This window comes from Copadichromis virginalis, linkage group LG20, assembly GCF_057382275.1.
Source record: "Copadichromis virginalis isolate Kocher_CV1m ecotype Utaka linkage group LG20, C_Virginalis_male_GT1.1, whole genome shotgun sequence".
Classification (NCBI taxonomy): Eukaryota; Metazoa; Chordata; class Actinopteri; order Cichliformes; family Cichlidae; genus Copadichromis; species Copadichromis virginalis.
This window is the reverse complement of record NC_140637.1, coordinates 26850547-26922635: the sequence shown is the minus strand read 5'-3', so window position 1 is coordinate 26922635 and position 72089 is coordinate 26850547. Positions and strand designations below refer to the sequence as shown.

The 72089-nt window shown below is 39.8% G+C and overlaps 2 protein-coding genes across 3 annotated transcripts; one reads left to right on the top strand and one right to left on the bottom strand.

Moving 5' to 3' along the window:
* Window positions 1-40938: 40938 nt before the first annotated feature.
* Window positions 40939-59254, top strand: LOC146684964 (scavenger receptor cysteine-rich domain-containing protein DMBT1-like). Its single transcript, XM_085443670.1, has 16 exons — window positions 40939-41006; window positions 45281-45358; window positions 46132-46566; window positions 46874-47194; window positions 47352-47690; window positions 48635-49054; window positions 49371-49691; window positions 50638-51057; window positions 51997-52416; window positions 52733-53053; window positions 53982-54401; window positions 54711-55031; window positions 55915-56334; window positions 57159-57272; window positions 57668-57711; window positions 57856-59254. The coding sequence occupies exons 1-16, from the start codon at window positions 40967-40969 to the stop codon at window positions 57889-57891; spliced, it is 4470 nt and encodes a 1489-aa protein (XP_085299796.1). The 5' UTR covers window positions 40939-40966; the 3' UTR covers window positions 57892-59254.
* Window positions 59200-70722, bottom strand: LOC146684963 (rhamnose-binding lectin-like). 2 transcript variants are annotated; one of them, XM_085443671.1, is made up of 17 exons: window positions 70629-70722; window positions 69534-69619; window positions 69236-69268; window positions 68318-68395; window positions 67254-67298; window positions 67025-67163; window positions 66819-66922; window positions 65858-65902; window positions 65632-65770; window positions 65432-65535; window positions 65181-65225; window positions 64954-65092; window positions 64742-64845; window positions 61768-61812; window positions 61541-61679; window positions 61328-61431; window positions 59200-59368 (listed from the first exon to the last, which is right to left on the bottom strand). In XM_085443671.1, coding segments are annotated over exons 2-17 (1293 nt in total). In that variant the 5' UTR covers window positions 69562-69619; window positions 70629-70722; the 3' UTR covers window positions 59200-59366. The 2 variants fall into 2 exon arrangements, with proteins under 2 accessions (XP_085299797.1, XP_085299798.1); XM_085443672.1 differs by having other exon boundaries at window positions 69534-69576.
* Window positions 70723-72089: the final 1367 nt, after the last annotated feature.

Below are 72089 nucleotides of genomic sequence, written 5' to 3'. Positions count from 1 at the left end.
AGCCGTGTAAACGTGTAATGAAGGGAGGACCTCATCATTAAGAGAAGTGAGAAGTTTCTGGCTTGCAAGTGAAGAAGCGCAAAAGCATTATCCCATCAGAGCCTCGCTTTGAAAATCTGTCACACCTTGTGCTTCATCATCTTCTTCAGTGAATAAATAATTGTTTAATTCTGTCAATTTCTCAGTTCTCAGTGTTATTGGATTTTTTTTTTTACTATACTAATCATTACCCTTTGGTACTTGTTTAATGGATTTGATGTTTTGTGCTTGCGTTCAGTTTGAAATATTCCCTCAAGCATGCAGTTTGATAACAATACAATACAAAAAATACATTAATACATTGTTAATAAACATTAAGAATGCAAATTAACGCTGAAATTATAAACCTGTGAGCAATTAATTTAAGTTTGTAAATGCAGATTTTAGCACATCTAATGGAACAGAATAAAACGATATTTCACTTCAGTATTAAACACTGAAATGTGACCCATGACACGTACCAACCCCACACCGCCGCAAACACCCAATGCCTGTTCTCTCAAATCTGCACTAATCTGTTGTATATTAGTAAAGAATGCTTTTTATGTACTTTTGTTTAGTCCACTTAGCCTTTAATGTCTTTCAGCTCTCTGCATTAATGTTTGGATTAGTGTCTGAACATTCATCAACTTGCTTCAAAAAAGAAAGACAGCACAGACAGACGAAGAAATCTGTGGCCTAGACTCGGCCCTGTTGTTGGAGAACATGAGAGAGGATATTGAGTGCTTTGTGAATTTTGTGAACCATCTTTTTGTGAGGTTAAACATCTGTAATCGTACTTATCCCATTGGTGGTGAGTTCACTTCGAACAACCAAGGACATTTTTGATAATGGTGTTGTATCCTGTAACTAAACAATGAGCTAACTAGTTCATCGTTAATGCTAATGCTCTGCTTCCATTTTGTGCATGCTGTGTCTCAAGTATTCACTTCTAAGAGCACAATATTAAAGCCAACATGTCAAGAATATCTGGAGAACTAAGCTATTACTGGTTAAGTTTTTTGTGGGTGTTTTTGCATCTTGTCTTTATTACACAAAAGTAAAGATGATCTGCTTTCTAGCAAATAGGAAAAAGCTATGTTTTTGCACTGATCATTTTCAACACCTTTTTGGCAAGGCTGGATGTCAAGACTTTTACCACATCAGCTTCATGCTACAACTCATACAGCTTTGGACATCATCAGCAATGGTGACAACTGGTTCCATTTGTTAGGACACCATTCCTCCGGAACTCTGTTTAGAAAATCCACCACTCATCTGGCACTCTGTTTAAAAAATGCTGAAGAGTGACAGTCTGGTCAACAAGTCCATTGCCCTCTCTCCTAGGCATTTCCATACCTCCACAAGCACACTATATTACTACAAAACGTGTTGTAGTTGGCCACACTTTTTGCACACATCTCAGGGGGGATTTTGTCCCACTCCTCTTTGCAGATCCTCTCCAAGTCATTAATGTTTTGGGGCTGATGTTTGGTGACTCAAACCTGCAGCTCCCTCCACAGATTTTCTATGGGATTAAGGTCTAGAGACTGACTAGGCTACTCCAAGATCTTGTTCTTGATCCAATCCTTGGGCCAGTCTTTGTTGCCTTGGCCGTGTGTTTTGGATCATTGTCAAATGATCCAAAACTGGATCAGTTTTATGAGACTGAGGAATTGGATGGACAAATTTTTTACTTAGTCAACTTCAACTATAACTAGTGAGGTTTGTAGTTCTTCTAAATCAGAGGATTTTCTATGAACTTTAGTGTTGTTTTTCTGGTGAAAAAGGAACTGGTTAATGGAATTCAGACACGCAGTCAAGCATCAGGCCACGTCTTGTCTGAGCCACATTTGTCAACACTGCATTACCACACTGACTTTAAAGAGGAAGACTAAGTGATGATTGGTGGAAACTGAACTGTCTGGGAGAGTCTGGTGTTGTTCAAGACACGTTCAGTATGTACAACCTACTGGACTCTAATGTTCCTTTAACTGAAAAGTATCATTCAGGTTGCCTGACTAAAACCTGTGAAAGATCTTTTAGTGCCTTATGTTGGCTCCATAGATGGTTCAGAAGGATCTGAGCCTTCACCTGACACATGTGAAGTACCTGATTCTAGAAACTGATCCCCGTTTCCTGAAAGTACATATTTTTTAGCATGTAGAAATTATACCTGACCCAATACCTCAATGAATAATAATTCTGCTTTTAAAAAGAGGAATCCAACGTAAGAACAAACTCAGACCTTCTCAAAAGTCTAAACTGTTTTTCTTTTTCATGCACCTGCAGCGGCCAAGTTGCAATACTTGCTTCTAGAATGACTTTGACTACTGCTGGATCCCATGGGAAAATATGACATGATGATAAAAAAGGAATGCATGCAGGAAGTAACAAAGTACATACTTCTGTTACTGTGGGAACTGATGAAGTTCCCACAGTAACAGGTATCTTTTGTGAAGTATTTATTTTGCTTTTACTCTTTACATATTTAAGAAAACTCTGTACTTTCTATTCCTTACATTTTCAAACAGACTTGTTACTTTAGGTTCAATGGTATCATTAATAGCTTTTATACTAAGGGGGTTAAAGTGGGAAGGCTTGGCACAACACTGCAACAAGTGCAGATCTCCATAACTTGTAGCAGCTGTAGTTCTGTATGCAGCTACAGAAGAATAGTGAGCATAAAGGAAGTAATCTTTTTTTTAACTGTCGGATATTTTCAAATGCATCATAGCTCAACAAACATCAGCAAACACATAAACTGTTTGTGTGCAGTTGTTGCACAGTGTGAGAGAGGTATAGCTACTGTATTTCACAGGGGAGATAATTGATTACCAGATAACTTTAGTCAGAGATAAAGATGCAAGAAAGGCAGGAGAGGAAGAAGAGAGGTTATATTTAAACATATGTGCTGCTCAGTGAGATTTGATCAATTGCACATTTAGTTACATGTAAAATCATCACTGTTAATCACATATTGGATCTGTATATGATATGTTTTGATAAATTATGTATTTTCATGTTTTGAAACATTGCATTGTGAAAACAAACCAAGTATACTAATGTTGTGTTGTTAAGGCGTTGCATGAAAATGCTAATTTTGTGCAGGGTAAAGAGGGCAGCTTACAGTACTGTGGTGAATTCACAGTAAAAGAGGATTGTATTGGACTGGTGCACAGTGGCTGTGCTGCTCATGGTCACTGTTTTGTTACATCAAGTGTAGCAGAGATGAATTTGTATTTGAGCGGATGATGCCTAGATTCATTCACTGAATTCAATCTTTATTGTATTCCCTAGTATAAAGACAATACATATTATACTGTTAGTGTAGGAAATGGAACTCTGAGATACCTGTGAAAACATCTGCTGACATTTTGTTGAATTCAGTTGTTGAAAACTTTGTACACAAAGGAAATCTATGGGAGCTCAGATTACAAATTATTTTGAGTTTTGATTCTTTCACAACTCCACTTTGTTAGCATTTGGTGTTTGTCTATTCAGGTTATTCATTTCCTCTTGTCCAACAGAGTGGGCAATGTTTCCTCTCCTGAAACACTTGTAATAATAACTATCATCACATTATCATTACAAGAATTATCTTCTGGTTTTTTTTGTCCCTTTAAGTTCCTTGCAGGCTTTAGTGCCTTTACGATTTCCATTTGTTTTTTTAAATATTCCCCCTCACAATGCTTTCATCAACATTGTTTTCAGTTATAACAAATAAATAAATTAAATCATAATAAAAGAGCACACCACACATTTCAAAGTAAAGTACTGAGTAGTCAAAGAGCCAGATACTTGTCTGTAGTTGTTTAAACTGAAAGCAAAAACAAAAAAAGGAACAAGAAATGCATTAATGATGATATTGTTTGTCTGTTTCTGTGTAAATCAGCGCTTCTCTGAACCTGGCTGCTGTGGTCAGCTTGAAATCCAGTAGTGACGATTTCATCTCATATAAAATACTTTTTTCACTGGTGCGTAAAAGAAGAGGAGAGTTTAATGCCTTAATGCCTAGTGCAGGGGTGTCCAACTCCAGGCCTCAAGGGACAGTGTCCTGCAGGTTTTAGATCTCACCCTGGGTCAACACATCCGAATCAAATGATTAGTTCATTACCAGGCCTCTGGAGAAGTTCAAGACATGTTGAGGAGGTCATTTAACCATTTAAATCAGCTGTGTTGGATCAAATACACATGTAAAACCTACAGAACGCCGGCCCTTGAGGCCTGGGGCTGGACACCCCCGGCCTAGTGTATTATATTTGATACGTGTGTTTTTGTGTGTTTTTCAGTCTTCTGCATCACCAGTGGGATCCCCCCTCATGTTAATCATTATTATTGCCAGAAATAATTCAATTCAATTCACTTTTATTTATATGGCGCCAAATCACAACAAAAGTCGCCTCAAGGCACACATACTGATAGTACCCGTATCAGTATGTGTCCTCTATAGTGTGATCAGTGGGCTCAAATGTGACAAATTTCTTATGAGAAATGGCAAACAAAATGTCTCTAGTTACTTGTAAAACCAAACAGTTCCCTTTTACGCATATATGCTCTCTATATACTTCGATCACTTCAAAACTCAACTTCTGTTACTGACAACTGTGTCATCAGCTTTTTACAACATCTCACTGGTAGTTTGTTTTCCCAGATAATCCTGTATGACAACTCTTTAGTCTCTTTAAATGTAGGATTGATTTAAATGCCACAGAGACCATGATCTAATCTACATTTAAGGTATATATTGCACAAGGACCAAGGTTCAGCATGTGACTACTTAGAGTGTATTGTGGGTATTGAGTAGCCTGATGACCAGAGGTGGGCAGTAAAGCGTTACAAGTAACGCATTACTGTAATCTGATTACTTTTTTCAAGCAACGAGTGATGTAAGGGATTACTATTGCAAAAAAGTAATAAGATTACTGTTACTTTCCCGTAAGCACGCTGCATTATTCCTTTATTAAACCATCCTGATTTTGTTTGTGAGAGTGTCTCATGACAATGACGTGAGCACGTGCAATACCCGTGGCAGCAACAGACGTGTGTTGATAATATGGAGTGCGGGAGAGCGTATGACCATGCAGCGTTTAAAGCGAGTACGTAATCACATGACTTTAATTTTCAGTCCGTAAAGAGTGACAAAAACATGAGCGTCCGCTGTACGCTCTGCGTGGGAAGAAAATGTCTTTCTACAGTGAAAAATTTAACTTCATGTAGCCCTTATTTACACAATACTCTTAAATAAGTTGACTCTGGGTTCTTTTCACAGTGTACTTTCGTACTATATTCTTAAATTAATTTCTATCATTTGGAATCAATGAAGCTTACCTCTTAAAAGTAGCACTTTACGCTAAAATGAACATCAGTGTCTAACAGTGCAGTAAATCATGCCATACACAATGTAAAGTAGACCATGGTAACCCTTCTTTAATTTACCCAAAAAATTAAAACACTAAAATAATAAAATGGCCGGTTTCAAACATTCAGGCAAACCCAAACAAAACACACAGCAATTTACCAGCAATACCAGGAATTTCCACATACAGTGTAAACCATTAGTTACCGAAAGAATTACTGTCAAAAACTAAACCTTAAGCCGGCAGAAATACACCCTACGTTGCAGGCCTGTATTGATGCTCGAGAAACGTAAAATCCAATAAGATCTCCAAACTGGAAGTTCTTCACTCAAAGAGCAAAAAATAACTTAACTCAGTACCTTGTGAAACGTGCAACTCCCATCAGATTAATCCAGGGAACCAGTGTTGCCGTCTTAGCAACTTCGTCGCTATATTTAGCAAGTTTTCAGACCCCGTTAGCGACTTTTGTCCCCAAAAAGCGACTAGCGACAAATCTGGCGACTTTTTCTGGTGTTATTGGAGACTTATGACGACTTTGTTGCGTGAAAGCACGTATCGCTCTTACTGTCAACAAGCAGGGGGTGCTGCCGTGGGCAGCTTGCCCATGCAAAAACGCTTACAGGCAGCAGGTAGTCCTCACGCAGCAGGCACCCCATCAAGAAATGGTTCTTTGGGGCTGCTTGTTTTAAGTTTAAAAACTAGTCAATGCTAACTTTTTCTAAAATATTGAAATGGCAGATGTTAAAAAATAAAACAGAGTACTACTGTATCCCACTAGTATGTGTGAAAACACCCACTGCTGCTGCACCTAAGTTTTTTTTTTTGGAATTGTGGGATCAAGTAAAAAGATTTTTGAATTGATTTTATATTATGTTGGATAGTGTTAGAACGTCAGTGCTTAATAATTGCTTTCATAATCAAACTTCCCCAATTATTCGGCAGGCCACATATAGCCACCTGGTTCTTTTAAACACCTGGGGTCCAAATTAATTTTGCATATTATATGCCTGGGATATAATTTGGGGAAATACGGCATGTTCTATGAAGCATATTACATCTATGAATATGATCTATGAAGCTAATTCAATGAACCATGAATATTAATCTGTGTCAGGGTCCTGGGACTGAGCGACCCAGGGTCCCTGAGCAGTTATGTATTATATTATTATTATTATTATGTATATTTGGTGTTGCTGTCTTTCTCCCTGTTTGCGTGTGTGTGTGTGTATGTGTTTCGGCGGGCGCCTTCAGGCCTGGTGGGTGTGGCCCTGCTGACGGTCTGGCCACACCCGAAGCCACACACCTGCTGCCGATCAGGCCTCGTCGGGGGAGCTATTTAGGAGAGTCTTGGAGCTCCCACCGACGCGGGATCATTCCATGAGACTCCACGTTAGTCTTCTGCTTAGTTAAAGTCTGAGTGTATGCCTACTGGAATTAAGTGTCTTGACGGCTGCCTCTGTCATTTTCCCCTCAGGAGGAGCGTGGAACATCGGAGGGCAGCAGGCACGGGGTGTGTGTGGACACACGGCAGTAGAGAACACGGAGCACGGACTTTTTGGGAAGACACGACACGGGAGTCACAGGAGAGCACGGGGATTTACTGTTATTGTTTCCATCACTGTAAATAAACGCACTGTTTATACACAGAGTACCGCGCCTGGGTCCTCCTTCCCCACACATCCCCACGGTCTGCCAGCCAGACCCTGACAGAATGATCCCGCGTCGGTGGGAGCTCCAAGACTCTCCTAAATAGCTCCCCCGACGAGGCCTGATCGGCAGCAGGTGTGTGGCTTCGGGTGTGGAAATGCAAGTTGTGCAACTTCACAACCACAAAAAGATTAGACCTGCTGAAACACATCAGGATAATACATCAGGATAATACATGGGCATTTTGGTCGAGTCCCTGCCTTCATGCAGATTGCCCTTGCACTTGCATTTGTCAAGACATCATTCACAGTCATCCCAGCCTTTCGTTCACATGCATTGTCTGTAATTCATGCTCTTTTGACAATGAAAGGCCGTTTTTTGAACATCTTGGTAGCCATCTAAAAAAGTTTGAAACTGTGCCATGTGTTTTTGAGGATTGTGATTATAAGGTTAACAAATATACAACATTCCAACAAAAGACAACCCACATTCCATGGAAGATTTCAAGACTAATGTTCTTCATCAATACCAAAAGAACCCGGACGAAGAATGTGATATTGTTGACGATGAAAACGAATGTGGCTTAGTCCTTGAGGAGGATGAGGACTTAAACAAAATTATTACTAAGAAAGTGGGGCTACTCCTCCTGAAAATGGAGAGCATTTTCAATGTCTCCATTTCATGCATTGACAAACTAGTAGAGTAGAGTACTTCATTTCTTTACAGCATCTGCATCTGGTCCCGTCATTAAAGAGATAATTCTGAACACTTTGAGAAAACATGGCTGTACATTCTCCCTGATTCATGTTGCCCTGCTGCATGGCCACTGCCATTTCAAGTACCGAAGTATTCCCGAAACATATAACTAATCCTCGCTGAGGCAAACAACTCATATCACGACACTGGAAGACCTTTCATGGATGCCAGTGTTAAATCAGCAATAATGCAAGACCTTGCAAAAGCAATTTTTTTTCGTACACTGCTTACCCAACCAATCAGCAGATCCTCTCAGTGGCTGAAGCTGTCAAGGTCCGACGGTCCTCACTGGTTGGCCTGCCCGTGATGTTGTGTTCTCGCTTCCTCTCCCATCTCTCTGTGTTTGTTTACGTCCGTTGGGAGTGCACGCTCCTGGGAGTGTCCCCGTGCTGAAGCCTTCGCACCTGCTGCTAATCATCCGCCATCTTAGTTGGACTATTTAACAGAGCAATCGACCTTCAGTCAGCGCTGGAGTATTAGCAAAGCTCGGTAGTGTAGCTGCTGATGTGTGAATTAAGCCTCTCCTTCAGGAACTGCCTCGTCATCGTTGTGCTCTGTTTGTTTGTCACCAGGGACCGCGAGGAGAGAGGAGAGGAATTTCGAGGGCTAATCACCACCTGGGACAAGGGTTATTGGAGAACACGGGGTGTTTATTCTCTACTGGGGCACGGATGAAAAGAAGAGGAGAAAACCACCCACTCACCTTTCATTGTACCTGGATCAGCTGTTCACTGTTTTCACCACTTTGTAAATAAACCACACTGTTTACCTGCAAGGAGCTCCGCTGCAGAGTCTGCTCTTTCTCCGCCGTCCGATCGGGGTCTGGAGTGTGGGGCCTCCCTGCTGCTGCAGAGTTGGGGCAGTCTGCTTCTCTCCACCCCAGGGAAGAGGGTAACATTACCTGGGTCTGGGTGCAGTTTCCCCCTCCAGGGGCAAGGGTACCTAGAACTGGGGTATAGAGTACGCTTGGGGAGTGTGATCGTGTGTACAGTGTCTCTTTATGTCTGTCTCCACGTTGGGTGAGTGCTGAGTAATTGCATATGAGAGCATGAGGGTGGGAATGGATGTTTATATCTGTGTGTGCCTGTTTGTCTGTGTCTATATGTCAGGTCGGGTATCAGACGCCACCTCTCTAGGGACATCTCAGGCCCTCCAAGTTATGGAGGACTATCTCCCCCCACCACTCCCCCTGCCAGTGGCAGACACCCCCAGACATCAGTGTGTTGGTTCTTTGTGTCTGGGGATGGGCGTCCAGGTACACACCGGCTCACTCCTTGGTGGCTGCTTGCTTGTCAGGGCCTGGAGCCTGGGGCTTGCTCGGGCCCCTTCGGGGGGTGGTGTGTATTAAATCCAGTTCTTTGTATTCTTTAACGGCCAAGAAAGACACGGCTCAAAGTGTTTTAACTCAAAAAATTATCTTTAATTTTACATTTTCCGGAAAATGGAGACCTAGCACAGAAACGCCAGCTCAAGTCTGGGGCATCAGCAGCTGGTCTCGCTATATTTTTTGCAGCACGTCACACCCAGTTTCAATACAAACAACTCCTTTTATGGTACAAGTTCCTCTTTTCTTTGTGTCAAATTTCCGGTGCAGCTTTGCACTCCCTCTTTCTAAAGTCTGTTGCCAGGGCAACCTGTCACCCTTAACATAGTTCTCGTCTGGATCTGGCATACATAAAACAATATAATCAGACAATAAGCACTAAGAATATATATTTAAATCCCAACAGGTGCCCCCGGCCTCTCGGCCTGGGGCTCGGTCACTCTGGCACAGCTGGCTGCCGGCGGAGCTCACGGGCACGTCATTGCAACCCCCTCTGGCTTCTGCTATTTGGCTCCTGAGTGACCCCTCATCTGGGGCTCTCCTCAGCTCTTTCCGGGATAGTGGCACAGTTGGTCTTCCTTGGTCTCTTGTGCTCTGGGGGCCTCTGGATGTCTGGAGCCTGGATCTCCCCCATACCTGCTTCATGCCCTGGAGGACGGGGCTATGGCTCCCCACACTCTCTAGCAGATCATTACATGAAGGAACCTTTTAAATACAAGCGTGTCCATGCTCACAGGTGTACACACGGGTGCTCACAAGCACAAACTACACCCTTTTTGACTCCTACCTCAAAGAACACTGTGCGCTGTAAATGTTACATGCTCAATATTTAATATTTACTGCTATATACACATAGAGTATCGCGATGGTGTTGTGTTTATTATATTGCTGTTTTTGTTTGCTTGTTATCTCTTTTTTTCCTCTCTCAACAGGTGATCCAAGTGATATATATGAAAATATGTATTTTTTTTGCCCCCCCACTTTTCTTTTCCCCTTTCTTTGCCCTTCATCACTATTCCTCTTCCCCGCTGTCTTTGTTGCCCTCCCTCCCCCGGTCATGTCGGTCCTGTCTGTAACAACTGAAAATAAAATTAAATAAATAAATAATAACAACAAAGGTCAATCAAATGGACCAATGCGGCAAGGCAGGGATGGTCCACTTGGTAAAGTAATTCCGTTGGGCTTCTCTCTTTGCCTTCAGACAATAATTCTGATGGTTCAAGAACCAAACGGGACAAGCGGCAAAAAAAAAAGAAAAAAGAAAAAGAAAAGATGAATACACACCAGGTCTTTTGTAGCTAATGCGTGCCAAAAGAGGAGCTGCTGGTTCCAAGATGAGACCTCTTCTGGACACATTGAATAACGTATGTTATTTGACTTTTTTCAAAAGGGATGTCGTTATCTGCTGCCTCATTAGCTACCTCGGGGACAGAGAAGATGATCTTTTTCATGCCTGCCAGGTACGGTGTACACGTGAGAAGTGGAACGAAAATCATACATGATTCCAAACATTTTTTACAAATAAATAACTGAAAAGTGGGGTGTGCGTAATTATTCAGCCCCCTTTGGTCTGAGTGCAGTCAGTTGCCCATAGACATTGCCTGATGAGTGCTAATGACTAAATAGAGTGCACCTGTGTGTAATCTACTGTCAGTACAAATACAGCTGCTCTGTGACGGCCTCAGAGGTTGTCTAAGAGAAAATTGGGAGCAACAACACCATGAAGTCCAAAGAACACACCAGACAGGTCAGGGATAAAGTTATTGAGAAATTAAAAGCAGGCTTAGGCTACAAAAAGATTTCGCAAGCCTTGAACATCCCACGGAGCACTGTTCAAGCCATCATTCAGAAATGGAAGGAGTATGGCACAACTGTAAACCTACCAAGACAAGGCCGTCCACCTAAACTCACAGGCTGAACAAGGAGAGCGCTGATGAGAAATGCAGCCAAGAGGCCCATGGTGACATAGGACAACTATTAGTCGTGCACTGAACAAAGTTGACCTTTATGGAAGAGTGGCAAGAAGAAAGCCATTGTTAACAGAAAACCATAAGAAGTCCAGTTTGCAGTTTGCCACAAGCCATGTGGGGGACACAGCAAACATGTGGAAGAAGCTGCTCTGGTCAGATGAGACCAAAATGGAACTTTTTGGCCACAAAGCAAAACGCCATGTGTGGCGAAAAAATAACACTGCACATCACTCTGAACACACCATCCCCACTGTCAAATATGGTGGTGGCAGCATCAAGCTCTGGGGGTGCTTCTCTTCAGCAGGGACAGGGAAGCTGGTCAGAGTTGATGGGAAGATGGATGGAGCCAAATACAGGGTATGTCTCTCCCAGCATATTGCGCTGGCTGAGAGTGGCTGGGCTGGGTTTGAGTCTGACCTGTGGCCTTGTTTTTTTCAAATGGGATTAATACAGTTTCTCTGATTCTGATTGCTGGAAACCCAAACAGAACACGCAATATGAGGCTCTAATATAATTGTCCTGTTAATGTTGGTGGTGTCATTTACACAATAGACCCAGAGCCAGCACAACAGAGCCAGTAGTGCATGCGCAGGAATGCATTTCTTACTTGGAAATTCCAACACCACTTCATAAGAAGAATGGGGTGGGCGAAACTTCACTATCTTCGATGTACCTATTGATGTGTGATTTTTATTACTATTAATGTAGGCTACTCGCCACCAAGCTAACATTGTTAGCTGGCTTTAGCTGAGGATAGATCATAGACTGCAGACTGATAGGCCGTTTCTAAATACTCAAGTACGCGAGTCCATACTAGCGTTGTCGCTAGTCCGGTCTTCGTAAGTTCACACGGGAGTCTGGACTTCCCGAGAATGCAGTGTGATCATTCTACAATGTGATCACAACAAGTGAGATATTAGAACGCTTTTATTTTTATTTTAGTAAATAAAAACTTCAAAATCAAAACTTACAATAGACAGCTGGGGTTTGGAAGAGAACTGATAATGAGAATTTTCTGATAATTTGATCATTTTTGGAGTAGCCTTCAGGATCTCCACGTCTTAACATGCTGTTTTTAGACTTGATGGATAGCATTAACAACCTGCTAGCTTCAAATAATCATGTGCAGTTCAATATGATTGGCGGCAATTTTGTTTCTCTTGAAGTCTGTGATGACCTCCATGATTTTCTTTGTGTTGAGGAACAAGTTGTTCCTTACACTCCACTCTTGCACCTCAGCCTTCTAGGTTCTCATCTTGTCAAGTCTGAAACCCACAAAAGTTGTATCGTTGGCAGATGTTATGATTGAGTTGGTGGGGGTGCAGTCAGTCTGTCCAGATGGAAAGCAGATGAGAGTGAAGAAGATCATGAGTGTGAAGATAAGTGGTGTTACCAATTTTCAAAGTCTGTGGAGATTTTGAAATTAAATCTTTTATCCGGGCAAAAGTGCCAGGGGTAGAAGTCTAAGACAGCCATCCTACAGATGTCAGGAAAGATTGTATTGAAAGCAGAGCTATAGTCTATGAAGAGCATTCTGACCGAGGTCCTTAAGCACTCTGAATGGGTTAGACCAGTATAGGGCTGTTCACTCAAAATACTTAAGTGAGAGTTGCTTGCGATAGGGATTATAGTAGCTTGTATTCATTAAAAAATTATGTAGTATTTAAAATTTTTAACATAACATGTGTCATGGTCCTGGGTCTTTGACCCAGCATTTTGTGTTTTTCTTTATCTTTAATTGTATTCCATTTGATTCTTAGTTTATGTACTGTTTAGTGTTAACCTTGATGTATTTCCTTTCTATTTATTTCCCAGTTACAGGCGATGATTTGATGCGCTAAGTTTAGTCTTTAGGTTTTTATTAATTATAGTTTTCTACTTCTCTTAGGGTCTCTTTTTCTAGACTTTGTCTCATATTCAACCTTCCCATTATGTTATTTTCTGTTTTATTATGATATGAATACACACAGGATAATAAGACGAAGGACAACAGGTGGAAACACAGTTGGAACTAACTTAGGGTGACCATATTTTGATTTGCAAAAAAGAGGACACTTGGCCCAGTCATGAAGAACTTTAATAAAACAGTTTGCTTAAAGAAAACTTGAACATATTTAAACGATGCCTTCTCTGTGTGGTTAATGAATGGTGAAATAAAAAAAAAATGTCATACAGGCTTTTACAAGTCAACAAGGGTAAAAAAAGAGGACAGTTGGTCACCCTAACTAACTACTCACTAAAGAAACAGAGGAAGCATAACTGAAAACAGTGATCACAGGAAGAAAGACTATCAAAATAAAACAGGAAGTAACAGACTGAGACTCAGATTAAGACATCAGGGCTTGACTCTGAGACTGCAGGGAAACAGACATGGAGTTATGACAGACCGGGAAGAGAGGGAGGACATGCCAAACACGGAGACAAGAGATTCAAAGCAGATTTATTGACTTGAGTCATTTTTTCCATGTTTCACTAATTCACTGTTACAAACTTAGATATCCCAAATACCAAATCCCAGCTAAACCTCTGTTCTGAAGTGTTCATAAAAGATCAGTAGTTCGTAAGCAGTCTCTAAGACTCATAATTTGAAGTCAGTAGGTGGCTGCAGCTTGTTTTCTTGGCACACTTTAGGTATTTGATAACTAATAAGTCAAGGTTTTAATGCTGCGGCCTGAGAGCTCTTCCTGACCCTGTACATCCCTTTCTGGCCTCAGCTTACCATCTTTCAATTCGACATTTACAGCAGTGGTTCCCAAACTTTTTTTTTGCTAGGCCCCCGTTTGTTTTACAAGAAAATCTTTGCGCCCAACACCACCTAACCCCCCGGCACAAACACATCCTCCAACCACACACACCTATGTTTGTTTTCAAACTCCATTGCAGTTTATTTCACACCTCAAACATTTAGTAAACAATTAAACAAACAAAAGTAAACTGCAATAAGTCTTGCACCATCTTACAATGCTGTGATTGCAGCCATTCCCCAACTCCCTGTTGGTACTCATGATTCTGTTGATTCTGTTTATCTGGATGTAGCGTTTTCAGTGGGAAAAACATTTCGTCATTTATCCAAGTGACTTCATCAGTCTCAGCTGACTGCAGGTTTCCCCAATCTTATAAACAGTTAATTTCCATAATGACTAAAACTAGCACTACTGAAGGAACAATGGACTGGGAGGTCAGTTTCTTGATCATTAATATGCAAATTCTCATCACCAATGATCAACAAACACTGTTCAAGGCTCATTGATCAAACGCCACTGATCAATGGCCATGAGTACCATTCACAGAGAGTTGGGGAATGGCTGCAATCACAGCACTGTAAGATGGTGACAGATGTACCCTTAGGCCCCCTCCTCGATTCAGAGATGGTCTTTCTCTGACCTCCATGGCCTCCTTGACTCCGCGCTCAAACCAGCGTTCCTCCCTGTCTATCATTGAAAGAGTGTCCACTGGCCTTTAGGTGTAAATAGACTGCAGAGTCCTGGCCTGACGAGGTAGCTCTTCTGTGTTGTGCCATCCACTTTGCCAGAGGTTGTTTGGTTTCCCCGATGTATAAATCCTGGCAACCCTCCTGGCACGTAACAGTGTACACTATGTTACTCTGTCTGTGTTGGGGGACCCGATCATTGGGGTGGACCAATTTTTGGCGCAGCGTGTTTTGGGGTTTAAAAGCCACAGAGACACAGCGTTTCGAAAAAAAAAAAGTGTGTCTCAACTTTTCCAATACTCCTGACACATATGGGATCACTACAGGTTTTCGCTTGGGCATCGGTTGTCCTTCTCTCCTGGATCGGCTGGAGCTTTCTTTTGGGGCCTTCCCAGCTTTGACAAAAGCCCAGCTGGGATAACCACATTTACTCAGGGCCTTCTCAATGTGATTTTCTTCTGCTTCCCTGGCTGCTGTGTCTGTGGGGATGGTGTTCGCTCTATGTTGTAGCGTCCTGATGACACTCAGTTTATGCTTCAGTGGTTGATGAGAGTCAAACCTTAAATACTGATCTGTATGCGTAGGTTTACGGTACACATCAGCTTTTAGATATCCTCTATTACTGATGGAAATCTCGCAGTCTAAGAAGGCTAACCTGCCACTTTTCATATCATTTTCATTTTCATATTTCTTTTTGTACCTGTCTACAGCTTGTTATATCTATTAATCACTGCTGTTTTGGCCAGAAAATGTACAAGAAGTGTTTTCACTGTTTGATAAGTTGAATCTACAGTACTGCCAGGTGATAAATTAATATTTTGTAATGTAATAAAAACCCAAACAGCCTGTTTTCAGTAGAGACTAAATGAAGAAAACCAAAGAATATTTAAATTTTGATAACTAACTTGAACAGAAAACCATGAATTCTACATAGTTATTCTTTGACTGTGCAGTTGGTAAAACCCTAAGGAGAGGGAGGAGTCAGGAGGAGGGGACATAAGAACGAGAAGTGAGAAGTTCCTGGTTTACAAGTAAAAAAGAAAAGAAGCAACATTAACCCATCAGTGGCTCAAGATGAAAGGCTATCACATTTTGATCTGCTTCATCCTCCTAAGTGAGTAAATTCTCATCTCTAATATTCAGTGTTACTTGTCTTTCTTTTCTTAGGAATTAATCCTTAAGCTTTGTTCATTTTTAACCACTAACTGCTTAAGTCTTTTTTCATTTTATTTGTTCAAAGTTGAAAATAGGTCAACAGTGAACCACAGCATACACCACTTCCAATGAGCATACAGTACATTAAAAGTACAAGACAACATAATATAAATTAATATAAACCTGTCAGAAATGAGTTTCACAACTGCTATGTGCTAGTTATGGTGTGTTCATTTCATCCCTGTTTTAGAAATTATTTTTCAGATCGCTGTTGTTTTTCCTCCAGTTTAAAAAGATAAACTCAGAATAATCTACACTGCTTAAAAAACTTTTAATTAGAGTATAGCATCAAGTTAATTAAACCTCTGGCTTATTAATCTGGTTAGTTAAGCAGCAGCGGGGTATATTAATCAGTTTAAGCTGCTTTGACTTCTTCTATCTGCTGGTGTTCATGATGGTTCTTCTCCTTGTGCCTCTTCGTTCTTGTGTTTCTGCTGCCTCAGGTAGGAAGCAGAAACACAAGGTCTTTTTGAGCAATGTACCTGTTCATCTTAGCCGCTATGATGCCTGAACAGAGCTTCCATGTGGTTCTGAGGCAGGTTCTGGCAGATCCTTGGGATCAAGACTGTCTAGTCTTCAGTTAGCCATTCCAGACACTCATGAAGTGCAGTCAGATTCTTCAGCCAGTAGGTGTGAATCATGTTGGGGCCTAGTGATGTCCAGTTCTTTATGCTGCAGAACCTTTCTTGGATGTCTACCAATGTGATGGTTAATGGACTATGCCAATTAATAAAAGGAGCAATAGTGATTAAAATACATAAAATAAGTTAAAATTGCAAAACAGAACTTGACAACAGATAAAATCAACACTAAAGTGAATATTTAATAAGATCAAGATAATCTTTCATTCGTTTCATCTAAAGACTTTTTGAGTTTGTGTTTGGAGGGTTTCTCTGTGGCAGTACGACAAATGTCTTTAATTCACAATAGAACATAAAACTGTTAAAACTCAACTGTTAAAATTCAAATGTGTAATCTCAAATTTGTCTCTGAATTGATACATTTTAAATATGAGTACACGCTAACGGGTTAATTTTTAAATCTTGTTCTCAAACTGTTTTTGACAAAATTCCTTCAGCATCAGCGCACTATTATAATTGATTTGTATTTCTTCTTCAATTATAAACAGAATCTGGATCTCCTTATTCCACACCTGCTTCACTACCACAGACCTCTCCATCCACCCCGGTAGATGTCACTGGTTCAACAGCAGTGGATAACAACACAGGAGTAAAGGGGGCGGTTCGCCTGGTAAATAGCATTCATGGCTCCTGCTCTGGCAGGGTGGAGATCTTCCACAGAGGCCAGTGGGGGACAGTGTGTGATGATTCTTGGGGCCTGAGGGATGCTCAGGTGATATGTAGGCAGCTGGGCTGTGGTAGGGTCCTCTCAGCATCAACTAATGCACGATTTGGTGCAGGCACAGGGCCCATCTGGATGGATGATGTGTCATGCACAGGCTGGGAATCCAACCTGTTTGAGTGTTACCACTCAGGGTTTGGATCTCACAACTGCGGCCACAGTGAAGACGCCGGTGTCATATGTGAAGGTAAATTCCAGAAGGTGGCATCACTGAGGTTACATTTTTTTAATCTGTGTCCGTGGTTCAAGGTTTATTATACAATAATAGAAATCTTGTATGTTTGATTGACATTAAAGTCTGCTAGCCACAGGTTTTGTTATATCAAATATTTTGTCATTAAACATCAAAATTTATCAATCGTTAGAGCGCCACCTAGATGTAAGGCCATGTTATATACTTTGCCACACTCCTCCTCAGAAGCTGACTACATCCATCTCAAATGTGGTCAGAAAAATGACGTTGATTTCCCCCGAATGCAAAAACTATCCGTGTGGTTATATAATGATGTCCTCTGGTGGCAGACAGTTCACCACGAAATACAAAGTTATTGTTAAGGGAGAAGGAAAACTTGACTATTCATAAAACTTGGTTGAATCATCCATGAGTTTTGATGGCCCTCATGAAATATTTCAGTGAAACAACCCAATCACTGCATTTTAGTTACAGTCATGAAATTTGGAGCCATCAGTTATTAATGAAAAACAAAAAAATGCTTCTTTGGGCAATAACCTAGGCCCAGCAGGCTGTCCACTATTATTAATTTAACTACTACATTTTACATTTTATTTGAGGGCGCCTTTCAAAAACCCAAGGTCACCTTACAAAAGAACAAAATTAATAAAAGGAGCAATAGTGATAAAATACATAAAATAAGTTAAAATTGCAAAACAGAACTTGACAACAGATAAAATCAACACTAAAGTGAATAAGCCAGTTTGAACAGATTTGTTTTGAGCTGTGACTTGAATACGGGAAGACAGTCTACATTTCTTATGGCTGGAGGAAGAGAGTTCCCGAGCCGAGGAGCAGTACACTACCACAGACCTCTCCATAGATGTCACTGGTTCAACAGCAGTGGATAACAACACAGGAGTAAAGGGGGCGGTTCGCCTGGTAAATAGCATTCATGGCTCCTGCTCTGGCAGGGTGGAGATCTTCCACAGAGGCCAGTGGGGGACAGTGTGTGATGATTCTTGGGGCCTGAGGGATGCTCAGGTGGTATGTAGGCAGCTGGGCTGTGGTAGGGTCCTCTCAGCATCAACTTTTGCACGATTTGGTGCAGGCACAGGGCCCATCTGGATGGATGAGGTGTCATGCACAGGCTGGGAATCCAACCTGTTTGAGTGTCGCCACCCAGGGTTTGGATCTCACGACTGCAGCCACAAAGAAGACGCCGGTGTCATATGTATAGGTAAATTTTAGCAGCTGGAGAATTTATCTTACCAACATGGAAATACTATGTTACAGTTTTACCTACAAGTGTTATTGCATTAAATAGTTTTTCTTTCACAGCCCTTCTGTACCTGCTGCTTTTACTGTTGCTGTTTACATAAATTAATCTTGAGATGAAGTTTACATCTCAGCTGAGATTTGCTCATTTCAGGTTACTTCCTGCTCACTTGCTCACTTTTCATTGAATCGTATTAGTTCCCCATCCACATCATCAGTTTTTAATGACACCGGGACTACTGAATTTAAGGTTACGGCTCTCTTCTCATTAATTGAGTTTAGTCTGCAGAGCATATTTTTGGAAAAATAATAATAAATTGTTCAGTTGTTTTTTCTTCTTCTTTCTTTTAGAATAAACGCTAGTATGTGCATACGAAACAACCCATTAAAATCCCTCCACCGTCCTGAGTCCACTGCAGCACAGTTCTGTGTAGGCTTTTTGGATTTTAGCACAGATTTATACTGTATATGGCATACCTGCTCCTCAACACACAACATAAGAAAGGTCAGTGGTAGACTCTCTCTATCACCCTTCATTCTTATTGAGAGTATAATTCATTTGCCAAAAAAAGACAAAATACAGAGCTTACTGATTATACTTTATTCTTGTAAATGCTTAATGCTAATCATACAATAATATCATTAAAGAAAATTAGTCTGACATGCTGAAAGCAATGATATCTTATAGCCTAAAAAAAGATTTTTCACCCTCAATACACATGAAGATTTCTTCAGCACAGCCTCTTAACCAGGCTTTCTCTTTAAGTAGGCTTAATCTCCACCTCTACTGTGTTTTACAGATAGCTGTAGGCACTCACTATTGTACCTCTTTCCTGACCTGTAAACTACCTAAGCCTTCCCAAGTAGTTTCCCTTCCTTAGGAATGGCTTCTCGACAGCCATCCTTCCACCCTGCCTCCCCTTTTTTTGTTGAAACATGTAATTTTTCATAGTTTTTTAAGAAAAGTGGCATGTTACAGCTAATAGGTTTTTAGGATCACAGAAATAACTTTAATCTGACAAAAGTAATAATAAATAAAAATTCAGTGAAAGTCAGACATTGCTTTTCAACCATGCTTCAACTGAATTATTTAAAAAATAAATGCATGAAACAGGCCTGGACAAAAATAATGGTACCCCTAGAAAAGAAGGAAAATAATGTGACCAAAGAGACTTGTTAATCCAAGGTGTGTCCACTAATCAGCATCACAGGTGTCTACAATCTTGTAATCAGTCAGTAGGCCTATATATAGGACTCCAGGTAGTCACTGTGTTGTTTGGTGACATGGTGTGTACCATGCTCAACAAGTTGTGGGTACCATCATTTTTGTCCAGGCCTGTTTCATGCATTTTATTTTTTAAATAATTCAGTTGAAGCATGGTTGAAAAGCACTGTCTGACTTTCACTGGGTAAGATTTATAGAATTTTTATTTATTATTACTTTTGTCAGATTAAAGTTATTTCTGTTACCATTGTGAGTTTTTCTTTCATTGACTGAAGGGTACCAACAATTTTGTCCATGTCTGAAACTAAATGAGAACAAATGCTTTTCTTTGTTCTCAGACACTTTTCTTTCCAAGCTCCTTAGACTACAATGACCTGGATTACTGAGAACCTTCACAGACATAAATGAGAACAAATGTGTTTTGTGACTGTCCGCTAGTAACAAAGTGCCTAGAGATGATATTAAAATTGATTCTTCACTAGGTTAATCGTTATGTAGAGACACAACAGCAGTTCATCCCTTAACTTAGTAGCATTTTTATGCTTAAATAATTTATAGATGAGTTCTAAGTGGCTTAACTAACACAAATATCTGACTACTTTGCTTAATAAAAACAGTGAATATAACAAGAGTTGTATGTTATCCATGTAATGTCCTTTGAGTCTGTTTTTTTTTTGTCATGCTGACAGTGTTTTGATTGTGTATACCGTCTAGATGCACATGTGTTTTTGAATGTGACTGGCACATACGTATGTGACTTTACTGCATTTTCTTATCTTTATCTACAATAAATTACACAAAATATAAAAATGAAATTAAAAAAAAGCAGGTGAAACTGTTTGATTCTCAGGATATGTTTTTATTTGTGTTGTTAAATATCCCAATTCTTTGATCTCTGGGCTGAAGGAAGAACAAAGCTCTGTGTTTCATGCTCAATCAACAATCTCTTTATTCCATACAACACTTTGAGCATTACGTCAGGAAGGGAGATTTTCACAGGAGGGTGTCTGGCAAAATCTGGAAGTGTCTAACCGTCTCTCACATTCTTATAGCTTCAGCCCCCCTCCAAAGTCATAAAACCTAAACATCCACATTCTTTCTCTCTCTCAGTGAGCCTAAGTTACAACCTTGGTTTCCTGTTTGATATGTTTTGTTCTTTCTAATCAGAAAAGGAAGGCCATGATTCTACACAAACAGCATTTCTTATAACTCAGCAGTATAATGAATAATAAAACAGTGTAATGATTTCACAATCTTTAATCCAAGGCATAATGTGGCCTATAGATGTATAATGATTCAACTATTATTTGATTAGAAGCATAAGGTGGCATAAGATATTATAATAATCTCACAATTCCCCCTTTGATCTCTTTATAAAGAGATCACTTACATCTTACAATCCAGCGTTGCAAGGTCCATTTCTTCTTGCCCCTGAGGCCATCTGTCCCCCTTTAACGGGACGACCATATGTGGGATGACCGCTGTGTTTGGGCAATTCAAATGCCAGAAAAATAATGGTTACAACAACAGCAGTAGTTACAGATAACACTCCCATCACTCGCCAGTTCTCCCCCAGCTTTAGTTTCCCCCCACCCTCATCATGGTGCTACCTTAAGCCTTCAAATGTACTCAGACTAGAACCTCTGTCCGAGGAGCTTTTGACCTTTATTTTATTTCTGCAGCTACCAGTGTCTTCCAGTCGGGTGATTCTCTGCTGTTCTTCTTTCTTCAACGTCAGGGGTCGACTACCCTTCGGTCCGTTGCATAGATCAGGGGATTTATTCTGCCCCTCTGGCCGAGATCTATGTGTTTTGGGGTCCCAGCCGTGTCCCCCTTTTTTATATTACTTTAATTGGCTTAAATCCACAAAGAGCAGTAAAACCTCAGAACAGAGCAGGTCACAGGTCAGCTGACTATAGCATGTCCACAAAGAAAACAAATCTACTGTGATAGAAAATAATCCAGCCTAGAAATAATAAATGCATTAACTTGTTTTTTAGCATTATCGCTATAATGCACAAATGCAAGAACAACAGTCCAACATATTTGTTTAATATGCACACTGAAGGACATCGCCTGGTCAAAAATGACTCCCTACTTGTCAATGATTCCTCACAGTGTTACAGGAGGCCAAGATAATGGTTTCACTGGCTTTTGTGTTAGCAAACTGTCAGTGCAGATGCTTGCAAAGTCAAAGGTATGTTAGTAGTATAATTCAGTTGTTTCTGTCCTGCACACAGTTTCCATTTCATCATCGTGTTCTTGTCCTTTTGTGCAATAAAAAAAATGAAAGAACGAAAGACAGAAATAGTGTGTTCATATTTCTGCTCCTGGAAAATTGTAAACTGCTTCACCATTTCCCATCTCTCAGCACATGGACTTAAATCAGCTGATTGCTTCATAAGTGTGCAAGAAGAAAACAAAACAAATTGTTTGATGTTTTTTTCCTTTCTATCTGCCTGGTCTGATAATGGAAAATTATATTTAAATGAAAGTAATAAAATAGTTATAACTGTAAAGTAATTAAAACTGTTTTTACAATAGTAATGTATTACATTACTGTGTAACTGAAAAAATGTAATGTGATTACAGTAATGTGTTACTTTATAACTTTATACAGTTGACTGGAATATTTAGTGTTGAGCAAATTTCTCTCATATTCTTTTACAAAGGATTGTAGAAACAGTGTGAAAGCCTAGATGCTTGATTTTATACACCTGAATTCAATCATCTGGATGGATGAGTGAATACTTTTGTAAATACGCTGCATTTATTGTGGAAGAAGCAAAACTCAGTACATTGTTTTGTGACCTAGGGAAGATTGAGGAAGAGATTGCTGCCCCCCCCCCCGCCTCTACATCGTAGCTAAAAAACGGTAAAAGGTCTTAGTGTTCAGCTTATGTGAGTACAAATGATCAAAATTTCACTACTTGGTAGTAGTAAAATATATTTTTTTACAGTGAGAAATAATACAAATTCAGTACGGGGATGCGGGAGCCTGCTGACAGAGACACTGGATCATTCTATGGGCAGGGAGAGTGAGAAGAGGTTATAATAAATGGGCAACGATGAGAGGAAGACCTATAAAGAATAAAATTGGACAGCTTACTTGTCACACATTTACTGAGGACTCGGACGGGGTGGAGCTAGTGGCTGAGGCTGGGGTGGTGTGGGTCAATGACAAGGAAGGAAGTACGGTAAGGGAAGATGGCGAGCATGGAAGAGGTCTTTAGGCTGTGGACGGCTGGATTGACTGTGAAGCAAGTTGGCATTGAATCCTATAAATACTTTGTTGCAGAATTTACACACAAAGAACGACTGACTCGTTACGACTTTTGGCTGAGAAAATACTCCAACACCGGACGTCTGCAATGCTGCTCCTTAAATAGCTGCCTGATGCTCCACGTGTGTGAAGTCAAAGTCAAAGTAAACTTTATTGTCATCTCTGCTATATACAGTACAGTGTATAGAGAGACGAGACAATGAGGCTCCAGTTCGATTCAGTGCAAAAGAACAACAACAAATAAGTAAGAATAAATATATATACACTTTGAGGTAAAAAGGGTTAATAACAGTAAAATTTACAATTTAAAAATTGAGATTTAAAGTGACTTTGAAGTGGTTTAAATTACCCATGTAGCAGCTTTACAGATTACAGTGTTAAATAGAGTAACCATCATGAGTAGGATTCCTGAGAGTAGGATTGTCCATAGAGCAGCATCTGTATTTACAAAGGCAGTGATATGTGGAGTCCAATAGAGTCAGTTAGTGGTTTGTGTGGGTGTGTCAGGGAGACCCAAGGCTCACAGCCCCACCCGCCTGCTCCAAAGGGGAGTGACATTAAAAAAAAAGATGAAATGAAAGTTATGACAACATCGGAGAGAGAGAAACATTTTCAACATTACCTGGATGTTGTTTTATTGCTTTTTAGCAAAATAAAGGTTGTCTTCAGAGAATCATTTTATCATCATTTATTGATGATCATCATTTAACATCATCAATCATTTTATTGTCCTTAGCGTTAGAACAAGTTTTCTAGACAGTAGAAATGGAAATAAGTGTTTAGGTGTTATTACAGTTAGAGAAGGTGGTAATGTACACTGTCACAAAAGGCAATAAATGAATAACAATTGTGATTAATGAACTCCAAAAAGTGTACAATTGTATGTGTGTGTTGGGGGGGAGGTTCCTTTCTTTGAAGAAAGGACCTCATCTTAAAAGAGAAGTGACAAATTTCTGATTTGAAAGTTAAAACTGAAGACCATTAAACTGTCAGATTAACCATAGGTATGAAAGTCTGCCATGCTTTGGTGTCCTTCATCTTCCTTGGTGAATAAATTCTCACTTTTTTTTTCTTGTTCTTAGTATTGGGTTTTTTTTGGTTTCTTTTTTATTTCTAGTTGATCACTAAGTTTGAGTTTTTTGTTGAGCAGTTGTACTAATAAACTGTTTCATTGTTTCCTTATTCTTTATCAGTCTTTTATATGTTCTGGGTTTCTGTGGTTAAACACAGTTGGAAATGAGTCACTTAACTGCTCCTTCCATAATTCTTCTTCTGCCACTACAATCTGGAAATATTAAATATTTAGGTATTAATGTCTCTCCTAAGCTTTCAGACTTAACTAAGTTAAACCACATCCCACTTCTAAAGAAAGTAGAAGGCGATCTGACTAGATGGCAATCTCTACCTATCACTCATGGGAAGGGTCGCCACTATAAAAATGATGACCTTGCCAAAAATAAATTACTTATTTTTAATGATCCCGAACAAACCATCACAACATTGGTTCAGATCTCTGGATTCGTATATTTCTAAATTCCTTTGGAAAGATAAACCCCCACGTATCAGCTTAGAAACGCTTCAAAGAACCAAGGATAAAGGAGGATTAGATTGGCCTAATTTTCAACAATATTTCTTAGCCAACAGGCTTCAGTACATCTCAGGATGATTAAAACGTACCTTCTTAGATGAGCCCTGGCTAGATGTTGAACAGGCACTATGCAATAATTTAAGGATTTCAGACCTACCATTTATCAGCTCAAACATCAAAAGACATGAATGCTTTAAAAGCATCAACATCAGCTCTTCTCTGACAGCATGGTGGGACTTTCTAAAAAAAACTGAGTCTTCATTAATCCCATGCAGACGTACACCTGTCTGAAATAACCCTGACATATGCATCAACACTACATATGAGCGGGCGGAGGGAGGTTTGGAGTCTTCTCACACCCCCGTTCACTGCAGCCTGTTGGAGCAGGGGGGCTGGGAGGAGAAGTTGGCCGTCCGATTGGGGTCTGGAATGTGGGGCCTCCCTGCTGCTGCCGAGCCGGGGCAGTCTTCTTCTCTCCACCCCAGGGAAAAGGGTAACACTACCTGGGTCTTGGTGCAGTTTCCCCCTCCGGGGGCAAGGGTACCTAGACCTGGTTCTTAGAGTACGCTTGGGGATTGTGATTGTGAGGTCGGTGCGTTGGTGGTTCTTGTTGTCCGGGGCTGGGCGCTCAGGTATGTACCAGCTCACTCCTGGTGACTACTTGGCAGGGCCTGGCGCTTGTTGCTCGGTCAGGCCTCCTCCGGGGCAAAGGGGGCCCTCGGGCCTCCGGCCCCTGGGCCTGCGGCTCGGTTCACTCTAGCACAGCTGGCTGCCGGCAGAGCCGGCGGGCACGCCACTGCAGCCCCCTCTGGCTTCTGCTCCGTGGCTACTGTGTGACCCCTCATCTGGGGCTTTCCTCAGCTCTATCCAGGAGGGTGGCACGGTTGCCCCTCCGGTGGTCCTCCTTGGGCTCTCGCACTCTGGGGCCTCTGGATGTCTGGAGCCTGGATCTCCTCCATTCCTGCTTCATGCCCTGGGGGACGGGGCTATGGCTCTCTACATCCTCTAGCAGACCATTACATGGGGAAACCTTTTGAATACAAGCACGCTGATCCACACAGGTGTGCACACAGGTGTTCACTGTTCATAGACATAAACTACACCTTTATTGGCTACTATTTCCAAACACATTTTGTGCTGTCAGTCCTGCTTGCTACACAACAGCATTCAATATTTAGTATTTATTGCTGTTTACACTTAGCTAGATTAACGGGATGGTGTTGTGTTTAGTATGTTGCTCTGTTTTTTTGCTTGTTTTCTCTTCTTTTTCTCTCAACAGGTGATCCAGGAGATTTTTTTCCTCTTCTTTCTCTTTTTAAGTGCCCTTTCTCACTGTCTCTCTTCCCTTCTATTTTTCTTTTCCTTCATCTTTCTTTCTCCCTTTCCTATCCCTCAGTCACGTCTGTAACAACTGAAAATAAAATAAATAATAGCAACAAAGGTTGATCAAATGGACCAATATGGCAAGGCCGTGATGATCCATTTGGCAAAGTAAATCCATTGGGTATCCTTGTTGGTCTTCAGACAACAATTCTGACGGCTAAAGAACCAAATGGGACAGGCAAAAAAAAAGAAAAAAAAAAGAAGAAGGATTTTTATTTTTTAGAGAACAATAGGGGGGAAAGGGTCTAGAACTACATATGTGAATATTTTTTTTTAAGTAAAATCCATAATAGGTCAAAGTATAGTAAGTAATAGATAGAAGTACTGAATTATCAGGGACCTATCAGAAAAACATACATTATATTCAGGGGTGCAAATAAGTGGTCCGCAGGTGCGCATCCGCTGTCAAAATAAAAGATGCGCACCAGATAAGAAATTGCAACGCGTGTTTGCGTACATACAAAAGGCACTGTTTTTGTCCACTAGAGTGGGATTTTCACGGCACTGCACCACATCTCTGTGCGTTCATCATTTGTTTGAAGCCAGCTCACCTACAGCAACCACTTTTCCGGGAATAGCCACTTATTTTATGGTGGAGGAACACCAAAGTAATTGCTTAAAGGAGCTTGCTTCTTCGACATCTTTAAGAGTTCTAAACAAATGTCTGTCCTCCTCCAGAAAATCTTATGTACGCAAACGCGCGTTGCAACTTCTTATCTGGTGCGCGTCTTTTATTTTGACAGCGGATGCGCACCTGCAGACCACTTATGTGCACCCCTGATTATATTCTAGTACTTTAACATGATTTAAATGATTTTAACTTGTGATTACCATTTTGTATTTAATTGCATTTTTTATTTTTCAGTCATCACATGCACATTGCATTATTTGTGTGCAACTTTACTGTTATATGAGTTAACTTTTAGGATAGAGGACTTAAATTTGTTCTGTTAAGCACCAGCTGGGATGCCTCCTCATTTGGTTCTGATTCCAGTTGATAGGATCACCATCTTATTCATCTTACTGGTGGCTCTGCAAGAAGAGGAGGTCAGAGAAATCCAAAGGTAAGCTGAAAGTCAATATGCACCATGTTTTTGTGTTTTAATTCACTTCAAAGGACATTACATTGAATTTTGTTTCGTAGAGATTATCCCCAACTTTAAACCCCCTTAGCTTAAGTTTTTCTAGTAAAATTTAGCAATAGACAATATACACCAAGATGTGGAAGTTGCACTATAAAATTTCAAGAATTAAGTCAAGTGGGACTGCATTGCATTGCAATGAACTGTAAGGATCAGGTTATGCTTCCCCATTTGTAACCACAGCACCAGATGTTAGTTTGTGACTCAGAGCACTGACTGGTTATAGCTATTGATGGGGCTGAGGTTCCTGGTATACAATAAAGTACAGCACTGCATGTTGAGTGTTTGTTTTTTTTTATTGATATTTTATTGACAGTTGCAGCAGCTTTTCAGCTGCCTGCCTCTGCTACATGCCATACACAGTTAAGTCATCAGATCAGGGTCAGCCTCCCCTGACACCAAACCCGGAACCCACTGCTCCACTCTGTCCTGCAGCTGAGCTGCAAACCACAACCTGCCAAAGTAGCATTTTCTTCTCCAGTCATAATTCTTTCATTTCCTGAAATGTAGTTCTTTACTGGAACATACACACACCAGAGCTCAACAGGAAGAAAAATGCTGAATATCTATACTGTCGTGGATTGGGAAATGTGTTAGGAATAAAATGTTGCCACACCATTTCAAGGAAATGAAACTCAGAAATTAAAAGCAAAACAAAAAAAATTGGCAGGTTTTTGACACATAGTCCATTCATTGCAGCATTACAAATTGTTTTTATGGCCCCCATCGGCTCGTACGCATAACTGTATGTCAGGGCATGCTTTTAATGAGACAATGAATGATGTCCTATAGCAGGGGTCACCAACCTTTTTGAAAGTGAGAGCTACTTCTTGGGTACCGATTAATGTGAAGGGCTACCAGTTTGACACACACTTCTCAAATAACAAATTTCCTCAGTTTAACTTAATTATGTGTTATCATTAATAATTAATGATATTCATCTATGTACGGACACTAATTATGTTAATTATTTTTCACCATAATTATAAAGAATGCAAGTAGGAAACAAGGTAGGAAACATAAATATCAATATGCAACGCTTTATTTCTATATATCTCTGCAAGTATTTACATTTTGAAGTGATCACTTCTACAACATTTTCACTTACCACTAACAAATTTTAACAAATCATGCACTGTTACATACATTATTTTTGTATGTATGTAACATACAAAAAATCAACTTTCAAATTTTACAGAACTTTTCACCAAATTGGCAGCATTTTAAAGCAAATTGTCACATGTTACACTTAACAAACACATTTGTTTTTCAATAATTAAATTCAACTTTGACATGACACTGTAATGTTGCCACTGAGAACATCTAATATGGCTTTCTTTGTCTGTTAGTGGGAAACCTGGCATTGCATGCTGTTCACCAGTGTGTTGTAATCTGGGGTATAACTTGACACTGCAACTCTGAGTGAGTCTTGCAGATGTGCATCGGAGAGGCGTGTTCTGTGTTTGTTCTTGATGAAGTTCATGTCAGAAAAGGCTGATTCACAAAGATAGGTTGAACCAAACAGGCTGGCAACCTTCATAGCTGCTGTACACACACCACTGTACTTTTCTGTGTCAACAAGGCACCAAAAGTTTGGTGCACCCAGATAGGCTTTGAGGTGGACGTCATTTTGCAATGTTACAATTTCGATTTCCACCTGTCCAGCATCCAAGCTGAACATTGAACTTAGTTGCTCAGCATGTCACAATGCATGTTGTGTCCACATTCATGAAAGGATTGGAAACAAATGAGACACATGGCTCAAGCTGATCAAGGTCACAAAACCTGTTCTCAAACTCTTGACCAAGTCGGTTTATGACTTGAGTGTACTTTTCTGCAACTTTGTCAAAAGTCTCAGATGCAGAAGCATTGTCTTTCAGCACCATCTGCACAGAGGGAAAGTGCAGCACCTTTTTTCTCTGTAAATGCACAGAGAAAATGTTCATCTGGGCTTTAAATCCATTTAAAGCACTTATCATGTCAGCAACAGTCTTACTTTTGCCTTGCAGCTCACAGTTCAAATGGTTCAGTTTCCCAGTAATGTCTGTTAAAAACGCAAGGTCAAGTGTCCACTCAGTGTCCTCCAGCAGAGATGTGTCTTCCCCTTTGGATTGCATGAACTCCTTGATTTCACCCAAAAGTGACAAAAAACGAAGCAAAATCCGTCCCCTGCTGAGCCATCGGATTTCCGTATGTAGTAGCAGGTCACCATATTCAGCTGACAGCTCCTCCAATACTTGAATATCCAATACTGTCAATAAGGCCTCTGCAATGTTCTGAAGACAGTTAAACTTCTCAAGTAGTGATGTCCAGCAGGTGAAAATGCAAGCTCCATGAACACGCACAGCTGTGGATTCCAGCTGCGTTCGCAGTTCTAAAAACTTAAACCCCCACAGAGTCGAGCTTTTCAGTTCAATCAGCTGCATTTCAATGTTATCCAGTTAATGCGAGACAAATCCAGCTGCTCATTAAAGCTTTCTGGTTTGATCAGAAAATAAAAAATTGGTCCATACGTCTGAAAGTCCCAAAAATGCATTGTGAATTCTGTCTCGAGTCTACGGATGTATCCGTGTATTTCCGTGGTGCTGATGCTGCGCTGAACAGACAGCTCTCTGAGGCATTTGAAGTGTTGGAATGTGGAAATTTCAGCATCGCTTGAAAAAACTACCAGCTTGCAACGTCCCTCTCGCCAGTAGATTAAGTTATTTTTAGCCAATTACAAGTTGAATCTGGTAGCTGGCCATTTATTTTTTAATGCACTTTCTCAGATTAATTCACTGCGTGTCTGGAATGGGGCAAAAAAATCAGCCCGGCCATTTTGACTAGAGGCCGGCCCGCCAGGTATTATAGGAAAAGCCATAAAACCTTCTAATGAAAACAAACGTTGTTGTGACAGTGATGTACACTGTCTTGTTGTTATATGTATGATTTCTATACATTTTATGTCAGATAAAAACTTTGGTTGTGAGATTCAGATAATTATTTATTAAAAGCGAGACATTTTAAATGACAATAAGAAAGAAAAGTATTTCTTTGTGCCCCCCTTTCCCTGTTAATGCCCTACCTGGCCCCCTGTCAAAACTTTGCTAGACCCGCCCCTGCACAGTTACCAGCTGTCAGCTGCTTAGAAAATGATATTGCTGTTATTTGTCTCTCAGAAACAGTTCATAACTTCCCTTCAACTCATTCATGTCACCTAAAAGGTAAATCTGTTTCTCCATCACCTGCTCAGCTCTGATGATTCAGTAAGGACATCTCCTGGTTTCATCTTCATGTTTCCCTCTCAAAACATATCCAAATCGATATCATGACCAGCAGCTTTTACAGCTGTGGCTCCAGCAAGCATCAGCTGATACTAGAAATTAATATTAAATAAATTCTAACAACAGCTGATCAAGCTTAAACGTGTTGCTGTTGTTTAGCGCAACATCCGCTGGTTTCTTCTTTCAGTTCATTTCATTTAAAACACAATAAATTATTTATATATTTGATAATTTCCAAGTTTAATTAATTAATGACACATTTAATTAATAATTTCATGTCATATGTAATTCTTCATATTGGCACTCCTACTAGCTAGTGACCATTTTTAATATTTTCTTAGCTGAGAATATAAAGCCTATTTGCAAAAATGTTACTGTCACGGCTGGGGCAGCAGTCATGTGGAGATGGGAAGGAGGATCCAAGTAGCAGACAGCGGCGGTGATGTGAATGAGTTCATTTACAGTGCACAAAACATAACAAAAGCAAGGGCTGAACTAAACATAAACCTAAACTGGGAGAACTAATAAACAAAACTGAAAACATAAGGACACCGGAGGACACACGGGAAAGGCACGGAGAAAGCAGGGCAGAGAGACGTGGAGGTGATCAAAGTACACAGATTAATATTGAGTTACACAGACGACGCGACGTCGTTATTTGAACCTGTGTTGATTTTGTAAGTTTGCTCACTAACGAAGAAATGATCAGTATAATTTCAATGGTAGGTTTATTTGAAGAGTGAGAGACCAAACAATAACAAAAAAACGTATTTCAAAAAAGTTATAAATTGCATTTTCATGAATGAAATAAGTATTTGATCCCTTTTCAAAACGTGCTTTAGTACTTGGTGTCAAGACCTTTAGCAATCACAGAGACTACTGACATGTCTTGTAGTTGGCCACACATTTTGCACACACCAGTTTTTGTTGCCTTGTTGTGTGTTTTGGATCATTGTCAAATGATCTAAAACTGGATCAGTTTTGGATCATTGTAGACTGAGGTATTGGATGGATTTATTTGTTGCTGTTACGGCCCTGGGCTTTGGAGAGAGTGAGACTACCCTTTTGTTTATGCAAATCTAAGTATGCCAGGACTCGTGAATGACTAGCTGCTGGGAGTCCTGTGCCAGCCTTCTTTTATGCAGATCACAGTGTGCCAGACCTCGCGGACGATTGGCTGCCTGGAGATCCCATGACCACTCCATGACCAATTGACTGGCTGATTGTCTGCACCTGGGAGTATAAAAGGCTGAAGATCCTTCACACTATAGGGAACGGCTGCGCTGAAGTGAACATGCAGTGGCCTCCTCGTCTGCTTTGCATGTGAAGCTTGTTTGTTAAATCTGATTGCTGTGTTGCTCTTTGTTTAAACCTGGTATACAGCTGAACTTAGTTTCATTAGTTTTGTGATGCTGGCTTGCCTTAGTTAACCCTTAGCTTTTACTCTTGCCTGTTCTTTTCATTGTGTAATTGTTTCCCCGGTGGTCTGTTGAACAGCCCCGTCAGTTTTTAGTTTAATGTTTGTAATAAAACCCCTTCAGATTTCGTGAGAGGGCTTGTGTATGTTTCTCCCCTCCTGTCGCCTAGCAGAGGGGGTCGTAACCAGTGTTGGTCAAGTTACTTGAAAAAAGTAATCAGTAACTAATTACTGATTACTTCCCCAAAAAAGTAATCCCGTTACTACCATGCGGCCCAAACCAGACCAGCAATAAAGTGGTGTGATCAGAACTTTAATGCTAAATGGAAAGATATTGAAATAAAAGTACAGGATGTCCCAGTCCAGACATTTCTTGGAAATGAGCAACTTAAGAAAACCTTACAGCATTTCCTTGATCCTATAACACACTCTAGAGATATGGTTTGGCCTAGTTAAACAAAGTAAGTTGGAAAGGGAGGTTAAGATGTTAAACTGGGCTGCCTATGTTGCTGATGTTATACCAAGTGCTCACGACTCAGGATTCAGGAAGTGGGAACAAAAAGGAATAACAGCGATTTGTACAGTAATGAAAGATGGCCATTTGATGAGTTTCCAAGATTTAAAAGATCGGTATAGTCTAGAGAAAACTGATTTTTACCGGTACCTGCAACTCAGAGACTACTTTTCAAAGGAAGTACGAAGTTCGCGTACGTCTTATGGCATCCTGAATTGCGTAATTAAATCATACAGGGGCCTCCAATTCAAGGAAATTTCTGTACTATATAAAAATCTAAGGGAGAACACAGCAACATCAACTGAACACATAAAAAAGAAATGGGAGCAGGAAATAAAAACTGATATCTCAAATGAGGAATGGTTAGATATGTGTGAAACCCAGAACACAACGACTAACTCAAGATGCTGGAGAGAATTTGGATGGAAACATCTTACTCGATTCTTTATTACACCAAAAATCGAAAGTAAACAGACTCAAGACAGTTTGCCATGCTGGAGAAGATGTGGTAACATGGAAGCACACCATACGCACGTGTTTTGGGATTGCCTGAAACTGCATAATTTTTGGAAGAACGTGACTCTTGTAATAGGCAATATCTTGGGCTATCAATTACCACACAATTTTAAAACTGTATATCTTGGGAATATTAGAGAGTATGTTATGTACAATGACTTGTATTTGACAAAAATCCTATTGATAGCTGCAAAGAAAGCTATAACAAGAAACTGGTACAAACTGGATCCGCCTTCTTCAAAAGACTGGTTAAATATTGTTGAAGAAATCTATGCAATGGAAAAAATGACTTACATTCTCAGATTAAAGGAAGATATTTTCGTTGCTAAGTGGGAGAAGTGGACATTTTATGGCACCAAGGAAAATTAAAGAAAGAACAAAACATTTAAGGTCTATAACTCTGTATGTTTAATGATGCATGCCCGTATAAAAGTATATAAGCTGGAGTATGTATGCTGCGGAGTAAAGGCAGGCATGCATATGGCAGTTGATTAGAATTGGCACCCACACCTTTTGTTCGCTTTAGTTCTGTTTGTTTTGACTGTGTGCTTGCATGGTTATTTCTCCTGTAATGCAATACATGTCTATGTTTAGACTGTGACAAAACTATCAATAAAAATTACAGTGTCAAAAAAAAAAAGTAATCCCGTTACTTTACTGATTACTTATTTTCAAAAGCAATTAAGATAAGATAACCTTTAATCTTTATTAGTCCCACACGTGGGAAATTTGTTTTGTCACAGCAGGAAGTGGACAGTGCAAAAGTTATGAGGCAAAAATTAGAATACAATAAGAATAAATACAGTACACAACTGTACAGAATAGAATAAAATAAAATAAAATACTATATACAGTAGAATAAAATAAAATAAATATACAATAAGATAAAAATAGAATACAAATACAAATACTATATACAACTGAGTAAAAATACAACGATGACAGAAAGGATTATTGCACTTAGTATTATTGCATATGTATGGATGTGTGTGCTTGATCAGTTAAAGTCTTTATTATGGAGTCTGACAGCAGTGGGGAGGAAAGACCTGCGAAATCTCTCCGTCCCACACCGTGGGTGCCGCAGTCTCCCACTGAAGGAGCTGCTCAGTGCTGTCACAGTCTGCTGCATGGGGTGGGAGATGTTGTCCATCAGGGATGACAGCTTAGCCGCCGTTCTCCTGTCACTCACCACCTCCACTGGGTCCAGAGGGCATCCTAGAACAGAGCTGGCCCTTCGGATCACCCTGTTCAGTCTCTTCCTGTCCCCAGCAGAGATGCTGCCGCCCCAGCAGACCACGCCATAAAAGATAGCAGAAGCCACAACAGAGTCATAGAATTTCTTCAGGAGTGGGCCCTCCACTCCAAATTAATTACTTAGTTACCGAGTTACTTAATTACTTTTTAAAAACACGATTTACAACCTGAATAGGTGATAAAGCGATAGATCTGTCAGCCCAATTCTACTTTTTCTGCATAATCCATCATACAAAATGTAATCAAATGGAAAAGTCTCTTTTTAAAACTTGTTTTATTAGTTTTAATCTTTTAACTTTATGCATCAAGCAAAATCTAATTATATGCAACATTCACTGACTGGAAGAAATTTGTTTAATATTTAAACCTATTTTCTGCACATTCCAGCATATAAAAAAAAAATATATATATGTATTAAATATATATATATATATATATATATATATTTGTGTTTACACTCACTCTTTCAAATAGATGCAAGTAAAACACAGCAGAAAATAAAGTCAAAGACTAGCAGTCCTTTTGCTCTATTTTCACCTGTAAAGCAGGGGTAGGGTAGGCGGTGGTTTACCCTGGTGCAGGTGTCAGTGGAAGAATCCGTGAGTTTCTCTGTGAGTTTCCCATTACGTCGTAGCGCACTCGGTGCTTGCTTGGAAGTTTAGGGGTTTTTTTTTTACTGTAAAAAGAAGTTTTCTTCCCACGCACAACGGACGCTAATGTTTTTGTCACTTTTTATGGAATCAAACTGAAAGTAAGGTCAGTACTTCCACGCTTTAAACGCTGAGAGTATGCATGCTCATACTCTCTCCATACTTGATATATTATCCACTGTTGATCTGCACACAGCTGTTGTCACGAATGTCGCACTCGCTTACATCACTGTCATAAGACATTCTCGCAAAAAAATCACGGTTTTAGTAACGCAGTAACGCAGCGTTCCTACGGGAAAGTAACGGTAATCTAATTACCGTTTTTGCAATAGTAACCCCTTACTTTACTTGTTACTTGAAAAAAGTAATCGAATTACAGTAACACGTTACAAGTAACGCGTTACTCCCCATCTCTGGTCGTAACAGTTGCTTAGTCAACTTTAACTATAAATAGTGAGGTCTGTAGTTCTTCTAAATCAGAGAATTTTCTATGAACTTTAGTGTTGTTTTTCTGGTGAAAAAGGAACTGGTTAATGGAATTCAGACATGCAGTCAAGCATCAGGCCACGTCTTGTCTGAGCCACATTTGTCAACACTGCATTACCACACTGACTTTAAAGAGGAAGACTAAGTGATGATTGGTGGAAACTGAACTGTCTGGGAGAGTCTGGTGTTGTTCAAGACACGTTCAGTATGTACAACCTACTGGACTCTAATGTTCCTATAACTGAAAATATCATTCAGGTTGCCTGACTAAAACCTGTGAAAGATCTTTTAGTGCCTTATGTTGCCTCCACAGATGGTTCAGAAGGATCTGAGCCTTCACCTGACACATGTGAAGTACCTGATTCTAGAAACTGATCCCCGTTTCCTGAAAGTACATATTTTTTAGCATGTAGAAATTATACCTGACCCAATACCTCAATGAATAATAATTCAGCCATTTAAAAAGAGGAATCCAACGTAAGAACAAACTCAGACCTTCTCAAAAGTCTAAACTGTTTTTCTTTTTCATGCACCTGCAGCGGCCAAGTTGCAATACTTGCTATTAGAATGACTTTGACTACTGCTGGATCCCATGGGAAAATATGACACGATGATAAAAAAGCAATACATGTGAAAAGTAACAAAGTACAGATACTTCATCAGTTCCCACAGTAACAGGTATCTTTTGTGAAGTATTTATTTTTCTAACAACATTAAACTCTTTACATTGTTAAGAAAACTCTGTACTTTCTACTCCTTACATTTTCAAACAGACTTGTTACTTTAGGTTCAATGGTATCATTAATAGCTTTTATACTCAGGGGGTTAAAGTGGGAAGGTTTGGCACAACACTGCAACGAGTGCAGATCTCCATAACTTGTAGCAGCTGTAGTTCTGTATGCAGCTACAGAAGAATAGTGAGCATAAAGGAAGTAATATTTTTTAACTGTTGGATATTTTCAAATACAACATAGCTCAACAAACATCAGCAAACACATAAACTGTTTGTGTGCTTTTGTTGCACAGTGTATTGCTAGCTAAGGTATAGCTACTGTATTTCACAGGGGAGATAATTGATTACCAGATAACTTTAGTCAGAGATAAAGATGCAAGAAAGGCAGGAGTGGAAGAAGAGAGGTTATATTTAAATAAGTGCTGCTCAGTGAGACTTGATAAATTGCATATTTAGTTACATATTTAGTTGCATGAAAATGTTAATTTTGGGCAGGGTAAAGAGGGCAGCTTACAGTACTGTGGTGAATTCACAGTAAAAGAGGATTGTATTGGACTGGTGCACAGTGGCTGTGCTGCTCAGGGTCACTGTTTTGTTACATCAAGTGTAGCAGAGATGAATTTGCATGTAAGCGGATGATGCCAATTCACTGAGTTCAATCTTTATAAAGACAATACATATTGTACTGTTAGTGTAGGAAATGGAATTTAGCTCAGGTACCTGTGAAAACATCTGCTGACATTTTGTTGAATTCAGTTGTTAAAAACTTTGTACACAAAGTAAATCTATGGGAGTTCACATTACAAATTAATTTGAGTTGTGATTCTTTTCTCCAAGCTGAGCCACATCATCCGATCATAGCATTGATTTCGAGTTTCCCTATTCAGGTTGTTCATTTTCTCTTGTCCAACAGAGTAGCCAATGTATGGGCAGAAATCTGTGCCATCAGAAACTGAATTTGAATAAGTTAAATTTGAATTTGAATTGCTCAGACTGAATCTGAATTGTAACTTGAATAAATGCTTTTGAAAACTGAATTTGAATTAGTCTAATTTGAAATTGAATTTATGGTTTGAAAATGATCATCACTAAATTGAAATTGAATTTTATATTTTGAAAATGAATTGATTTGCTTTGAAACTGCATTTTATCCTTTAAAAATTCAGCTCTTGAATAATTTCAGTTTCACTTCTCACCATTCAGTTTCAGTTCTACAATTCAATTTCAGTTCCAAAATTCAGTTTTTTGGAACTTACATCCGGTTCCGGTTCAAGCGCAGATTAATAGAACTACGTTTTATTAGCGGACCGAAAGTGTTACCGACGGGAATCTACAGCGTCTTTAGCTGAATTAAGACTTCAGTGTCACGGTCCGCTGTGACGGACCGAGTGGAGAATGCGTGTAATAGATTTCTGCCCATACCAATGTTTTCTTCTTCCCCTGAAACACTTGTAATAATAACTATCATCTGGCGTCTCGTCATTTCCGGTTTTTTCTCGAGGGTCGTCACTTTACCGCATACGTGGACCACAAACCCTTGACGTTTGCCATGTCCAAGGTTTCCGATCCATGGAGTGCACGCCAGCAGCGCCAGTTGGCAGCCATTTCTGAGTTTACCACGGACATTCGGCACGTGGCTGGTAAATCCAATCATGTGGCTGACTGTTTGTCCCGTGCGCTGGTTTCTCCCGTCTTTCTCGGCATAGACTACTCCGCCATGGCTGCCGATCAGAGCGGTGACCCTGACATCCTCGCGCTTAAATCCACCCAGACGGGCCTCATACTGGAGGACAGACCCGTGCAGGACGGTGGTCCCCTCCTCGTCTGTGACGTTTCCACCGGCCGCCCTCGCCCTGTGGTTCCCGCTTCCTGGCGTCGTCAAGTTTTTGACTCGGTACATGCTCTCTCTCATCCAGGGGTCCGGGCCTCTGTTAAACTGGTCAGCTCTAAATTTGTTTGGCCAGGCCTTCGCAAATCTGTTAAGGAATGGGCGTCGGCGTGCATTCCCTGCCAGCGCGCGAAGGTTCATAAACACACCAAGGCGCCCCTGGAGCCGTTCTTCATACCCGGCAAACGTTTCGATCATGTGCATGTCGATCTGGTGGGTCCCTTGCCCCAGTCACAAGGTTTTACGCACCTTTTGACTGTTGTTGACCGGACCACCAGGTGGCCGGAGGCGGTCCCCCTGGCGTCCACTACCGCAGCAGTGGTGGCCAAGGCGTTTTTGTCGACCTGGGTCTCGCGTTTCGGCCCACCCGCGGACATTACGTCAGACAGAGGCCCCCAGTTCATTTCCGAGCTTTGGTCGGCCATGGCTGATGGACTGGGGGCTAAAGTCCACCGCACAACCGCATACAACCCGCAGGCTAATGGGATGTGTGAACGGTTCCACCGGTCGCTGAAGGCTGCCTTTCGCGCCTCCTTAAAGGATGGCAATTGGGTTGACCGCCTCCCGTGGGTTTTGCTTGGGCTGCGCTCTGCGGTTAAGGAGGATCTCGGCGCTTCCCCAGCTGAGCTAGTGTTTGGTCAGCCCCTCCGCGTGCCTGGAGAATTCTTGCCTGAAAATCCTCCTCCCTGCTTCGATCCATCGGTGCTCTCTCTCACCCCGCTTTTGCACTCGCTTCGGGTTCCTGGTCCGGTGCACCATTGCGTGCCTGACACCTTTGTTCCAAAGACTTTAGAGACTGCTAAGTTTGTTTTTGTCAGGCACGATGCCCACAGGACACCGCTGCGGCCGCTGTATGACGGCCCGTTCAGGGTTATTGAACCGGGCCAGAAACATTTTGTTTTGGATTTTGGGGGTCGAAGGGAGACTGTGTGTGCTGACAGACTTAAACCAGCACATGTTCTTCCGGACAGTGATGTAGTGCCGGCCCAGGCCCCTCGCCGTGGCCGACCTCCTGCACTGGGGTTGACAGTCTCTGGTTTTCCCCCCAGGACTACCCCCGGACCACCAACGTTTGAGCCTCCTCCTGCCTTTCCTGCTCGCCTTCACCAGCCTCGTTCACAGGATGGACCTTCCTCTGCCTGTTCTCTCCCTCCCAGGTTCAGTCGTGCGGGTCGTTTGCTTAGACCCAGGGTCCTGGACTGAATGGAGACCTGACTGTGTGTTCAAGGGGGGGTATGTGTGGCGGACCACCAGGTGGCTCCACTCACACACAAGTTGAAAGGAAGTGTGGGGGTGGAGATTTTGGCGCTGACTATATGTGAAGTTCTGTCAGTTAATAAAGTTGTTGGAGTGAGACACTGAGACCTCTCCTGTCGTTGTTACATACCTCCACAACATTATCATTATACGAATTATCATCTGGCTTTTTTGTCTCTTAAAGTTCCTTGCAGGCTTTAGTGCCTTTCAGATTTCCATTTGTTCTTTTTACTTTTTTCCCACACAATGCTTTCATCAAAATTTTTTCAGTTATAACAAAAAAATAAATAAAAATCATAATAAAAGAGCACACTACACATTTCAAAGTCAAGTACTGAGTAGTCAAAGAGCCAGATACAAATACTGTACTTGTTTATACTGACAAAAAAAACAAAAAAGTTATAAGAAATTCATTAATGATGCTATTGTGTCTCTGTTTCTGTGTAAATCAGCGCTCCTCTGAGCCTGGCTGCTGTGGTCAACTTGAAATCCAGTAATTTTTTCACTGGTGCATAAAAGTGTAAAGCCTTAATACCTAGTGCAGGGGTGTCTAACTCCAGTCCTCAAGGGCCGGTGTCCTGCAGGTTTTAGATCACACCACGGGTCAACACACCTGAATCAAATGATTAGTTCATTAACAGGCTTCTGGAGAACTTCAAGACATATTGAGGACGTAATTTAGCCACTCAAATCAGCTGTTTTGGATCAAAGACACATCTAAAACCTGCAGGAGACTGGCCCTTGAGGCCTGGAGCCGAACACCCCTGACGCTAGTGTGTCATATTTGATACGTGTGTTTTTGTCAGTTTTTCAGACTTCAGCATCATCAGTGGGATCCCCTCCCCTCCAAAAAACAAACAAACAAATTTAAGTAAATTGCACAATACAGTTTGCAAGTACCTTGATCTAGTGGGCTAAATATGCACATTCAGCCCGTCCTCTCCCACAGCAAGGCACATATCTACCTGCTTCTTTACACATAATATTATGCAAAATGAATTACAGAGGAAGAAGAGAGAGAATAAAAATATGTTTAGTATCTTTCATCTCATTTCATTAGTTTTATTGTTGCTGTTCACACTTATCAACTTTGATTCAATCAAAAAATCAGATCAGCTAAATTTACCATGCAATACACACAGCAGTAGTCAAAGTTCACATCTATTCCATAGATGAAAGTAAAAAGCGGAAGTGAAAAGTGTTTAATAGTTGCACACCAAACACAGAGACAAGATATTGAAAGCAGATTTACTGACTTGGTCATTGGTTCAGAAGCAGTCTCTAAGACTCATAATTTGAAGTCAGTAGGTGGCCGCAGCTTGTTTTCTTGGCACACTTTAGGTATTTGATAACTAATGAGTCGGCCTGAGAGCTCTTCCTGATCCTGTGCATCCCTTTATGTCCTCAGTTTTGAATCTTTGAATTCGACATTGGTGCAAAACTTCTCTCTGTGTGCCTGTCCACAGCTTGGTATATCTTTTAATCACTGCTGTTTTGGACAGAAAATGGACAGGAAGTGTTTTCACTGTTTGACATGTTGAAACTACAGTACTGCAAGATGATAAATTAATATTTTGCAATTCAATACAACCCAAACAGCCTGTTTTCAGTAGCGACTAAATGAGGGAAAACAAAGAATATTTAAGTTTTGAGGGATAACTTGAAAAGATATAACTTTAATTCATACACAGTTATTCTTTGACAGTGCAGTTGGTAAACCCTTAAGCAGAGGGGAGGAGTCAGGAGGAGGGGGACATAAGAACAAGAGAAGTAAGAAGTTCCTGGTTTGCAAGTAAAAAAGAAAAGAAGCAACATTAACCCATCAGTGACTCAAGATGAAAGTCTATCACATTTTGATCTGCTTCATCCTCCTAAGTGAGTAAATTCTCATCTCTAATATTCAGTGTTACTTGTCTTTTCTTTTCTCATGAATTAATCCTTAAACTTTGTTAATTTTTAAACACTAACTGCTTCAGCAGTTCATGTATTCAGCCTTTCTTCATTTTATTTATTCGGCGTTGAAAATAGGTCAGCAGTGAACCACGACATACACCACTTCCAAGTACATTAAAAGTAAAAGATAACTTAATATAAATAAATATAAACCTGCCAGGAGTAAGTTCATATCATTTCTTTTAGCACAACTGCTATGTGCTACTTATGGTGTGTTCTTTCATCCCTGTTTCATCCCCAGAAATTATTTTTCAGATCGCTGGTGTTTTTCCTCCAGTATAAAAAGAAAAACTCAGAACAATTTCCACTGCTCAAAAAACTTTTAATTCGAGTATAGCATCAAGTTAATTAAAGCTCTGGCTTATTAATCTGGTTAGTTAAGTAGCAGTGGGGTATATTAATCAGTTTAAGCTGCTTTGACTTCTTCTATCTGCTGGTGCTACATACCATGCAGGGGTCTGTCCTTTCATGATGGTTCTTCTCCTTGTGCCTCTTCTCTACAGTATGAGGAGTAACGGAATACATGTACTGCCATTACGTATTTAAAATACAAAATATGAGTAACTGTCTTCTGTTACAGTTACCATTTAGAAGGGTGGTATTCAGAATACAGTTACTTTGTTGTAATAAATGGATTACACGGCGGTCTTTTCCTGTTTCATATATTAGGCTATGCCCATTCTATTTTTGGTAATTCCACATCGTTGGAAACCCAAACCAAACACGCATTAAGAGGCTCTAAGGCCTGTGTCTCAATCTGACAGCCCATGTCACCCCTACTTGCGGCCCGCATAATGACGTGAAGAAATATTTAAAAAAGTTATTCCAAAAATGATTTAATATGAAGCAATAGGCAGAGCGTTACAGGCATAGCCCTAAAGAATCTAGCTACGAGCTGGACACGGAACCAGACACGGAACTCGACGTATTAGCCAGAGGTCCCTTTATGGTTTTACGGCTTTACGGTTCGGAGCCTCAAACCTGTTTTATATAGTTTTCTATGCGAGATCGCTGCAAAAAAGTGGAGCCTTACCCAATGTCCACCCTACTGTTACTCATTTTATATTAAGATTTAAAAATTTTGTTGTCACGGCAGGGTGCGCCAGTGTGAAGATGAGACCCAAAAGTACCGTGACATTAGTTAGTATTGATATGGCGAATAACCTTAAGTAATAGTAATAAATCACCCTGCAATAATACATTTGTGTAATTGTAAAAAGCATGATAATATATGAACTAATCCAAAGTATTCAGAATACGTTACTCTCATTCAGTAACGTAACGGAATACGTTACAAAATACATTTTGGGGCATGTATTCTGTAATCTGTAGTGGAATACATTTTAAAAGTAACCTTCCCAACACTGCTGAGGTATTCATTAAGCACAAGGTTGGTTATGGCCATCTTCCTGATGTTCTCGTGGATATTTGTTGTCTTATCCTGAACAGCGGTTCTGACACTCACCAGTCCTTGGCCTCCTTCCTTCCGTCTTGGGGTGAAACTGTCATGATCCTGGGTCTTTTGACCCAGCGTTTTAAGTTTGAGTTTATTTTGTTCATTAGGTTATCTAAGTTCATTTGGTTATTAGACTCCTTGTGTTTTCTTCCCCTGTATTTAAGTTTCCCCTCAACCTTCGTGTTTCATGCTGCGTGTCTTATGTTATCAAGTTTGTATTATCATGTCTGTCTCATGTTTCCTGTTTTATTTTGAAGGAGTCGTGTGTTCTTTGTTCATTGTATTTAGTTTCACTTCCCTTGTCCTGTCATTAGGCTCATGTCAGTCAGCTGTTCCTCCATGTGTTCCCACTTCCCCTAATCACCTGCTGTGTATTTAAGTCCTCTGTTTTCAGTGTGTGATTGTCAGGTTGTCTGTTGTCCACGCCATGTTTCCTATGCCATGCCATGCTTCCAAGTTTCTTGTCTAGGTTTTTCTTATTGTTTGTTTAGATTCCCCAGTTTAGGTTTGTGTTAATTTTGCTTCAGTTTGCCTTGCCCTTTGTTTGTACCTTTTCTACCAGCCATATTAAACGGCTCGCCTTTTGTTAACATTTCAAGTTCTGTTCCCTGTTCCTTGGAGTCTGCGTTTTGGGTCCTTTTCTCAATTCATACAGTCTGCCCTTGCCAGACTGTGACAGAAACCCTCCATCCATGATCTAGAACCTTTCTTATCTTGATGTCAGTGGCTTCTATCTCCTCCTTTGGCCAGATTGTTATCCTAGCAGGGTATGTGGTCACGGGCAGGATATAGGTATTGATTGCCCGAATCTTGTTCTTTCTATTACAGCTGACTTCTCAGGACTTGCCTGACCCTCCGCAGGTATTTGGTGGTTGCAGCTTACCTGCGGCCTCTTTGTGGTTCCTATTTTCCTGTGGGGATTCCTAGATACATGTTGCCAATGTTACCATCTAGTAGTACAATCCCCTCAGTTCTGACTACCTTACAACTACACTTCTCCAATCCGAATTGCATTCCAATTTCGTTGCTGTGTATCCTGGTGGTGCTCTGTCTACCAGTAGCTGGTGCTTTGCTCCTCTGGTATTCTTCCCAATTCCTTTATGTGTCTTTTTGAGGAATGTGCCTGTTCATCTTAGCCGCTGTGATGCCTGACAGGAGCTTCCATCTGGTACTGAGGCAGGTTCTGGCGGACCCTTGGGGATCAAGACTGTCAGGCCTTCAGTTAGCCATTCTTGGTGTCTCTTATTAACTAGCAGCTGGTTCATTTGTACTGCGAGACGCTCATGGAGTGCAAGCAGATTCTTCAGCCAGTAATTGTGAATCATGTCGGGGCCTGGTGATGTCCAATTCTTCATTCTGGAGACACTTTCTTGGATGTCTGCCAATGTGATGGTTACTGGACCATGCTCGGGTCCAGTAATGGCAGTGCTCATGAGCTTTGCAGTTATGTGTTGTGCGCTTATCACATATGCACCTCCAGTATTGCTATGTCTCTAGCCTTGGTGGTGTTGTTCTTATATTCCCGTGCCACTACGACTACACCTTGGATGGTTCTGTGGAGAACAACTGGTTTATTCTCCTGCCTTCTGTTTTTCTGGTATACCTCTTTGCTCGGCAGTTTCACAGCGTGCTGTACTTGTTAGGCACCTTCTTCATTCTACCTTTCTGCAGTCTAGTCTCCTTCTCCATGGAGGGTACTGCTCCTTGTGGCTGATCACTCACTGATCACTGCTGCTTTGGTCAACTGGTTAGTCTTGGTAATTGTGGCAGCGCTGCATTCACATCATCTAGTAGATCCTCAGGGGGTACTTCACGTAGCCTTGGTAATAGGCTACGGAGGGTCCAGGTTTCAAGTTTTGCCATGATGCCATCTTTCAGGTCAGTTCCTCTCACAATGCGTCGTCTTCCATCGCACTTGGGGCTTGGTACCCAAACTCGGGTGGGGGTGATGATGATATCTCCTCCCTGACCTGTCGTCCTGGTGCCGCTTGCCGTAGCATTGTGTTGTACCTCATCAATCTCTAGCCATGAGAGCAGTACCTTCTTCCGAATTTTAGAACACTGAGCTACTAGTTGTTTCATCATCAATCTGGATGCTGGGTATCGAAGATTCCATAGGTCCCTTGTCCTATTCATGTAACCCCTTCTGCTGGGGTTACTTGCGCAGTAGCATTCCAACAGCGCCCAATTTTCATCTCTTGCGCACTTATACCATCTTCTTCTAGTAGCCCACTTCTCATCAGTGTGTCCTGGTTACTCTGTCTCTCGCTCATTCTTGGTTAGCATGCGGGGGTCTAGCCTAGGGACGCTTACAGGATACAGTAGCCCACGACTCCCATTCCAAAGGCATGTAGTCTTACCACTACACTATCCAGCTGCAACACAACAAAAATAAATAAATAAATACCCAATTTCAAATGTTTAAACAAGTTCAAAAGCCTAATTTAACAAGTGTAGAAAAAGCTGAAGAAGATGTCATCACAAACAAACTCAAATCCTAATTTCTTCTTCACAACCTTTTTAACATAATCATTATCAGTAGATGGTTTGTGTAGGGAAGGATCACAAAGTTTTGATTTTTGCAAATTCAAATAATTAAGTGAAAATATAGCAAGTTTAACAACTAATTTTAAAACTTTATCACAATAAAATAAAGTAAATATTCAATTAAAGTATAAATATTATATTTTAATGTGTATTTAACAGGACAGTAACTACTGATTGCTTATCTTTTTAACAGATCTTCAGGATGGAATCACTTGTCTTGCCAATCCAGAAACTCCCAACCATACAGAAATGGATGGACGAAACACCACAGGTGGATATTGGGCTGTAGCACAGAACTCAGGGCCCAATATACAAGCATTCCCTGAGTGCCCATTCCTTTCTTTATTGATATCTTTTATGCATCTTCTGCTTTTGGGGGAATGGGTAAAATTCACTTCCTCTTGTTTGTGTTCATTATTATTATTATTATTATTATTATTATTATTATTATTATTATGATATTTGGCTGAATTTTAGCAATTTTCTGGTACTTTACTTTTACAGATTTCTACTTGAGATTTTATAAAATGATCTGCGGTCAGTTCAACACCTTGGAAAATTTAAATTGTTCATCTTACGATTTTTAATTTATTTATTTATTTTTTGCCAGAAAACCTTGGAATCTATGTTGTTAAATCTGTCCCAGGCTTCACACACTCTTGTACTCCAAATTGCCACCAATGCACCATCATAATGTGAAAGTGCGTGATAGTCAGAAATGTGCTTAAAGCAAAGAATAAAAGTGAGATGTATAAACTCAAACAGGTGTGGATCCTATGCTCCAGTATTTTGCAAAATGTGCAGTCCTTGGAAAGGCAATTGCTGCAATTGCTATTTTGGTGATATTCGGTGCGTAATTTGATAATTCATACAACCAATATCATGCTTGCAAGAGGCAAAGCATGACATAAACCCTATGGACCAGAGTGTCTATTACTGCGTAATACTGGTCAAAATAAAATAAACTGTTTATAAAAAATATGGTTCAAGCATCATTGCTGCACTACTATTATTTATTTGTATTTCTTTTTTAATGTCAAACAGAAGTGAACTCAACAGATCTGGGCTTTGGTTTATCCACAACTACTTCAAGACCACAGACCTCTCCATCTGTTCCGGTTAATGTCACTGGTTCAACAGCAGTGGACAACAGCACAGGAGTTGAGGGGGAGGTCCGCTTGGTAAATAGGGGTTACGGCTCCTGCTCTGGCAGGGTCGAGATCTTCCACAGTGGGCAGTGGGGGACAGTGTGTGATGATTCCTGGGGCCTGGAGGATGCTCGGGTGGTATGTAGGCAGCTGGGCTGTGGTAGGGTCCTGTCCATACCAACTAATGCACAAATTGGACAAGGCACAGGAACCATCTGGATGGATGAGGTGTCATGCACAGGGAGGGAATCCAAGCTTTCTGAGTGTCGCCACTCAGGGTTTGGATCTCACAACTGCCGCCACAGTGAAGATACTGGTGTCATCTGTCAAGGTAAATTTGAGAAGGTGGCAAGCCTGAGGTTCCACCTGTTTGACTGTATGTCCCTGATATAATTTCAACTGGTCACTGGTTTTCAGTGACCAACTATTATACAATTATTTTTACTTTACACTACAATATTTTACCTACAGGCTCTTTGACATTGAATACTACCATTTTGTTAAACATTCAAGTGGAAGGAAAGTATAGTTTAAACTGGGTAGTTTGCAGTGTTGTTTTACAGTATACAGTGCCTTATCACAAAAATTATTATTGAGTCCCAGATTTTATATTTTGTATGTATTTCTTTTTAACACAGAAATTCAAGAAAATGTTCGCTTGGTTAATGGAGGAAACGGCTCCTGCTCTGGCAGGGTGGAGATCTTCCACAGTGGGCAATGGGGGACAGTGTGTGATGATTCTTGGGGCCTGAGGGATGCTCAGGTGGTATGTAGGCAGCTGGGCTGTGGTAGGGTCCTCTCTGCACCAACTAATACACAATTTGGACAAGGCACAGGGCCTATCTGGATGGATGAGGTTGGATGCACAGGAGGGGAAATCAACCTATTCGAGTGTCATCACTCAGGGTTTGGATCTCATGACTGCAGCCACAAAGAAGACGCCGGTGTCATCTGTGAAGGTAAATTTGAGAAGTAGGATTCACTTAGGTGTCCACCTGTTGGACCTTTTGTCCCCGATAAAATTTTAACTGAGAGGTTTTAAGCCACAAACAATTACTGTAAAAAAAAAAAGTGTTTTGTTGACACTAAATTTTGTTAATGTCACTGGTTCAACAGCAGTGGACAACAGCACAGCAGTTGAGGGGGAGGTCCGCCTGGTAAATGGCATTTATGGCTCCTGCTCTGGCAGGGTGGAGATCTTCCACAGAGGCCAGTGGGGGACAGTGTGTGATGATTCTTGGGGCCAGGAGGATGCTCAGGTGGTATGTAGGCAGCTGGGCTGTGGTAGGGTCCTCTCAGCACCAACTAAAGCACGATTTGGACAAGGCACAGGGCCCATCTGGATGGATGATGTGCATTGCACAGGCTGGGAATCCAACCTGTTTGAGTGTCGACACTCAGGGTTAGGATCTCATGACTGCAGCCACAGTGAAGACGCTGGTGTCATCTGTCAAGGTAAATTTGAGAAGGTGGCATCACTGAGGTTACATTTTTTTACTCTGTGTCTATGCTGTAAAGTTTATTATACAATAATAGAAATACTATGTTTTGTTTACTTCAAACTGTGCTACCCACAGGTTTTGTTATATTAAATATTTTGTCATTAAACATCAATATTTGTCAATCGTTAGAGCGCCACCTAGATGTAAGAGAACATATCATGTTATATACTTTAGCATACTCCTCCTCAGAAGCTGACTACATCCATCTCAAATGTGGTCAGAAAAATTACCTTGATTTCCTCTGAATGCAAAAAATAAGGGTTTTCATATAATCATGTCCTCTGGTGACAGACAATTCACCATGAAACATGAAGCTATTGTTAAGAGAGAAGGAAAACTTGAATATTCATAAAACTTGGTTGAAGCGTCCATGATTCTGTTGGTTCTCCTGAAATATTTCATTGAAACAACCCAATCACTGCATTTTAGTTATAGTCATGAAATTCAGAGGCCTCGTTGATTATTGAAAAAGAAAAAAAAAATTTTTTTGTACAATGACGTAGACCCAAGAGGATGTACGCCATTATTAATTTAAGTTGATATTATACTGGTGGTTCCATCACTGCCTCTTTCATTAACAAATTCCCGCTGAATATTTAAAAAGATTAAGATAATCTTTAAATCGTTTTATCTACAGACTTTTTATTTGAGTTATTGTTGTGGGGGTTTCTCTGTGAAAGTACAACAAACACAAATCCTTGTGTTTTACCATAGCACACAAAACTGTTGAAACTCAAATGTGTAATCTCAATGTTGTCTTCAAATTGATTCATTTTAAATTTTAATACACACTAACAAATAAATTTTAAAAAATATTGTCCTTAAACTGTTTTTAACAACATTCTTTCAGCACAGCTGCACTATTATTACTTATTTGTATTTTTTAATTGCAAACAGACCCTGGATTTCCTTATTCCACACCTGCGTCAAGAACACAGACCTCTCCAGCTTTTCGGGTTAATGTCACTGGTTCAACAGCAGTGGACAACAGCACAGGAGTTGAGGGGGAGGTCCGCCTGGTAAATAGCATTCATGGCTCCTGCTCTGGCAGGGTGGAGATCCTCCACAGAGGCCAGTGGGGGACAGTGTGTGATGATTCTTGGGGCCAGGAGGATGCTCAGGTGGTATGTAGGCAGCTGGGCTGTGGTAGGGTCATCTCTGCATCAACTAATGCACGATTTGGTGCAGGCACAGGGCCCATCTGGATGGATGAGGTTGGATGCACAGGCTGGGAATCCAACCTATTTGAGTGTCGACACTCAGGGTTAGGATCTCACAACTGTGGCCACAATGAAGACGCCGGTGTCATCTGTCAAGGTAAATTTGAGAAGTAGGATTCACTTAGGTGTCCACCTGTTGGACCTTTGGTCCCCGATAAAATTTTAACTGAGAGGTTTTAAGCCACAAACAATTACTGTAAAAAAAATAGTGTTTTGTTGACACTAAATTTTGTTACCTACAGGCTCTTTGACATTAAATACTTCCATTCTGTTAAACATTTAAAAATGAAGGAAAGTGTTAGTTAAACTGGGTGAATTGCAATGTTGATCTGCAGTTTACAGTGAATCATCCCAAAATAATTATTGAGTCCTTGCATTTCTTTATTTTTTGTATGTAATCCCTTTTATCACAGAAACTCAAGGGAATGTTCGCTTGGTTAATGGCAATTATGGCTCCTGCTCTGGCAGGGTGGAGATCCTCCACAGAGGCCAGTGGGGGACAGTGTGTGATGATTCTTGGGGCCAGGAGGATGCTCAGGTGGTATGTAGGCAGCTGGGCTGTGGTAGGGTCCTCTCTGCATCAACTAATGCACGATTTGGTGCAGGCACAGGGCCCATCTGGATGGATGAGGTTGGATGCACAGGCTGGGAATCCAACCTGTTTGAGTGTCGACACTCAGGGTTAGGATCTCACAACTGTGGCCACAATGAAGACGCCGGTGTCATCTGTCAAGGTAAATTTGAGAAGGTGGCATCACTGAGGTTACATTTTTTTACTCTGTGTCTATGCTGCCAGGTTTATTATACAATAATAGAAATATTATGTTTTGTTTACATTAAAGTCTGCTACCCACAGGTTTTGTTATATTAATTTTTTTTCTCATTAAACATCAATATTTGTCAATCGTTAGAGCGCCACCTAGCTGTAAGAGAACATATCATGTTATATACTTTAGCATACTCCTCCTCAGAAGCTGACTACATCCATCTCAAATGTGGTCAGAAAAATGATCTTAAGCTTTTTTCTGAATGCAAAAATTATGGGTGTTTATATAATGATGTCCTCTAGTGGCAGACAATTCACCACAAAACATGAAGTTATTGTTAAGAGAGAAGGAAAACTTGAATATTCATAAAACTTGGTTGAAGCGTCCATGATTCTGTTGGTTCTCCTGAAATATTTCATTGAAACAACCCAATCACTGCATTTTAGTTATAGTCATGAAATTCAGAGGCCTCATTGATTATTGAAAAAGAAAAAAAATCTTTTTTGTACAATAACGTAGACCCAAGAGGATGTACGCCATTATTAATTTAAGTTGATATTATACTGGTGGTTCCATCACTGCCTCTTTCATTAACAAATTCCCGCTGAATATTTAAAAAGATTAAGATAATCTTTAAATCGTTTCATCTACAGACTTTTTATTTGAGTTATTGTTGTGAGGGTTTCTCTGTGAAAGTACAACAAACACAAATCCTTGTGTTTTACCATAGCACACAAAACTGTTGAAACTCAAATGTGTAATCTCAATGTTGTCTTCAAATTGATTCATTTTAAATTTTAATACACACTAACAAATTAATTTTAAAAAATATTGTCCTTAAACTGTTTTTAACAACATTCCTTCAGCACAGCTGCACTATTATTACTTATTTGTATTTTTTAATTGCAAACAGACCCTGGATTTCCTTATTCCACACCTGCGTCAAGAACACAGACCTCTCCAGCTTTTCGGGTTAATGTCACCGGTTCAACAGCAGTGGACAACAGCACAGGAGTTGAGGGGGAGGTCCGCCTGGTAAATAGCATTCATGGCTCCTGCTCTGGCAGGGTGGAGATCTTCCACAGAGGCCAGTGGGGGACAGTGTGTGATGATTCTTGGGGCCAGGAGGATGCTCAGGTTGTATGTAGGCAGCTGGGCTGTGGTAGGGTCCTCTCTGCACCAACTAATGCACAATTTGGACAAGGCACAGGGCCCATCTGGATGGATGAGGTTGGATGCACAGGCTGGGAATCCAACCTATTCGGGTGTCGCCACTCAGGGTTAGGATCTCACAACTGTGGCCACAATGAAGACGCCGGTGTCATCTGTCAAGGTAAATTTGAGAAGGTGGCATCACTGAGGTTACATTTTTTTACTCTGTGTCTATGCTGTAAAGTTTATTATACAATAATTGAAATACTATGTTTTGTTTACTTCAAACTGTGCTACCCACAGGTTTTGTTATATTAAATATTTTGTCATTAAACATCAATATTTGTCAATCGTTAGAGCGCCACCTAGATGTAAGAGAACATATCATGTTATATACTTTAGCATACTCCTCAGAAGCTGACTACATCCATCTCAAATGTGGTCAGAAAAATGATCTTAAGCTTTTTTCTGAATGCAAAAATTATGGGTGTTCATATAATGATGTCCTCTAGTGGCAGACAATTCACCACAAAACATGAAGTTATTGTTAAGAGAGAAGGAAAACTTGAATATTCATAAAACTTGGTTGAAGCATCCATGATTCTGTTGGTTCTCCTGAAATATTTCATTGAAACAACCCAATCACTGCATTTTAGTTATAGTCATGAAATTCAGAGGCCTCGTTGATTATTGAAAAAGAAAAAAAAAATTTGTACAATAACGTAGACCCAAGAGGATGTACGCCATTATTAATTTAAGTTGATATTATACTGGTGGTTCCATCACTGCCTCTTTCATTAACAAATTCCCGCTGAATATTTAAAAAGATTAAGATAATCTTTAAATCGTTTTATCTACAGACTTTTTATTTGAGTTATTGTTGTGAGGGTTTCTCTGTGAAAGTACAACAAACACAAATCCTTGTGTTTTACCATAGCACACAAAACTGTTGAAACTCAAATGTGTAATCTTAATGTTTTCTTCAAATTGATTCATTTTAAATTTTAATACACACTAACAAATAAATTTTAAAAAATATTGTTCTTAAACTGTTTTTAACAACATTCCTTCAGCACAGCTGCACTATTATTACTTATTTGTATTTTTTAATTGCAAACAGACCCTGGATTTCCTTATTCCACACCTGCATCAAGAACACAGACCTCTCCAGCTTTTCGGGTTAATGTCACTGGTTCAACAGCAGTGGACAACAGCACAGGAGTTGAGGGGGAGGTCCGCCTGGTAAATAGCATTCATGGCTCCTGCTCTGGCAGGGTGGAGATCCTCCACAGAGGCCAGTGGGGGACAGTGTGTGATGATTCTTGGGGCCAGGAAGATGCTCAGGTGGTATGTAGGCAGCTGGGCTGTGGTAGGGTCCTGTCCATACCAACTAATGCACGATTTGGTGCAGGCACAGGGCCCATCTGGATGGATGATGTGCATTGCACAGGCTGGGAATCCAACCTGTTTGAGTGTCGACACTCAGGGTTAGGATCTCACAACTGTGGCCACAATGAAGACGCCGGTGTCATCTGTGAAGGTAAATTTGAGAAGTAGGATTCACTTAGGTGTCCACCTGTTGGACCTTTGGTCCCCGATAAAATTTTAACTGAGAGGTTTTAAGCCACAAACAATTACTGTAAAAAAAATAGTGTTTTGTTGACACTAAATTTTGTTACCTACAGGCTCTTTGACATTAAATACTTCCATTCTGTTAAACATTTAAAAATGAAGGAAAGTGTTGGTTAAACTGGGTGAATTGCAATGTTGATCTGCAGTTTACAGTGAATCATCCCAAAATAATTATTGAGTCCTTGCATTTCTTTATTTTTTGTATGTATTTCTTTTTAACACAGAAATTCAGGTAAATGTTCGCTTGGTTAATGGAGGACATGGCTCCTGCTCTGGCAGGGTGGAGATCCTCCACAGAGGCCAGTGGGGGACAGTGTGTGATGATTCTTGGGGCCAGGAGGATGCTCAGGTTGTATGTAGGCAGCTGGGCTGTGGTAGGGTCCTCTCTGCACCAACTAAAGCACGATTTGGGCAAGGCACAGGGCCCATCTGGATGGATGAGGTTGGATGCACAGGCAGGGAATCCAACCTGTTTGAGTGTCGACACTCAGGGTTAGGATCTCATGACTGCAGCCACAGTGAAGACGCTGGTGTCATCTGTCAAGGTAAATTTGAGAAGGTGGCATCACTGAGGTTACATTTTTTTACTCTGTGTCTATGCTGTAAAGTTTATTATACAATAATAGAAATACTATGTTTTGTTTACTTCAAACTGTGCTACCCACAGGTTTTGTTATATTAAATATTTTGTCATTAAACATCAATATTTGTCAATCGTTAGAGCGCCACCTAGATGTAAGAGAACATATCATGTTATATACTTTAGCATACTCCTCCTCAGAAGCTGACTACATCCATCTCAAATGTGGTCAGAAAAATTACCTTGATTTCCTCTGAATGCAAAAAATAAGGGTTTTCATATAATCATGTCCTCTGGTGACAGACAATTCACCATGAAACATGAAGCTATTTTTAAGGGAGAAGGAAAACTTGAATATTCATAAAACTTATTTGTAAACTTGCATGATTCTGTTGGTTCTCCTGAAATATTTCATTGAAACAACCCAATCACTGCATTTTAGTTAAAGTCATGAAATTTAGATGCATCATTTATTATTGAAAAACAAAAAAAAATACTTCTTTGGCAGGACGTCCACCTATTAATTTAAGTTGATATTATACTGATGTTTCCATTATTGTCTCTTCAATTAACAAATTCCTGCAGAACGTTTAAAAAGATCAAGATAATCTTTCATTCGTTTCATCTACAGACTTTATATTTGCTTTTTTGCTGGGAGGGTTTCTCTGTGAAAGTACAGCTAATGTCTTTACTTTGCAATACCACATGAAACTGTTAAAACCCAAAAGTGTAATGTCAAATTTGTCTCTGAATTGATACATTTTAAATATGAGTACACGCTAACAAATTAATTAAAAACCAATCTAGTTTTCAAACTGTTTTTAACGAAATTGGTTCAGCACAGCTGCACTGTTATTATTATTTATGTGTATTTCTTTTTTAATTGCAAACAGACCCTGGATTTCCTTATTCCACACCTGCGTCAAGAACACAGACCTCTCCAGCTTTTCGGGTTAATGTCACTGGTTCAACAGCAGTGGACAACAGCACAGGAGTTGAGGGGGAGGTCCGCCTGGTAAATAGGATTTATGGCTCCTGCTCTGGCAGGGTGGAGATCTTCCACAGTGGCCAGTGGGGGACAGTGTGTGATGATTCTTGGGGCCAGGAGGATGCTCAGGTTGTATGTAGGCAGCTGGGCTGTGGTAGGGTCCTCTCAGCACCAACTAAAGCACGATTTGGACAAGGCACAGGGCCCATCTGGATGGATGAGGTGTCATGCACAGGGAGGGAATCCAACCTACTCGAGTGTCGCCAGTCAAGGTTTGGATCTCACAACTGCGGCCACAATGAAGACGCTGGTGTCATCTGTGAAGGTAAATTTGAGAAGGCGGATGGACTCAAGTTTGTACGTGTTTGACTGTTTGTCCCTGATAAAATTTTAACTGAGAGGTTTTCAGTGACCAACTATTACACATTTATATTCACTTTATACTAAAATATTTTACCTACAGGCTCTTTGACATTGAATGCTTCAATTTTGTTAAACATTTAAAGTTGAAGGAATGTGGAGTTTAAATTGGGTAATTTGCAATGTTAATCTGCAGTTCATAGGGGCTCATTCTAAAATTATCATTGTATTCTTGCATTTCTTTATTTTTTGTATGTAATCCCTTTTATCACAGAAACTCAAAGGAATGTTCGCTTGGTTAATGGCAATTACGGCTCCTGCTCTGGCAGGGTGGAGATCTTCCACAGAGGCCAGTGGGGGACAGTGTGTGATGATTCTTGGGGCCAGGAGGATGCTCAGGTGGTATGTAGGCAGCTGGGCTGTGGTAGGGTCCTCTCAGCACCAACTAATGCGCAATTTGGGCAAGGCACAGGGCCCATCTGGATGGATGAGGTTGGATGCACAGGCCGGGAATCCAACCTGTTTGAGTGTCGACACTCAGGGTTAGGATCTCACAACTGTGGCCACAATGAAGACGCCGGTGTCATCTGTCAAGGTAAATTTGAGAAGGTGGCATCACTGAGGTTACATTTTTTTACTCTGTGTCTATGCTGTAAAGTTTATTATACAATAATAGAAATATTATGTTTTATTTACTTCAAACTGTGCTACCCACAGGTTTTGTTATATTAAATATTTTGTCATTAAACATCAATATTTGTCAATCGTTAGAGCGCCACCTAGATGTAAGAGAACATATCATGTTATATACTTTAGCATACTCCTCCTCAGAAGCTGACTACATCCATCTCAAATGTGGTCAGAAAAATTACCTTGATTTCATTTGAATGCAAAAAATAAGGGTTTTCATATAATCATGTCCTCTTGTGGCAGACAATTCACCATGAAACATGAAGCTATTTTTAAGGGAGAAGGAATATTCATAAAACTCTGTTGAAACTTCCATGATTCTGTTGGTTCTCCTGAAATATTTCATTGAAACAACCCAATCACTGCATTTTAGTTAAAGTCATGAAATGTAGATGCATCATTTATTATTGAAAAACAAAAAAAATACTTCTTTGGCAGGACGTCCACCTATTAATTTAAGTTGATATTATACTGATGTTTCCATTATTGTCTCTTCAATTAAGAAAATCCTGCAGAACATTTAATGAAATCAAGATAATCTTTCATTCGTTTCATCTACAGACTTTTTATTTGAGACTTTTTATTTGAGCAGTACAGCAAATGTCTTTACTTTGAAACACCACATAAAACTGTTAAAACTCAAATGTGTAATGTCAAATTTGTCTCTGAATTGATACATTTTAAGTATGAATACACGCTAACAAATTAATTTTTAAAATGTTGTTCTCAAACTGTTTCACAGCTCTACAATTATTATTTACTTGTATTTCTTTTTTAATTGCAAACAGACCCTGGATTTCCTTATTCCACACCTGCTTCAAGAACACAGACCTCTCCAGCTTTTCCGGTTAATGTCACTGGTTCAACAGCAGTGGACAACAGCACAGGAGTTGAGGGGGAGGTCCGCCTGGTAAATAGGGGTTACGACTCCTGCTCTGGCAGGGTGGAGATCTTCCACAGTGGGCAGTGGGGGACAGTGTGTGATGATTCTTGGGGCCTGGAGGATGCTCAGGTGGTATGTAGGCAGCTGGGCTGTGGTAGGGTCCTCTCCATGCCAACTAATACACAATTTGGTGCTGGCACAGGGCCCATCTGGATGCATGATGTAGCATGCACGGGAAGAGAAGCCAACTTGCCTGAGTGCCACCACTCAGGGTATGGATCTCACGACTGCAGCCACAAAGAAGATGCTGGTGTCATCTGTGAAGGTAAATTTGAGCAGCTGGAGAGTTTATTTTACCAATATGGAAATATTATGTTTGATCTACATTAACCTCCTAAGACCTGAACTCTTCCACGGCATGCATTTTTAATTTCTCTTTGATATTTAGGCATATCGGGGCCCGATGAATGCAAAAATAAAGAATTAGCAGATTTTTATTATTTTTTTTACCTTATTTTTGTTTTTAAGAAAAGTAAGAGCCATATCTGAGGATATTCGTTTGAAATGTTGATAGAATACTAGCAGTATAATGTCCTTGTTCGTGGATATGTAAATGGCCCTTGCAGAGCAAAATTTAGTATTTTGGTCTAAATAACCCAAAAAGTGATGTTCGCATATGTGGACGCCAGGTCCTAGGAGGTTAAAGGTTTATCTACAAGTTTTATTGCATTAAATGTTTTTTCTTTCACAGCTCTTTTGTTCCTGCTTCTTTTACTGTTGTTATTTATATAAATTAATCTTGAGATGAAATTTACATCTCAGCTGCGATTTACTCCTTTCAGGTTATTTTCAGCTCACTTTTCATTGAATCGTATCAGCTCCCCATCCCCAACATCAGTTTTAATGAGACTACTGAATTTAAGGTTATGGCTCTCTTCTCACTAAGCGAGTTTAGTCTGCAGAGTAGATTTCTTAAAAACAGTAATTAATTAAAATGTTACATTTTAATATGTAGTTTCTCTTTATAAGAAAACATCTCATATTCAAAATCTTTCTGCCATTTTCAAAATTTATATTGATGTTTTTTCTATGTAATTTTAACCAATAACTTTTATAAGTGACGTTATTTAATTGTCCCATTTTTTTCAGTCTCTCATACAGGTTTCTCTCCGCTTTTGGTTATTGTATCTGTGGTAGTGGCAGTTCTTCTGTTACTTCTTGTTCTTTTGCTCATCTACAAAAAGACGGCAACGGGCTATCGTGGTGAGTTCTGATCCAGCCTTATATGCTTTTTTAAAGAATTATTAATCAAAAGGATTTTATGTGGCTCCACAGTGTAGTGGTTTACACCATTGTTCAGCAAGGGAAAGGTTACTACTTCAACTCCAGCCGGAGTCACAAATCATTCTTGGGATTGTGTCGGGAATAGCATCTAGTGTAAAAACTGACAAATTAGACATGTGCAGCTTCCTGTTGTTGTGGCCCCTTCTGAACAAGAGGTCAGACAAAAGTAGTATTTCTTTTTTTAATTAAGTATTCTCGTGGAATCGTTTGACTGCTAACCTGCCCCACTTCTTTTCCAACAGGATAAGATCCGACCTAACACCACAAAAATGAGCAAAGCTATAACATAACACGTCTTTGTCTCTTTTCTATAGGTTTCTCTAGGTATAGAAGAAACTCAACCCAAAGCCAAACTGAGGTGATTCATTTATATTTGTTTAGTTTCACTGTCATTTGTAGGCTCTTTATGCTGCACTGTGAAGAAATGAACACATTTCACTGGTTCATAAAAAGTTCAGAATTCTGAATTTTGTTGTTTTTTGCTTGTTTGTTTTTTCCCCAGATTGCTCTTACTGAAAAATACAGTCTCCACACGTAAAGTCTCGACCAACTAGAGCGTTGATCCAGCCAGCAGGAACCAGGACCAAACCTACTGGACTCTACTGTCACACAAACTAAATAGCAAATTATCATACATTGGATCTGTTGGATCTGTAGCCTCATCTAACACCATACTATAGAATAAACTCCAGTATGTGCATATGAAACAACCCATCAAAATCCCTGCACTGTCCTGAGTCCATACAACACTGCAACACAGTTGTATTTTAGCACAGATTTATACGGCATACCTGCTCCTCAACATAAGAACATAAGAAAGGTCAGTGGTAGACTCTCTCTCTACCACCCTTCATTCTTATTGTGAGTATAATTCATTTGCCAAAAAGAGATAAAATACACAGTTTACTAATTATACTTTATTCTTGTAAATGCTTCATGCTAATCATACAATAATATAATTAAAGAAAATTAACCTGTCGTGGTGAAAGTAATGATAACATAAAGCCTATACTAAAAAGAGAAAGGTTCTTCACCCTCCATACACATGAAGCTTTCTTCAGCACAGCCTTATAAGCAGGCTTTCTCTTTAAGTAGGCTTCATCTCTACCTCTCCTGTGTTTTACAGATGGCTGTAAGCACTCACTGTTGTACCTCTCTCCTGACCTCCTCCATACATACAACATTTTTTGTTGTTTTTTGTGTAAACTGTCTTTTCAAGCCTTTTCAAGTAGTTTCCCTTCCTTAGGAATGGCTTCTCGACAGCCACCCTTCCACCCTGCCTCCTCTTTTTTGTTGAAACATGTGATTTTGCATAGTTTTTTTTAAGACACTTGGCATATTTCAGCTAATAGGTCTTTAGGAATCACCTCGTTGGTACAAAATTACTATTTACGTCTGTCAGACTGTGCTATTAGGAGCATTTTTATGCTTGACTAATACATAGATCAGTGCTAAGTGGCTTAACTAACAAAACAATACCGGAGTACTTTAAAAGCAGTCTGATATTGAAACTGTGGACTGAACTGTGGCATCAAGACAGACACAACAGTACCTTCACTATCCAAGCGATTCTGTAAGAAATTTGATGGGAGTAAAAACAGGGAATCTAATGGAGCTGTATGTTATCCATGTGATATCCTTTGAGTTTTTCTCTGTTCTTTCTCTGTTTCTCTGTTTTTCTTTGTCATTCTGACAGTATTTTGATTGTGTATACCGTCTAGATGTACAAGTGTTTTTGAATGTGACTGGCACCTACATGTGTGACTTTACTGCATTTTCTTATCTTCATCAATAAATCAAACAAAATGTGAAAATAAAATGAAAAACAAACAAACAGGTGAGACTGTTTGATGCTCAGGATATGTGTTTATTTGTGTTTATTTCCAATAAAATCATATTTGTTAACACATTCCAGCAGTGATGTCATCGAGGCTTGACATGCTGGTTGAAGTGACATCAACAGAGGGGATGTGACATTCAGATGTTACACGATGTGTTGATGATATAATCTTTTCCTAGAAAAGAAACAAAAGATTTAAAGTTGCTTTTGAATTTTTTTCTTTTTCATTAAGCTTCAGTTCTTTATATCTTTTTTTTACATTTTGCTTCTTGTTTTGATTGACATGCAATGGATGAGTATTTATTTATTTTTTTTAATTTTGAAGCCTTAGCTTAAACTTTAACTCATTTATTTTACTTATGTTTAGTTCTTCTAGCCCCCTGAATGTCTCCTGAATGTTCCTTCTGTCTCATCCAAGTGTTTGTGCCTCATTGTCAGTTGTATTTTGTATATCTCCTGCTCTACTTTAAAGTAGAGATGGCACAATACCACTTTTTTAAGTCCGATACCGATACCATAAATTTGGATATCTGCCGATACCGATATGAATCCGATATAGTGTTTTTTAATCAATAAAACCGTTTTTTTTTATATATTGCTGCATTTTGTATAAGTTCATACTCAAGTTTAAATAAACAACAACACTAAAGCTATTCTGTTATACCTGTATGTAAAATACTGCACCCACTGCACCCAAAATATTTCATAGTTCAGCAATACTGATCAATCTAATAAACTTAAACCTACTCAATCCTTCCTATTCTGGTATTTTAAAGAGTACTTAGCAGAAATATTAAGCAACCTAACTAATAGGGTTGCAAACTCCCAGCAAAAAAAGTAGAGAACCACCCCTCACGCTCCACCTCATGATGCTTAATCGACATAATCAACTTTAATTTGATGCAGTGTGAAAAAAAAATGGACAGAAATAAATTATTTTTCAAGAATAATTAAATAGATTCAACATCTTTCTTCTACAGAATTGCAGACTGCACAGATGGTACCTTCCCAAAGGAAAAAGTACTATAGCTTACTAGGGTATATTAGACTTAACAGTTACTATATACAGTAATGGACTTCTATATATTTTACATAAGATTAAAACTTTGGGTGTAAGATTCAGATAATTATTTATTAAAAGCTAGATATTTTAAATGAGAATAAGAAATAAAAGTATGTCTTTGTGCCCCCTTTTCCCTGTTAATGCCCTATCGGCCCCCCTGGCTAAACTTTGCTAGATCTGCCCCTGCACAGTTACCAGCTGTCAGCTACGTAGAAAAAGATCCTGGTCTAGAAAGTAATATTAAATAAATTCTAACAACAGCTTATCAATCTTAAACGTGCTGCGGTTGTTCAGCCGCTGGTTTCCTCTTTCTGGCGCGAAGTGGGCCAAAAAAAAACAAGAGAGACAGACTCGCGACAGAAAAGCCGATGAGCTGATCATTAAGCAGTTTCATGATTGAAGTAGCAGCAGGAAGAGGCACTCGCTCCTTATATCGGTTGTTAAGCTTAACGCAGGAATGCTTTACAAACATTCAGAGATGAACTTACACACTTGCTTTACTTCTTTCTGGGATCACTTCCTCGGAGATAAAATGCTGGTTAGTGAGGCTACAAATACACACAGCCGCTCTATCACGTGACACACTGCCATTTTTTTATTTTGCATTTCCACACTTTTTGTTTCTTGTATGTTCATCTTTACACTTTTAAAGTTCAAATAAAGTTTCGTTTGATTTTGCAGCAAAACCTTGGTATACAAAGGGTAACTAAGCCCGAAGTTCAACTTCAGCTTGTCAACACAATACACTGACATTTTGAACAAGATGTATTAGCTGCAAATTCTCCAAACTGTCTTTGTAAAATAGTATAAGAAAGAATCTGTCCTATTGGTTATCGTGATGTGAATGTCCATTATAAAGCCTCAGACACAGAGGTTTGACCCCACTCAGTGAAATCAACAAGGATGGTCCCTGAGACTGATTTGGACGCTAGCAGAATTATTTTGGAGTTGTATGTGCATTACTGTTTAAGGCACTTACACTGGGTGTGTTGACCCTGGGTGATGTCCAAAACCTGCAGGACACCGGCCCTTGAGGTTTGGAGCTAGACACCCCTGGTTTAAGGTACTTACACTGACAAGTATAATCCACCTCCAGGTACTTGTAGGTGCCACCACAGGGGTCTCCAAATACAGAGTTGCTCGCTGAGATAGTACAGCTGTTTTTCCCATTACAGCTTTGAATGCAGATAGAAAGTGAGTCAGCAAAGGGTTTAACACACTGCACATTGTGTAGCCTGGTAAAAGAAGAAAAAGTAAAACTAAACAAAGACAGTCAATCTGTACCTTTTAGCTACAACACTGGTGCTCGTCTGACTTGAGCACTGGACAACTTGGAGCTGAGAGGCCGGACGTCCAGCAGAGCATGTGGTTTTGTCACGGCGTCCATAATTAGCTCCGTGGATGACTAAAACCTGTCCTTTTTCTGAGGAAGAGATCATAGCATTAAACAATAACCATGTTTACATTTCAATAAATGAAATTCAACAAAGTTACAAAAAAGAAAACCTCACCACACTGAAGGTTTGCCTCAGATCCTTCACATGTTGCACTCGGGACTGAGAGAAAAACACATTAGAAAGTGTCATAATTCATGTGCAGACTGATTATTAGTTCATGATTTAATTCGCAACTTGAACTCTTTTGCAACCTTTTCCTTCTGTTTCATCTTTTCTGCATCCTGCAATCTGTCTTTGAATAATATATATGAAACGTAGTATGATTTTATTATTTTTGTTTTCCTCTGTCCATTTTAATTTTTACTGTCATCTTATGTTTTGCATCTCACATGTTCCCCTGTTTCCTTTTTGTTCATTTTTTACCTTTTTAAAATTAATTTCAGTTTTATTTAAATATTGCCAAATCAGCAGTCACTTCAAGGCATTTCATACCCTTAAAGACCCTACAAAAATAAAGAGAAAACTAGTTTATTTTGGAGAACCTCCTTAAAAACAAAGGTGTATTTAGGCCAACACAATAAACAGATGTTTCGGATTAAGTCCTAGCTGCGAATGCTCCACATTATATTGATGTTTGTTCGTTTTTTAAAGAAAACGAGAATAAAAAGAGGATGTTCTGTAAAATGTCATGATTCAGTGGCTAAATGTCCATTATTAAGCCTCAGTCACAGAGGTTTGACTAGCGACAGAAAAGGCGATCAGCTGATCATTGATCAGTTTCACGATTGAAGTAGCAACAGGAGAGGGAGGGAGAGAGAAGAGGCACTCGCTCCTTATATCGGTTGTTAAGCTTAACGTGGGAATGCTTTACAAACATTCAGAGATGAACTTACACACTTGCTTTACTTCTCTCTGGGATCACTTCCTCGGAGATGAAATGCTGGTTTGGTAGCGAGGCTCCAAATACACACAGCCGCTCTATCACGTGAGCACACTGCTCCGACGTGCTACGGTTATGAGCCGAGTTACGCCGTGTCGCAAGTTTTGTGAGGTGCTTTTTTGATATTTAATGGATCGGATTACATTTTTTATTTCTCTCCGATATCCAGTAATTTACGTCAGCATCGGACCGATACCGATACGTAATATCGGATACCGATACGTAATATCGGATCGGTCCATCTCTACTTTAAAGTAAACTTTTCTTTAATATCTTGAAGTTCAAGTTTTGCTGCCTTCCTCTCTGCTTTTTGTCCACCCTCTTATAACCTTCCCTTACTCTGTTCTCCATTAATTTCTCCATTCAAGTCCATTTTCAGTATTTATTTTCATGTTTCAATGTCTCCTTGATTTAGTACTGGTTGCTCATTGCCTTTTTTAGTTATGTCTTTATTTGGGTTTTGATATGCTACTGTTTGGTTGTCCTCAGCTGTGTTAATTACATGCACCCATGTCTTGTTGCTCAGGGGTGTCTAATTCCCACTTAACCCATTTTTCTGTCCAATGCCATATTTTATTGCCATTTCTTTTGCATTTCCACATTTTTTTGTTTTTTCTTTGTTCTTCTTTAAACTTTTAAAGTTCAAATAAAGTTTAGTTTGATTTTGCAGCAAAATCTTGGTATACAAAGGGTAACTTAGCCCGAAGTTCAACTTCAGCTTCTCAACACAATACACTGACATTTTGAACAAGAAGTACTAGCTGCGAATTCTCCAAAATCTCTTTGTAAAAAAGTATAAGAAAGAATCTGTCCTATTGGTTATCGTGATGTGAATGTCCATTATAAAGCCTCAGTCACAGAGGTTTGACTAGCGACAGAAAAGGCGATCAGCTGATCATTGATCAGTTTCACGATTGAAGTAGCAACAGGAGAGGGAGGGAGAGAGAAGAGGCACTCGCTCCTTATATCGGTTGTTAAGCTTAACGTGGGAATGCTTTACAAACATTCAGAGATGATTGGTCCATCTCTACTTTAAAGTAAACTTTTCTTTAATATCTTGAAGTTCAAGTTTTGCTGCCTTCCTCTCTGCTTTTTGTCCACACTCTTATAACCTTCCCTTACTCTGTTCTCCATTAATTTCTCCATTCAAGTCCATTTTCAGTATTTATTTTCATGTTTCAATGTCTCCTTGATTTAGTACTGGTTGCTCATTGCCTTTTTTAGTTCTGTCTTTATTTGGGTTTTGATATGCTACTGTTTGGTTGTCCTCAGCTGTGTTAATTACATGCACCCATGTCTTGTTGCTCAGGGGTGTCTAATTCCCACTTAACCCTGTGTTTGCAAATTAAAACAACTAATTAAAAAAAAAACCTTGTGCCGGTTTAGCTCAGTGGGTGAGCAGGCAACCGTATTCCGTATAGCTGGAGAGCAGTAGGCCCAGGTTTGCATCTCTTCTCCTTTCTCATCCTGCTTTCACGTCTATCAACACCGTCTCTATCCACTAAAGGAAAAAAAAAACCCGACTTTTTTGTGAATCTTCAAATCAGCTATTGAAGTTCATCTTTTTTTAAATTGTTTCATGTCCTGTAATCTGTATTTGAGTCTTTGAATCCATGTTTAAAATCTATTTTTCTGTCCAATGCCATATTTTTATTGCCTTTTTTTTTTTTTGCATTTCCACATTTTTTGTTTCTTGTTTGTTCATCTTTAAACTTTTAAAGTTCAAATAAAGTTTCGTTTGATTTTGCAGCACTGCCTTGGTATACAAAGGGTAACTTAGCCCAAAGTTCAACTTCAGCTTGTCAACACAATACACTGATATTTAGAACAAAATATATTAGCTGCAAATTCTCCAAAATCTCTTTGTACAAAAGTAAAAAAGTATAAGAAAGAATCTGTCCTATTGGTTATCGTGATGTGAATGTCCATTATAAAGCCTCAGACACAGAGGTTTGACCCTACTCAGTGAAATCAACGAGGATGGTCCCTGAGACTGATTTGGACACTAGCAGAATTATTTTGGAGTTGTATGTGCATTACTGTTTAAGGCACTTACACTGGGTGTGTTGACCCTGGGTGATGTCCAAAACCTGCAGGACACCGGCCCTTGAGGTTTGGAGCTGGACAGCCCTGGTTTAAGGTACTTACACTGACAAGTATAAACCACCTCCAGGTACTTGTAGGTGCCAAAACAGGGGTCTCCAAATACAGAGTTGCTCGACGAGATAGTACAGCTGTTTTTCCCATTACAACTTTGAATGCAGATAGAAAGTGAGTCAGCAAAGGGTTTAACACACTGCACATTGTGTAGCCTGGTAAAAGAAAAAACGTAAAACTAAACAAAGACAGTCAATCTGTACCTTTCAGCTACAACACTGGTGCTCGTCTGACTTGAGCACTGGACAACTTGGAGCTGAGAGGCCGGACGTCCAGCAGAGCATGTGGTTTTGTCATGGCGTCCATAATCAGCTCCGTGGATGACTAAAACCTGTCCTTTTTCTGAGGAAGAGATCATAGCATTAAACAATAACCATGTTTACATTTCAATAAATGAAATTCAACAAAGTTACAAAAAAGAAAACCTCACCACACTGAAGGTTTGCCTGAGATCCTTCACATGTTACACTCTGGACTGAGAGAAAAACACAAAACACATTAGAAAGTGTAATAATTCATGTGCAGACTGATTATTAGTTCATGATTTAATTCGTAAGTTGAACTCTTTTGCATCCTTTTCCTCCTGTTTCATCGTTTCTGCATCCTGCAATCTGTCTTTGAATAAAATAAAAACGTAGTATGATTTTTTATACTTGTTTTCCTCTGTAATAAGGTACTTACACTGACAAGTATAATCCACCTCCAGGTACTTGGAGGTGCCAAAACAAGGGTTTCCAAACACAGAGTTGCTCGCTGAGATATTACAGCTGTTTTTCCCATTACAGCTTTGAATGGAGATAAAAAGTGAGTCAGCAGAAGTTTGACATACTGCATATCTGGGAGAAAATTAAAAGTTGAAAAAAGACAGTAACCATCTGTACCTTGCAGCTATTACTTCAATGCTCTCTGGACTTGAGCACTGGACATCTCTGAGCCTACAGTGAGGTTGTAAGTTAGAGCACGTGGTTTGGTCATGGCGTCCATAATCAGCTCTGTGAATGACTAAAATCTGCCCTTTCCCTGAGGACGAGATCACAGCGTTAAACTATAAACAAGTTTGCATTTCAATGAAATGTTTTCAATAAGTTACAAAAAAGAAAACCTCACCACACTGAAGGTTTGCCTCAGATTCTTCACATGTTACAGTCTGGACTGAGAGAAAAGCGTAAATCACATTCATTAAATCACAAACTTTAAAAATTAATGTGGAGAAAAATAGCTAAAATAGACAGAGACATTTCTCTTTCTAATCATTCTTCCATACATGGTAATTAAACTCATTCTCCGAATACTCCCCGGGGGATTTACACTTTCTTGACTCTTCTTCTGTCACTTGTTACTAGGCAAGCTCAAATGCAGTTAGAAGCTAAATGAATTCCTGGCCTTCGGCCTGGCCTATGTTTAAATCATATATGTCTGTAAGCGTGAATGCTGTTTTAACCTTCCATTGGTCCAAGTCACTTACATAATAGATCGGCTGGGACATCGCGCCCACCGAAGCTTAAGACCTTAAATAAACCGAACATCAACTCTTTTAATGAGCGCAACATAAAATGTGTGTATACAATGATTATAGCTGCACCTGTAATAAAAAGGTTAATATGATGCCAGTAGCTTTAATAAACATTTTAATGCAATATTAATGATGAAAGCTACATTGTAGCAGTAAAATAATTTCTTTATTCTCACACTAAATATTATTTCATGATCACAGATTTAATTTGTAAGTTTTGCAACGTTTTCCTTCTTGGTTTGGATTTGATTTTGTGTTTTCCACCTCACATTTTTAAATTTTTGATTGTTCACCTTCTAGCTTTTAAAAGTGGAATAAAGTTGAGTTTGATTCTGGAGCACAATCTTGAAATCCAAAAATTAAATCGAAATGTGTATTTATGCACTAAGTGAAATCAAAAAGAATGGTCCTTTGGTCGCTAGCATGTGTACGTTACTGTTTAAGGTACAGAGGTTTGACTCCGCTGGATGAAATTAAAGTTGATGGTTCTTGTGAATATATTGTTTGCTAGCATTTTTTTGGAGTTGTATGTGCACTACTGTTTGAGGTACTTACACTGACAAGTATAATCCACCTCCAGGTACTTGTAGGTGCCCACACAGGGGTCTCCAAACACAGAGTTGCTCGCTGAGATAGTACAGCTGTTCTTCCCATTACAGCTTTGAATGCAGATAAAAAGTGAGTCAGCAGATGTTTAACATACTGCACATTGTGTAATCTGGAAAAAAAAGTAAAACTAAACAAAGACAACCAATCTGTACCTTTCAGCTACAACATTGGTGCTTGTCTGACTTGAGCACTGGACAACTTGGAGCTGAGAGGCCGGACGTCCAGCAGAGCATGTGGTTTTGTCACGGCGTCCATAATTAGCTCCGTGGATGACTAAAACCTGCCCTTCACCTGAGGGAGACATTAAACTATAACCATGTTTGCATTTCAAACAAATTAATTCAAAAATAAAAAGACAAACCAACAAAAAATAACCCTCACCACACTGCAGGTTTGCCTGAAATCCTTCGCATGTTACACTCTGGACTAAAAGAAGAGACATAAATTGTTTAATTTTCAGCAATTTTTTGAATTTCTCTGACAAAAAAGAAGTGACATAACACTTACAAATGTGATTTTAAGAGTTCAGTGCTAACAGTGGAGCTCAATGGCACAGACTAACATCTGTCTTTGATATCGAATCAGTATTTATTAGTAGATTAAATTTATTATTTTTTGTTATTTGGACAGAGGTGATGAACAAAACAAAACAAAACAAAACAAAAAAAGAAAGTTTAACCTTAAAAGTTGAAGCCAGTGCTAAAATCCTAAAACCTGCAGTTCCCTGAACATCCACCGGAGTCTCCCGCAGTGAGTCACTGCCATAATAAAAGGTCCACCTTTACATGGCAGCAGAAGTAAAACTGTTTTGGTCTCTATTACTGTTTATTTAAATAACAATTTTTTAAAACAATTATATGTGTGAGGTTAATTTTTTTTTAACAGACCAGTTTAAACGCTTAATGAAAGCATAAATTTTCCATTATTATGGGCGTTGGCTTTTTGGCTGATTGGTTCAATGGGACAGGTGACCCCTAGTAGGAGGAGTTTAAGTAACTCTGGGTCTTGTTTCCAAGTGAGGGAAAAGGGGAGAAGTAGTTGACACAGGGATTAATGCAGTGTCTACAGTTGTGTGAACTCTGCTGGTATGGGCTCAAATTTTGGTCAGTAATATTTTGTACTTGTAAATCAAATGTGTACTTGTGAACTGGGTTTTGTAACCTTGTGAACCAAAATATGTGAAAATTTTTATGTTTGTGTATCTATAGATGAGAATTTGTGTGTGTGTAAAAAGATTTGTGTTTGTAAAACTCTGCACTCAACTTCCCTGGCTGTGTGTGTGTTTGAACTTACGAGCACAAATTTGGACCCAACGTCTGAGCATCTCTGCTTAGACTCAAGCAACATGGACTTCTTTTGCTGGCTTAAGGCACTTCCATATTAGCTCCACTTTTCTAACCCAGGAGGTCTGTACATCTTTCATATACAGAGTATGCTTTTCTTACCGTGGCTCAAGCGGCAGATCTGGCTGTCACAGGGGGGCTTTCTTTGTGGGGACACGGTGGTCTCAGCTCTGGTATAGCCTGAAATTTAAAATAATGAGTCTTTGCTGTATTTATAAGTGCTGTATTGCTAATTTTATAGTCACAATTTAATAGTTTAGTTGTTCCTGCCTTTTTTAAGCAAATAAATATCCAAATAAACAATCCACCTATTTACTTACACAATAGTAAATAAATGTTATATATAGTAACTGAAAACCCAAAGTGCTTTACAGTAGAAAAGCGCTTTTGGTTTCTAGTATGTTTTTGCAACACTGCAATACATCTGCCGTTTTCAGTTCATCCTTTCGTGTCTGCGAGTCCTGCATTTGGGTCCTACATCCTGCCTGCCACACAGCGTATGACATGAGCATAATAACCATCTTGTGTTAACTGTCATTTACTGTCAGTTATTTGTATGGCACATTTCACAGAATACAAGTTGACACCCAATCACATCATTTGGTTGTAATTAAAAAACATTAAAGACGTGAATCTGATGACAGATTCACGTCTTAAATCAGGACAGGATCCATCAGCTGCAAATCGTTATCAGTATTAGTACTTGGTATCAGAATCCAGAATCCAGCGACAAAGGAGGTAAGGCCTGCTGTTGATTCAGGAAACACGCCCACGTTTATTGGTGATAGTCACAGTTAACACAGGCAGCTTCCTGCGCAATTTCACTTAACAGCTTGATGCTTGTGTTTACACTCAGGGTTTCTTACATGGTTTAGAATTAACAGACAGGATGTAAATAAAAGGTCCCATGTAATCAGAGTGAAAGCACAAGTTCAGCAAATCTATTAGATCGGATCAAGGTGGCAATATAAAGTTAAAAACTGGCACATTAGGATAAAAGTGACTGAAACGTGTATTTACCTGAACTCATGAGTAAACATGTTACTCCCAGAACTGAAAATCAGAAAAGAAAAAAATACTATTATTGAGTTTGAATGATTTAAAATCCAACCTAAAAGTTGTTACAAGTAACTTGTAAATAATTAATAACCCATTTAATTAGATTTGAAAAGTTTGAAGTCTTTTATAAAGGAAGATTAGAAAGCACCTCATCTCAAGTACCTCTTAAAGATAAAAAGCTTAAGAAGAGTGACACTTAATCTTTCCCTCTGACTTTATGAAAAACTCTATATTTAAATAATCAGTCTGTTGTACTCACAGAACATCCTGCTGAGTCCAGAGAGCATGATGTTAGTGAAGAGCTGAGCAGATAAAACAGGGAACCTGTGTATTTCTACTGCTTGGCTAAGAAATATTATGTGCATGCAAGACAAACACACAATGCAAAAATGAAAATATTTGCTTTATCAGACGTCACAAATATTTTTTTAAAAAGTAATAATTGAAAGATTACATGTAACCATACTAAAATATGAACCATAAAAAACAAAAACTATAAAAACGTGAAGGAAAAGGAATAATCTAAGGCGCTTGGAAAGAAAAGCAACTGGATTTGTTTGAGTCGAGAAGAAACTCAAGAAACTCAAACAAGTCGAGTCGTTTTTCTTTCCAAGCTCCTTAGATTTCTGTGGCTTAGCTGACTGAAAACTTACACTGGCAAAAATGTATAGGTTGCTGTTAGTACTCTCATTGTGGTATTTTGGATGAACTTGAAAGCACTTCGGGTAGGTTTTCCAAAAACAATTTCATGCTTTTAACAGATGTATCAACTTGTTTTTCAACATCACTCCAAGACGCAAAGTTTTTTATTTTAGCAGTAATGTGTATACGAAAGAAGTCAGCTCTACATATTTCTCACTGGAAGCCGAAGTTAGGGCATCCATAGTCACTTTCATGTGTTTAACCCATGCCTGTAGTTGAACTAATCTTATAATCTAAAATAATTGTTTTATCAGACCATTAATATGATTTTTTTTTACTGTTTTCTACAGATATTACCAAAGGGAAGCGACATATAAATAATGTAGCTGCTGTTTCTGATGAACACTAAATCCTGACACAAACTTTACAAATAAACCTCATATGCTAATAATCACATAGCTAATTTACAACAGTAACAGTTTTGAGAATTTTTAAGTAAAATTAGATTAATAGTTTTAAATGTAAATATTATTAAGGAATATGATTCAATGTTCAGTTTTATGACACACAAAATGCAGTTTCAACTATATTTTTAAATTCACGCACTATAATTATTGCATTTATACACAACATCTACTATTATACACAAATTATAGTAGAAAATTATTTATTCTGTTTATGCTGTGATACGAACAAAGAAGTTAAGCGTTACCTTGTTAGAACGATCCAGCAAAGCTGCACAGCCAGTATCTGGGACACGCAGCGTTTATGAGTACCTTTTTGGGAGTGTTCACATCATCCGCCAACTGCAAGTTAGGAATTTGTTATTATAATAAAAAGAAACTAAATATTGAATTACACATTGACATACCCGGATGCAACTAAGTAAATATTAGTTAAGAAAACAAGGGTGTTAACTAGTAAATAGTTTAACTGTAGCATGCATTAATGTAATAACGTGGTTAGCCTACTCAATGTAAATTACACACGAACAACATTAAGCTACTCACGCAGAGAAGAAAAGCTGCTGCTGCCATCATCATCCGTCATCGATTGTGCTACACTGGCAGGGCTAGGGGCCAGGACTCTCCTCTTCGGGTTCTTGGGGGATGTTGCTAACTCCGGTACCGATAACAAGCACCACACCTGTAGTAGGTTTGGTGCATTTCTTGCCTTTAAATTATACCCGCTATGGTAAATGGTAAATGGCCTGTATTTATATAGTGCTTTACTAGTCCCTAAAGACCCCAAAGCGCTTTACATATCCAGTCATCCACCCATTCACACACTGGTGATGGTAAGCTACATTGTAGCCACAGCCACCCTGGGGCGCACTGACAGAGGCGAGGCTGCTGGACACTGGCGCCACCGGGCCCTCTGACCACCACCAGTAGGCAACGGGTGAAGTGTCTTGCCCAAGGACACAACGACCGAGACTGTCCGAGCCGGGGCTCGAACCGGCAACCTTCCGATTACAAGGCAAACTCCCAACTCTTGAGCCACGATCGCGACGCTATGCGTCGCCAGGTGTTTTATCAGATTCGAGGTGTTACCTCCTTTGCACAGTATCACATTAAAGCACTTGTTGCAGGCTGCTGAGTTTGCATCTGTGAAGTACATGCAGTACATGCAGCTGTGAAGTACAGCCAGACTTTTGACCGCTTGGACTTGGGCATTTTTAATCTGTAGCTCTGCTCTAAAAGAACATACGCACCTGGGCCCGCCTACTATCCTTGGAAACGTAAAATGATTAGCTAGAATCTGAAGTGTATGACATCTCAGGAAAAAAAAAAGAACCGAAATAAAGCACCGAAATGTGCGCTGCTTTTCGGTCTGGTTACTACTGTTTATATCAGAACCGGTGCCATTATGGCATTATGGATAAGATCTTGGAGAAGAAGAACGGGAATTGACACCTGGTGACCAGTGACGGACATTAGACAAAACTGTAAAACTGGATGCAGTTTGTTCGCACTAACCAAAACAACTACCATGATCACTAATGCAGCTATCCCACTGGCGTCAGCTAAAGGCCTGCCAAGGTCGAAGCTGACTGGAACAACAAAAATTCTCCTATGAAAACAGGACTGTTGTCAGATCTCTTTGTCCCTCCTTCAAGGCCTCCTGGGTCCACTGAAGACTGTGAACCTTTGCTTAACTGGGCGTGGTGACG

Coding starts and splice junctions, on each gene's coding strand:
- LOC146684964 (XM_085443670.1), top strand. CDS start 40,967: ATGAAAGTCTATCACATTTTGATCTGCTTCATCCTCCTAA. Junction 52,417..52,732: donor CGCCGGTGTCATCTGTGAAG/GTAAATTTGAGA, acceptor TTTTTAACACAG/AAATTCAGGTAAATGTTCGC. Junction 57,273..57,667: donor GACGGCAACGGGCTATCGTG/GTGAGTTCTGAT, acceptor TCTTTTCTATAG/GTTTCTCTAGGTATAGAAGA.
- LOC146684963 (XM_085443671.1), bottom strand. CDS start 69,561: ATGCTCTCTGGACTCAGCAGGATGTTCT. Junction 67,164..67,253: donor TCAGGCAAACCTGCAGTGTG/GTGAGGGTTATT, acceptor TGTCTCCCTCAG/GTGAAGGGCAGGTTTTAGTC. Junction 64,846..64,953: donor ACCAGTGTTGTAGCTGAAAG/GTACAGATTGAC, acceptor CTGCATTCAAAG/TTGTAATGGGAAAAACAGCT.